This window comes from Zingiber officinale, chromosome 6B (genome assembly GCF_018446385.1).
Source record: "Zingiber officinale cultivar Zhangliang chromosome 6B, Zo_v1.1, whole genome shotgun sequence".
Taxonomy (NCBI): Eukaryota; Viridiplantae; Streptophyta; class Magnoliopsida; order Zingiberales; family Zingiberaceae; genus Zingiber; species Zingiber officinale.
The window spans coordinates 83,286,978-83,358,418 of record NC_055996.1 but is presented as its reverse complement, the minus strand read 5'-3'; the positions used below and the strand labels follow the sequence as shown (position 1 = coordinate 83,358,418).

The window sequence follows — 71,441 nt, the reverse complement described above, 5'->3', positions numbered from 1 at the left end:
GTGAAAGCACTGTAAGACATGCCGCCTCCCAGGAATCTGAGGGAAGTGCAACGCCTCACCGGCTGGATAACGACATTGTCAAGATTCATCTCTAAGACAGCCGACCGGAGCTTGCCGTTTTTCAAGATCCTGCTCCGAGCCACCAAGTTCCAGTGGGATCAGGAGTGCGATCGGGCATTCGAAGAGCTAAAAGTCTATCTCAACTCACTAACTGTACTGGCTAAACCAAACGTGGGCGAGCCGCTCCGTATATACCTGTCATCAACCGAGCATGCTGTCGGCTCGGCACTGGTAAAGGCAGGCGGAGAGGAGCAGCCAGTGTATTTCTTGAGCCACTTCTTAAAAGATGCTGAGCCCTGCTATACTGGTCTCGAGAAGCTCGCGTTCGCCCCAGTCCTGGCCGCACGGAGGCTCCTTCCTTATTTCTTGGTGCATACTATCATCGTTATGACAAACAACCCACTGAGAAGAGTACTCTTAAATCCGGAAGCGTCTGGACGGCTCATCAAGTGGACGACGGAGCTCAGTGAATTTGACATCCAGTATCAGCCCCGCTCGGCAATCAAGGCGCAGTCCTTGGCAGATTTCGTAACTGAGGTACAGAATCCCGAGCCCGAAGCTTTGTGGAAAGTATTTGTGGACGGATCGTCCACTCGACTCGGGAGCGGAATAGGTATTTTACTACTTTCTCCTCAAGAAGAGCGGATGCACCTATCCGTCCGTCTGGATTATTGGGAAACAAATAACGAGGCAGAGTATGAGGCCCTCATAGCCGGCCTACAGGCCGCTCGGCATGTGGGAGCCCACCGGGTGATACTGTACTCTGACTCCCAATTGGCCGCTCAGCAACTCTCAGGGTCCTTCGAGATAAACAACGCAAGGCTCCAGCTCTACGCGGAGGCCTTTGAAAAGCTCAAAAACAATTTCATCGAGGTCGTCATACAGAAGATCCCCCGAGCCGAGAACCAGTCAGCGGATGAATTAGCCAAGATCGCTAGCTCAATATCGCCGATCGTTATCCAACAGCCAGTTGAGCAGGTGTCCTTGGTAGCGCTCATCGACCGGATGGAAGGCCTCACATTCCCGAGCGATTGGAGAACAACTATAATAGAATTCTTACGTTCGGAGGCCACGCCGTCCGATCGGGAGGAAGCCCAGCTTCTGAGGAGGAGAGCCGACCGGTTTACGCTCATTGGGGGCCAACTTTACAAAAAGGCGTTCTCCCGCCCGCTGCTGAAGTGTGCCAGTCCGGAGGACGCAGAATATATTCTCCAGGAAGTACATCAAGGATCTTGCGGAGGCCATCCGGGCGCTCGATCGTTGGCTAGGAAAATCCTGCTGGCCGGATACTTCTGGCCAACTCTACAGGAAGATGTCGCTCGGACCGTCACTACCTGCCTTTCCTGTCAGAAGTTCCACAGCTTCTCTCATAGGCCAACGGAGAAGATGAAGGCGTCTACTGTGTCCTGCCCGTTTGACCAGTGGGGTATGGACATAGTGGGGCCTTTCCCTATGGCGACTGGGCAACGGAAGTTCTTATTAGTGGCGGTCGATTATTTCTGCAAGTGGGTCGAAGCCGAACCACTGGCCAAAATAACCGAGCAGATGGTCAAAAAGTTCATCAGACAGCATATAATTTGTCGGGTTGGCATTCCTCGTCGGCTCATTTCGGATAACGGGCTGCAATTCGTTGGTCAGGAGCTCGGAGAATGGTGCAAGGGATACGGCATCGAACAACACTTCACTTCCGTGGTGTATCCTCAGAGCAATGGTCAAGCCGAAGTAGCCAATCGGGAGATCCTGCGAATACTTCGGGTTCAGCTCGATCACATGGGAGGAAGCTGGGTGGACGAGCTGCCCGACGTGCTATGGGCCATTCGTACAACCCCAAAGGAGGGAACGGGGGTAACATCGTTCCACTTGGTATATGGGGGTGAAGCGGTCATCCCAGTCGAGATCGGAGTCGAGTCCGATCGGATCCAGAACTACGATGGGGATAACACCGAGCGAAGATAGCTGGAATTGGACCTAGTTGACGAAGCACAAGCTAAAGCAGCCGTTCCGCTGATGGCGTACCAGCAAAGAATGAAGCAGAATTACAATAGGCGTGTAATTCCCAGAGCATTCCAGGTCGGCGACCTAGTATAGAAGAAGATGAAGGTGGTCGGCGATGTGGGTAAGATGGCAGCTCCTTGGGTGGGGCCCTTCAGAGTTGTCGAGAAGCTCTGATCGGGTGCATACTATCTGGAGGATGAGGATGGACGGCGGCTAGAACGACCGTGGAGCGCAAACCATCTCCAGTCGTACCGAGCGGGGTGAAAGGTGCGCCAGTGTAATTTATCTCATGTATGCCTTGTTCGTCTATATCCTTTGGCTGCAGGAGTAAAAATTAAAAAAAAAAAACAAAGAATATGAGCATTTGTTGCCGAACGGCAAAACTCCATGAAAACCGTCGAGCGGCGATGTTAAACTTTAGAGTCAAATTGGCGACTATAAAGCCCCCGGTCGGAAGACCGTCGAGCGGCAACGTTAAACTCTAGAGTCGAACCGGCGACTATAAACCCCCCGGCTCGAAGACCATCGGGCGGCGACGTTAAACTCTAGAGTCGAACCAGCGACTATAAACCCCCCGGTCGAAAGATCGTCGAGCGGCGACGTTAAACTCTAGAGTCGAACCAGCGACTATAAACCCCCCGGTCGAAAGATCGTCGAGCGGCGACGTTAAACTCTAGAGTCAAACCGGCGACTATAAACCCGCCGGTCGGAAGACCGTCGAGCGGCGACGTTAAACTCTAGAGTCGAACCGGCGATTATAAATCCCCTGGTCGGAAGACCGTCGAGCGGCGACGTTAAACTCTAGAGTCGGACCGGCGACTATAAACCCCCCAGTCGGAAGACCGTCGAGCGGCGACGTTAAAATTTAGAGTCGAACCGGCGACTATAAACCCCTCGGCTCGAAGACCGTCAAGCGGCGACGTTAAACTCTAAAGTCGAACCGACGACTATAAACCCTCCGGTCGGAAGACTGTCGAGTGGCGACGTTAAACTCTAGAGTCGAACCGGCGACTATAAATCCCCCGGTCAGAAGATCGTCGAGTGGCGACGTTAAACTCTAGAGTCGAACAGGCGACTATAAACCCCCCGTCTCGAAGACCGTCGAGCGGCGACGTTAAACTCTATAGTCGAACTGGCGACTATAAACCCCCCGGTCGGAAGACCGTCGAGCAGCGACGTTAAACTCTAGAATCGAACTGGCGACTATAAATCCCCCGACTGGAAGACCGTCGAGCGGCGACGTTAAACTCTAGAGTTGGACCGGCGACTATAAAGCCCCCGACCTGAAGACCGTCAAGCGGTGACGTTAAACTCTAGAGTCAGACCGACGACTATAAACCCCCTGGTCTGAAAACCGTCGAGCGGCGACGTTAAACTCTAGAGTCGAACCGGCGACTATAAATCCCCCGGCCTGAAGACCGTCAAGCGGCGACATTAAAACTCTAGAGTCGGACCGGCGACTATAAACCCCCGGCCTAAAGACCGTCGAGCGGCGACGTTAAACTCTAGAGTCGAACCGGCGACTATAAACCCCCCCAGACGGGACAGCGTCGCGCAGATAGACTGAGGCCCAGCATCTAGGGCCGATGATCAGCAAGCCTTTATCCTAAGGACGGGGAGAAAACAATAGCGTGCGCTTACCAACGCCGATCAACGAAAAACTAAAGGAAGTTCCATGCGGAATGAAGGTTGTTTGACCGAGCGGCGCAGTTGAGAAAAACACTTCTAACAAAAAACTAACGGAAGTTCCATGCGGAATGAAGGTCGTTTGACCGAGCGGCGCAGTTGAGAAAAACACTTCTAACAAAAAACTAACAGAAGTTTTGTGCGGAATGAAGGTAGAGCGGTGCAGTTACAAGAAACACTTCATGGAAGGCTAATAGAGAAAAAATTGGCATTCCAAAATTATAAGTTCGCCGATCGGAAGGATTACAAAAAACACTTCATTCCAGATAATTGAAAACATGCTTCGGAATGGTGGTGAGAAGCGCCGCATGCTCCGTAGTAGGGATGACCACGGATTCGGGGAGCTAACCCTTGGACTTCAGATAGTCTGCCGTGGCGGTGATAGCCAACTCGAAGGCAATGACCATCCGGTCGCAGACCTTTTCGGTAAATTCCTCCAAGCGGATGTACTTCTGCCTCAAGGTGGCGACACGACCTGGCTCCACCTCCTGGTACTGCTTGAAGGCGGCGCGGGAAGCGTCGAGAGCTTCTTGCAGGGCCTTCAAATCGTCCCTGAGAGCCGCCGCCTCGACCGAGCGGCCCTTCTTCTCGCGGTCCAGCAAATCCGCAAGCTCTTTCACCCGCTGCTCCAGAGCCCTCGCTTTAACATTCTTTTTGTCCAGATTGGCGATCGCGGTATTTTTCCGAGTGGTGGCGAGTTCTATCTTGCGGTCATAAGTTTTGACCTGCTGTTCGAGCTGGGTCAGCATGTATGCTTGGTTAGCCGTCTTCTTCCGCTCGGCCTCCAGCAGGTCCTTGGTCTTTGCGAGCTCCTTCTGCAGCTCGGCATATGAAGGGCCCTGAGAAGAAGACGGGCCGCCCGGACTCTTTAGTCTCTTTAGCTCCTCCTCCACCATAGCCAAGCGGTTGGCAATAGCGATCTCTTCCACCCATCTCTGATGTACGCAGGAGTGTTAAAATGCCGATTGGGAAGACTACATAAAAGAGCATAAATGAAGCTTACCCCTGTGGACTGCTGCATGTGCCTGTCAGCCAGTTTGTCGAGCGGTATCATGGCAACACGGGCCCGCGCGTCCGCCCACATCTCAGCAAGGGGCCCCTTGATAGTGATCATATGTTCAGGAGCCGTCGGCTGATCTGACTTGGCCATAAACGCCTCAGTGGGGAGGTGTAGGGTGGCCTTAATAGTGCGGCGTCGGCCCGGAGTTGTGTGAGCAGACGCCGAGGGATCGGAGGCTGGGCTGGACATCGAGGACAGAATGCCTGAGCGGCGGACTCGGCGGGGTACAGGAGGAAGGGAGCTGACCGGCACCGCTTCGATGGGGGCCGCAGGCGGATCCAGTTGAGAGGGGGTCCGGTCAGAGGAGAGCGCCTCGACCGATGGAGCCTTGCCGCGAGAAGATGCGGTGCCCGTCCGCTCGGGCGCTTGCACTGCAGAGGTTTCCGAACGGAGTAGCATCTCAACACGCCATCTCTTCTGGTTGAGGGGGAGTTCGTAGTCCGACTCAGAGTCATCCTACCAAACGAAAGGGCCCTTGCTGGAAGTTGCACCACCAGTCGCTTCCGCAGGTGAAGCTCGAGCGGTTGACTCCCCTGCATTTGTCTCGCTCTCACCCTCGTGAGAGCCGACCGGAGCAATGCCCAACTGCTCCATTTCCTTGGCCGCTGCCGCCTCGAGCGCGGCCGCTTTTTTCTTCAAGATCCTGAACAGCACAGACTCCATTACGATGTTCGCTGCAAGAAAAAGAGAAGAAAATCAGTTAGAACTCAAGGCAAATGCACAAGTAAATTTCTTACCAAAGCTGCTCGGGAGGGGGGTCCGGCTCGGACTCAAACCGAATATATAAGTCACTCCTTCAGGTAGGAGCTTGTTGATGTCGAGCTTCAGATCGGCTAGCATATTCGCTGCTTGGAGGTAGTCCGGTCGGGTTTTATACTTCTTCAGCTCGGGAGAGGTGGGTGGTCCGACCTGCCATTTAGTACGGAAAGGGAGCCGCCCGAGAATACGAAGAAAGAAGAAGTTCTCTTTCCAATGTTTGTTGGAAGAGGGCAGTTTATCAAAAAAAGACTAAGCCGGGCCGAGCTTGAAACAGATAAGTGCTCGGCTCGGACTGCTTGGGATAGTAGAAATAATAGAAGGCTTCCGGGCGGAGGGGAATGTTGTGTATCTTAAATAATACCACAACTCCGTACAGAAGGCGAAAAGTGTTGGGAACCAACTGGGCGAGCGGAATGCCAAAGAAGTTGCAAATTTCAACGATGAAGGGGTGGAGAGGAAACCGCAGACCGGCTGTAAATTGTTCGCAGAAAAAACAGATAATGTCGCGAGGAGGGTTGTGTGGCCGAGCGGAAGAAGAGGGTAAAATCAGTTCGAAATTAGAGGGGATGTCAAAGGCGTTTATTAGGCTCTCGGCGTCCCGCCGATCGAACCGCGACTCCATGGTAGTATACCATGGGCCGAGAGCGAGGTCCGCGGGCTGGGAAGAGCTAGCCATCACCGGAACAGTGGAGGAGGCAGGGATCGGAAGAAAACGCAAAGGCTCAGAGAAGACGAACGGAACAGTAACCGGAAGGCAAGAACGTGGCAAGGAACGCAAAGAAAACACGAGAACCGAAGAGAAGTGGGCAAGAGGTCGCCGGAGTGCCGAGGAACGAGGTCACCGGAGCAAGGGGCGCAGGAGAGGGCTTTTGAGCACGCGACGGCGAAAATGCAGCGGAAGAAGGCGATGAGAGCTTTATAAGGATGGGCTCGAGCCGCCCGAGCCGTCGGATGTAGGTCACATAACCCGAGGCCTGCATCCAACCGTCCATTTCAAACCGGTGAACGTCGCGTCGGGTGTAAGGCGACGGCCGTGCGATGGCGTCAACAGTGCCACGTGGCACTTGGCCCGAGGAAAGCATTTAATGAGCCCCATCACGAGGCAGAACCCGCGTGCTCAACCATAATGGCGGAGATTTGTACGCATTCCGAGAAGATCCCGCGGACATCATCACAGGCCAGTTGGGCAGCCCTAGGCAATTAGCCGACCGGCGCTATTCGGCCCCATAGTGGCCGAGCGAAGATACACTTTTGGAAGTGGCAGGATGGCTGTCGCTCGGCCAAACTCATAGTCCAGTCAGTCGGACTTAGCGCCTCCTTCGACTAGACTTGAGGGAGAGGCATGTGATCCGGTGGTAAGGACGGGGGACCCTCGTTGGCGGGAGGTCAACGACACGTGGAGGTCAATGGTCAAGAGGGTCAACCCCAAGGTCGTGCCGGGCGGACAGAGGTCACACCGAGCGGACTGGCGAGCCGACCGAGCATTCGGCCGACCGAACATCCGGCCAGGAGGCTCCCAAGCCGGATGAAAGACAGCCCGACCAGGGGTCGGGTTTCTGATGCTCAAGGTAAAAGAGTCTCTGGGCCGAGCGGACAGGCCGCTCAACCGAGTCACAGGATAATAAGGCGCTATCCCATCCGAGCACATGAGCAGGGCTTCCCCCCGGTCCGAGGTATGCGCATTCTCGGAGGCCATGAGCGCCGAGTGAATGGTCCGCTCGGACCGGGAACAGGCAAGAGGCGCAAAGGGACAGCTAATAACAATCATCCTTGAGACACCTGCCGCCGACAAACAGCATGGTCGGCGGCCGGAGAGGACAAAGTATCGTACGGTGGAAGTTTCCACCGTCACATCAGGGATATGCTCGGGCGATTGCGGAATGGCGTCAGACATGCTTTTCTGACACAACCCTATTGAGGTATATTTGGGGAATCGTGCATGCATCGAGAAGCGGGCCTGCGCCTCTCCGAGGTCCTATATAAAGACCCCCAAAGTTCGACGGAGGTATGCGATTCTCATCACTGTAGCCACAGTAGCGTTACATTGCTCCTCTTCTTCTTCACTGCCTGACTTGAGCGTCGGAGGGTCGTCGCCGGGAAACCCCTCCCTGCTCGGCTTCTTTGTAGGTTCACCGGAGATCCACATCACCAGTCGAAGACAGCGGAGAGCGCCACGTCCCCAGTGTCCACCGACTCAGCGCTCGGACAGGATCACTAACCAAAGCTATCTCACTAAACCCTAGATTAGGTAGGCCAAGGTTTATCAATAGGAAAATTAAATGTTCAATTTCTTAAAAAGACTTTGTCTAGAAGTGGTGGCTGCTCTTATACCAAAGAAGGCTCCTGTGTCTTGCCACAACCTGAAAGCTGATTTTTGAAATGTGCATTTAATTAATTGACAGTTAAATCTAAATCTAACACAAAGTCAAACTATCTTTAAATAAAAATTCAACTAATAAACTTAGATGGGGTGAGATAATTAGATCAATAGAATTCAAATTTAACCCAAACCTGACTAAATTCAAATTAAATTCAGAATCAAATTAAACTTAAAATTAAAATCAAATTAAACTTAAAATTAAAATTAAAACTAAAAGTTAAAGTTAAAATTAAAACTTAAACTTAAAATCAAAATTAAAACTTAAAAATTAAAACTTAAACTTAAAATCAAAATTAGAACTTAAACTTTAATTAAAACCTTAATTTAACACTTAAGTTGAATTTTGACTCCTACTTTCTTATAGGAATCTAAATAGATTTTAGATAGTGGTTGCTCTAGACACATGACTGAGGATCATATCAAATTCACCAAACTCAAATATAAAAGCTTAAGAACGGTTGTCTTTGGAAACTGTTAGTAATTAGCCCTAAGAGACAATCATGAGATGATTAGGCCTTTTAGGTTACTAATTAAGTTAGACTCAAATGAACCCACTCATTGGATTGAGTCCAATCCGAATTAGACACATTGGATTAATGGGTTAGATTCAATGGGTTAGACTTATTGGGTTATTGGATTAATGGTTAATCCAATATGATAAATCCAACGAATAAAAAAAGACAAAAATCCTTGGTATTCTTGGATGAATATAAATAGGCTTTTTGGATTGAAATTTTCATTAGATGAAAATGAGATGAAAAAGGGTGTCTCTTGATCTTCCCCCTCTTCTTCCTCTTCCTTCCTTGGGCGAATTTGATCATGGCCGAATCATTCTTCTTGCTAGCACAAGAAAATGGTTCTTCTCTGAAGGCTTCGTTCGTGGGATGAACGAAGGATATGTTCGTGTAGATACCATAGAGGCGCGGACGCTTGAACGCGCTGAGATCTGGATCCAAAGAAAAGGTTGTTGTCAGGATTGCGAAGGACACGTAACAAAGGTATATTCCTATCATGTAATTAGCATTGATTAGTTTAATAGAAATTGTTTCTTCCCTTTCGCATGGATCCGCTGGATAAGTGGATCTAGAATTTTTCCGCCACGTTTCCGCGTCTTCTAGCGTGCTAGATCCCAACAGAAACAACGACAAATTTAAGGTAATTGACATAGATAACATTAAACTCAAGTGTAATTTCGTTATTCTTAAAGTATTGCTTGTTGAAATTTTCAAGTTCAATCTGCTGAATATTAGTCAATTGTGTGATTTGGATTATAAGGTTAAATTTTTATCATCTGAATGTTTAATTAAACATATGTAAAACCCCACTATAAAATTAAAAGGATTTAGGGATAATAATATTTACATAATTGATCTAGTCAGCTCCTCACTTAAGTGTCATTTGATAAAAAAAAAAAAAAAGATAAAATTTGGCTATGGCATAGCTAGAAGACTGTTTTATACTCACTTTAAAAATCTCACTAAATTAAATGGACTAATTAGAGGACTACCAAAATTTCCTAACTTAGAGACTAGTTAAGGATCATGTGGCTAAAGAAGATATTGAACTCAACTATATCGAGTCTAAGTCAAATCTAGCTGACATATTTATCAAACCGCTCCTTGAATCTAAATTTAGTAATTTATGTCGATAGTTAGGAATGTGTATGATAGATTAAAACTTAATCTCTTACTTTATTCTTACTTGTCAAACATCTTTCAAATTCTAGGAAAATTCATTAATTATGTTTTCTCAAAATCCTCATTGTTCTAGTGTTTCAAAACTATTATGGACTTAGCTTAGGACTTCCTCTAGAAATCATGATCCTATAGTATTAGATAACCAGCATCTCACAAGCACACTAGGATCACCTTCCTTGTGTATTCAAAAACATAGAATGGTGTGAGATGCTTAGGTTTTTACTTGAACTTCAGATGCTTATATCAATGCATCAAAATAAGTTTGGGCGTTAAATACCTAAAATACATTGATCAAGTTAAGTGGTCCATTTTAGTAAATAACTAGTTGTATTAACATACTTAACTTGACTAACCAAGTGAACGCTACTATCTTTTAGTAGCTAGTTAGTAGCTAAAGGTTAGAAATTTAAGAACCATTTTTAGATAGATATTATTTTTAAAATAATATCAGGTTAAGGGGGAGGATCTGAAATTTACCTTGAAAGATTTCTTTAAAAACAAAATTTTCTTTGATCAAATTTTTAGATAGTTTGAAAAATATTTTACAAAATTCATGCAAAGTTTTATGTTTAGAAAACAACTTACAAATTTTTGAAAATGCCCTTGCTTTAAACTTTTATTGAAACTTGCTTTAAAAAATTACTTTGAAAAACCCTTGTAAAATGCTTTTTCATAATTTTTAACTTTGTTAAACTTTGTTTTGAAAAATATTTCGAAAAAGTTTCCAAAACTAATTTGCTTAATTTATTTGAAAATATTTTTGCAAAGTTTCAAAAATTACTTTAAAAATTATATGTTTAAAAATTGTCTTGAAATTATTTTAAAAAATACTTTTTGAACTAGATTTCAAAAAGTGCTTTGAAAATACTCTTATAGTTTTCAAATATCTATTTTGAAAAATACGTGCAACATTCTTTGAAAAATATTTTAAAAAGTACAAATTACTTTACAAGTTGGTTTTAAAATCTTTTGCAAATACTTTGACATCTATTTTGAAAAATATTTTGAAAATACTATGAAAATTACTTTAAAAATTACTTTATAAAATACTTGAAATTCTTACTTGGCAAAGCCTCCCTGAAATGGACTTGTAATTTTTCTTATGAAAAAGCTTACCTTCGAAGAGTTTATTGCTTGATGTACTTACTTAATCTAGTTATCTATTTTATATTTTCTCTTGCTTAGTTGCATATATTTTGATGAATGTCAAAGGGAGAGGGTAAAAGTTTAAGTAAGAAAATCTGAAAAAACTGAAAAATTTAACCTTAAAATGATCAAGAGAATAAAATAAAAATTCAAAATCAATTAATTTCTCTTAAATCATCTTGTATTGTCACTTCTTTTTGCATATTTTTGTAACTTTAACCTGGATTGTCATTACATCAAAAAGGGAGAGATTATTGGTACAATTAGCATCAATAATCAAACCTAAGTTTTGATGAATGACAGATGGATTAAAGTTAGATGTGGTGTGATCTAACTATTCTACCAAGTGTATAAACTTGATTGGTTTGACACCAGGCTGAAATCAAGCTAGGTCTAGAGGACCTAATAGCTGGTGTAGAAGTCCAGATAGGTCAAGGAATTACCCGATATCTGGTGGGAAGTCTAGCCGGGTCCGCGGGACCTAACAGCTGGCCGAACTCCAGTTGGGTCTGCGAACCTAACAATTGGTGGGAATACTTGATAGACCAAAGTAAGTCAAACAATTTTGCATGGTAAATAAGGTAAGTCACTGGAGGGGAGTGTTCCAGTAAGGATGAGTCCCAATTAGGGATTTTAGGTGTATGTCTAGTTTAGGTATATTTTGGAAACCTAGATTGAGACTGTGACAAGATTTTGGTCATGGAAAGACAGGATCTAATTAATATTGTTGCTTTATAATTTTGCTAACTTTGTTTTGCAAGTTAGATATTTTCTCATTGAACTAACATGTTTTGCAGGAACAAAAATAAATAAGCAAATTAGGATAAATAATACTCAAGGCACCTCCTATGCTACTGAAGGCGCCTTAGAGGCTTTGGTCGAAGTCCCCACTCAAAAGGGCACGGAGGCACCTCCCATGAGAATAGAGACGCCATGAAGCTTGGCGCTAGAGGTGCCTCAGAGAGCTTTGAAGGCGCTTTCTCTCGGATAAGGTAGAGGGCTTCGTCGACAATAAGAGTCGATTCTTCAGGGATGATTTTGGGGTTAAAGGTGCTTCCGGTGGCATTGGAGACGACTCCAATCCTCTTTAAAAGGGTTGTTCGACCAGCTCTTCAAGCACACCTCTTCTACAAGCTTCTACGTAATTGTTCGATGTTCCGACTGCTCCGACTTCGCGCTGCTATTCTACTACGACACTGCTACACCTGACTACTACAGACAAACTATCACAACACATGAGTGCTCTCACTTTGACATCTTCGTGTTGGGAACTAGTTTTAAATTTATGCTTACTCTACATATTTACAAAAGGAAACTGTAGGATTGTTATACTTTCCTATTCGTTTCTTTGTATTCGATCACTCTTCTGGCGGTTCCGAAAGAAAATTTAGTGGATTATCCATCGATAAGTTTGAGGTGTTGGGACCTTTTACACTACCTAGAGAGGGGTGAATAGACAGTCACCCTCTACGTTCGTTTCCTATACTTGTTAGCGCAGCGAAAATACAAAATAACAAGTATAAAATGAAAGCTAACCTTAGAAGACAATAAACAAGAAGAACAAAATCTAACGACGTGTTTCATTTAACATGGTTCAGAGATGATGCTCCTACTCCATGACTGTCCATAAGATGAACGATCTCTATCCGGCTAGCACAATCCTCCTTGTAGGTGAAGAAACCTCGCTATAAACTCAATCACACTTGGATTGCACTTAAAGGCTTGGGAGACTCTAATTAGGGGTTAGTCATCTCTAATTTCATCACCAAGGCTAGTCACACCAAGTTTCATTATATAGAGCTTGGGAAATAGTTAACATTCAACTGGTCGTTGCACCAGTCGACTGGTGCTGGCCAACAACACTCCACAGAATCTATGATTTTACCAACAGCTCTTTACCAATCGACTGCTATATTGTACTAGTCGACTACCATAATACCAGTCGACTAACTATAGTACCAGTCGACTGACTATAGTACCAGTCAACTGGCTACAGTACTAGTAGATTGGTTCTCACAGTCATCGAGCATAAAATATTCTGTGCCCTACCTTAGTTGACTGATCCAGATGCTAGTCTACTGGTAAAACCCTAAACCTAGGGTTTTATCCCCCGAGTGCAATCTCTCATACACTCGTTTTCGCCCACACAACCTCAACCTTGCCTTCTAGCCATCTTCCATCAGCCTTGCATCCCTCGGATGTTTCCCCATCCTTCACGTCTTACCTTCAAGATGCTTCCTTTGGCCTTGTCCTTGTTGTTGGATCTTCTCATGACCTTACCTTCTAGTCTCCTTTATCAGCCTTGCGTCTTTAGGATGCTTTCCTATCCTTCATGACTTGCCTTCAAGAGCTTCTTTCGACCTCGATCTTCATCCTTGCTAAGCTACACTTGGATTGACTTTGTCAAGACTAGACACTTGGACTTACACCGCCAAGACTCACCCTTAGACTTTGCCTTTGCCAACATTCCATTTTGGACTTTCCTTGTTGTACCTGCATCCTACATATTCACAAGCGCATATCAAATACAATAATAAACCTAACTTAAATCTTTGTCCAAATATCAAAACCTAGAGTCACACTGATTGCTCCAACAATCTCCCCTTTTTTTATGTTTGGCAACTCATTTAAGTTAGAAAACATATAATGCAATAAACATGCAAACAAATTATGCAATCACTGATGTATAAGCAATGGAACCCAAACCTAGACTCCCCCTTCGCCTAAGCTCCCCCTTATGCTAGGATTTCCCGCAAAGGTATTTATGTTTCCTACTTAAATCTAAACTTCTCTTCCATTGCCACACATTAAAAAGAGCTTTAATAATATCCTAATTATTAGACTCTTGCACCTCTAATGACCATAATTATCATATATTAATCCCTCTATAAGATTACATACATGTATATCCCTTATTTAGTCATTTTCTATAGTTGAAAACCAATATCAGACTATATTAGTCAACTAATCTCATCGAAATAACCTCACAGAATCAGTATGTGCTTGACAAACACTGTTACCAGTCCACTGGTATTTAAGCCAGTCGATTGACACCCTATTTTAGCCCTAAACAATATTTTGAACCCAATTTCTGAAATACACAAAAATTGTTACAAACCTTCAAAATTTTCTAAATTTTATGGAGATATTTGTTTTACCAATGTCTACTTGGAATATATATATATATATATATATATATATATATATATATATATATATATATATATATATATATATATATATATATATATATATATATATATTTATTTATTTATTTATTTATTTATTATGGATCTCAAGATTAACATAAAATTCAAAGCTATCTAAATGGTTCAATTGAATCTTGACATAAAGTCCTAGTTTTGACTTTCTCTCGATGTATCTGCGCATACTAAACCATAATACTTCCCTAGCATTAGTTTATATGACATCTATACATCTAAAACTAATTTTCATGCAATATGAATCTCATTTCATATTTCTTGCATAACAACTCATTCCAAATGTGCCAACCAACTAGATTAGAAACTCAAGTCTATCTCTAACCCCTTTGGCACATTCCATGACTTATCTAGAATCCCAAGGGGTCCACTTAAGATCCATTTATCATGGATCCCAACTTGACTCTTTGAGCTCCCCCTAGAGCTCTTAACCCTGGCCACCTCCTTAAGTGACTCATCTAAAAATACGAGGCCACAACAATACACCTCGGGGTGATGATTGGTCAACCCACTTGACTTTCTTCTTCTTCTCAACCTTAGACTTTCTCTTGTCTTTGGCTAGTCTCTCCTTATCCTTAAATAGCTTTTCCTTGTTATTTCTTGATCTCTCCTTGCTATAGTCATATGCCACCCTATCATATAATTCTTTTCTAACCTTAGAGGATTCTCCCTTGCCATTTGTACTTGCAATCATTACATGTGACCTTCTTTTGGCATTAGGAAACTCTACTGTGACATATCCAGCAAAGTGCTCTATGGGTAACTTTCCCTTACCCTTGTTTGATGAAGATCAATATTTCAAATCGAATCTATCAGCATGGAGTCTTTGACTACCCAATATCTTATCAAGTCCTCTAGATCTAACAATGAATCTATCTAGGACTTTTTCTATCCTATCAAATTTTTTCCTTAAAACTTGATTTTCCAATTCTAGGTTTTTAACTCTAGAATCAACTTGTTCATCATGAACACTTCTAGACCTACCCACCTTTCTAGGCATGTGTCTCCCCTTCTTGAGATTAATATCTAAATCCTCCACTACCTTCCTCTCCTTAGGCATGATATTTTGCTTATTTTGTTAGGTTTAACCTTTACATATGATTTCCTAGGATTATTAACCATATTAACCCTATTCCTATCATTATACCTAAATTCATAATTATGCATGGGTAAATAATCTATATTATTTCTAGCATGCATAAGCCTAGCGCTTGAATTAATGTACGAATTAAACTTCAAGTTAGGGTCTACCTTCCTACTTACCATTGGAGCTCCCCCTAGACACGAGCATCCACATGACTTTCTCCACTTCCTCATTTGCTTCTGTTTGATTTTCCCCTTCCTTGGGCACTCATGTGGTAGTGACCCCCCGCTCACTACACATGAAGCAAATAATGTGTTATTTCTTCTTAGCACTCTCCTTCCTACAATTCACATTAGATTCTACAAGAATTTTAGTGGATTTAGGAATTAACTCCTTTACCTTTTGAAGCGAATGACATCTACTCTTGTAGTGTCCCATTTTTCCACACTCAAAGCACTTGATATGATTCTTCCCGCTTTTCTCATTAGATGAGGTTGAGGGTTACACTTCCAAGACTTCTACCTCACTTATCTTGAATTCTTCTTATTCACTTGAGGATGTGGACGGTTCCACTTCTTCCTCACTTATCTTGAATTCTTCTTACTCACTTGAGGATGTGGACGGTTCCACTTCTTCCTCCTCTTTAGATGTTGAGTTCATCTCCATATCCGATTTATCCTTCTCCTCCTCTTAGACCAATGAGCCCTTCTCCTTGGGCTCCTCCACTTCTTGTGCTTGTGTAGGATCTTCATGAAAAGCAATCACTTTGCTCCACAGCTCATGAACATACTTGTACTCACCTATATGTGACACAATATTAGAATGTAATAAATGCAATACAATTCTAGTTACTTCCTTATCCGTCTCCGATTGTTGTCTTTGCTCTTTGGTCCAATATTGAGGTCGAAGACGCTTTCCTTTCTTGTCTGTTGGAGCTTCGAAAGGAACTTCTAACACGGTTCAATGATCCTAGTCCATTTAGAACCAAATCTCCAAATGCTTCCTCCAATACTCGAAGCCTTCTTGATCGTATGGAGGCAGGATCCGGATATCCCATCCTAATGGCCCTTTCAATTCCATCTTCTTCCTCTAGCACTTGCTCCTTTCGATGATTAGTCCAATGAAAAACAACCCTTCTCTGATACCAATTATTGGGACCTTTGACACCGGCTAGAGGGGTGAATAGACAGTTACCCTCTACGTTCGCTTCCTACACTTGTTAAAGTAGCGACAATACAAAATAACAAGTATAAAATGAAAGCTATCCCTAAAAGACAATAAACAAGAAGAACAAAACCTAATGACACATTTCATTTAATGTGGTTTGGAGATGATGGTCTCATTCCATAGCTATCTGTAAGGTGGATAATCTCTATCCGTCGATGGATGATTCTCCGATAAACTCCGACTAGCACAATCCTTCTTCTGGGTGGAGAAACCTCGCCAAAAACTCGATCACACTTGGATTGTATTTAAGAGCTTGGGAGACTCTAATTATGGGCTAACCACCTTTAATTTCGTCACCAAGGCCAACCTTACTGTTACTAGTCGACTAGTCCTTAAACTAGTCGACTAGTGCTAACCAACGACACTCCATAGAATCTGTGATTCTACTAACGACTCTTTACTAGTCGACTGTGTTGGTGCAACCTTAGGTCAAGGTTGACCTGGTTGACCCGACTCGAGTTGACTTGACTCGAGTTGTATTTTGATGTTTGACTTGGGAAGATTGTCGGTGCAACCTTAGGTCAAGGTTGACCTAGTTGTGTTGCATGTTGATGTTTGACACTCGTGAGAGAGTTCTATTCTTGATATGGGACAAGAATAGATGTTTGGGAGATTATTGGTGCAACCGTAGGTCAAGGTTGACCTGGTTGACCTGATTCGGGAAAAAGTCCAAGTATGGAGACTTGGCAACGGAAAAGTCCAAGCATGGCACTGGAAAAGTCAAGTATGGAGACTTGGCATTGGAAAAGTCAGCAGGGAGCTTGGCACGCGAAAAGTCAAGTATGGAGACTTGCTGGAAAGTCCAAGCCGGGAGCTTGGCACGGGAAAAGTCAAGTATGGAGACTTGGCTGGAAAAGTCCAGCAGGGAGCTTGGCACGGGAAAAGTCAAGTATGGAGACTTGGCGGGAAAAGTCCAAGTATGAAGACTTGGCACGGAGAAGTCCCAGTGAGTGAAGCCGAGCGGTGGAAAGTCCTAACTGGGATGTTAGGCGGTTGGAAAGTCCTGGTGAGTGAAGCGAGGCGGTGGAAAGTCCTAACTGGGATGTTAGGCGGTTGGGAAGTCTGGTGAGTGAAGCCAGGCAGAGGAAAGTCTGGTGAGTGAAGCCAGACGGCGGAAAAGTCACAGTAAGTGAAGCCAGGCGATTGGAAATCTGGTGAGTGAAGCGGTGAAAATCTAGTGAGTGAAGCTAGGTGAATGAGAAAGTCCTAAGCGGGATGTTAGGCGGTGTGAAATCCTGTGAGTAAGCGGTGGAAAGTCACAGTGAGTGAAGCCGGGCAAGAAAATCCGGATGGATCAAGGGTGATCGGACATCGGTGTTGAGAAGTCCAAGTGAGTGAAGCTTGGCATATGGAGTCGGAGAGGGCTCGGTGGCTCGTTCTCCGAACTAGGTTAGAGGGCACTCTAAACAGGAGTTGGATCGATGCGTGGCCGATCCGGTGATCTGCGTTTGCCACTGATCGGTGCGGTGACCGATCGAATCAGATCGATGGCTCGCGGTTGCAATCGATCGGTGCAGGACCGATCGGGAACCTCGAGGAGAAAACCGTGGATCGTCTGCGGCCGATCCACCCATCTTTGATCGGTGCGGACCGATCGAGGAATAGATCGATGGCGTGAGGCGAAGCGATCGGTCTATGGACCGTCGGAGGTTCTGATCGGTCCGGACCGTCGGGGCTTCGATCGCGACACGATCGGATCGAGGACCGATCGGTGACAAGCGAAGCCTCGTGCGCCTGGGGCTGATCGGTGCGTAGGCCGATCGGGGTTCTGCCGTTGCGACACAGCGGTTAGTTTCTTATTGTTTCTTCTTGGCGGTATAAAGGATCGAGGCATCTTCCGTGCGAATAGATCTCCTTCTTCCTTCTTGCTGTTCTAAGTGCTGCTGTGCTTGAGCTTTGTTGAGCTCCTCCAAAGCTTCGCGTGAGCTTCCGGCTGGGTTCCTGCTGTTGTAGGCGTCGCGTGAAGTTGCTGCTTCACCTCCAGTCGACAAGAAAGCAAGCAATTGGTAGAGTGCGATTGTATTCATATTGTATTGCTTTTCTTACTGCTCTTGTACTCTTTGTTTGTTGTTGCAGACGTGTGGCGAGGTTTCTCCACCCACAAGGAGTATATTGTATTAGCCGGTTCTCAGGGACTCATCCACCGACGGATTGACCGGACTCGTCCACCTTACGGACACGCCGAGGAGTAGGAGCCCTAATCTCCGAACCTCGTTACATCCTCGTGTTAAGGTTTGGTTTTCTTCTCTTTCGTTTCTTTGTATTTTCCGCTGCGACTAACCTAATTGTAGGAAGAAACGAGAGCGATTTGGGGCGGCTATTCACACCCCCCTCTCTAGCCGTACGAAAGATCCTAACAAGTGGTATCAGAGCGAGGACGCTCTTCGTCGGATCAACACCCGTGGGAGCAAAGCTAGAGATGGATCAATTCGGAGAAGACATCACGATTCCACCCTTCTACAACGACAACTTCACATATTGGAAGGTAAGGATGATGTATTTTCTTAGGACTAATATGTTGAACTGGTTTTGTGTACAAGAAGGGTTTTCTCCTCCAATGGATAAAGAAGGAGAGCCTCTAGAGAAGAACAAGTGGACGAAGGAACAAGTCCACCAATCCACGATCAACAATGAGGTAACTAAAACAATTGAATTTTCATTACCTACTAATATTTTGTGTAAGATAGGTAAATACAACAATGCCAAGGAATTGTGGGATAACTTGGCCAAGTACCATGAGGAGAGCTCCACTTCAAGCCATGAAGAGGAGCCTAGTGAGCCAAGTAGCTCACATCATGGAGGGAGCAAATTGGGAGTTGAGGGCTACTCAACATCCAAGGAAGAAGAGGAGGAGAGTTCCTCTTGCTCAAGTTCGGAGCACGAAGAAGAAGCTTCTACCTCCGGGAGGGATGAAGAAGAGAACATCCATTCATCCTCAATCCTAGGTAACTCAAACACTTTAAGTTCAAGTAAATTGCATATAATGTGTTTTGAGTGTAGGAATTGGGCACTACAAGAGTAAGTGTCCAAAGAGGGTGAAAGACTCCACCGGCGTCAAAGGCCGAGTCCGAAAGGGCAAGGAGCACATCGTGTGCTTCAATGCAAGCAAAGGGGACACTATAGGAGCCATTGTCAAGGGGAGGCAACCTCACAAGGGCAAGAGACCGAGCACTTCTATAGGGGAGCTAAGGCAAACCCTAAGGTATCATTTAAGTCTCATTCGTGCAATACTAGTAAGATGCATGCTAGAAATTTTATTGCACTAGTCAATAATGATAAGCATGATAACATTAGAAATCGATACACATGCTTGGGTGCAAACATGTTAGCCTAGATAAGAACAATTCTAGAAATGCTAACCTAGAATTAACTCATCTAAGGCTAAGGAGAACCTAGGTAGAAACCCCAAAACAACTAGACACATGCCTAGGAATACCTCAAAGAAAAATGACAAATCAAAAATTGAGGTATTAGAGAAGGAGAATCAAGTCTTGAGGTCAAGACTTGATACTTTGGAAAAGGCTCTTAAGAACTTGGAGAAGTCATCTCTAGGGTTTAAGGGTCAAAAACCAAAGCCAAGGACAAGAAAGGTTTGGGTCACAAACCTAAGTCCCAAGTGGTCAAGCCCACTTACCACAATGTTCCATTCGATTATGGAATAAAACCTAGGGCTAGGAAGATCACCACCAAGGTCACAAGGGGAGTCACCCCTAGAGTTGATCTTGATGAGACCCAAATGACCAAGGCTTTAAAGCCTAAGAGGGTCATTAGGAGGGTTGCTAGGGAAGTCATCCCTAGTGAATTTTTAGTGAACCCAATGAGCTCAAGTAGGTATTGGGTTCCTAGGAGCATTTTCTCTACCCCATAGATGGGTTAGAGAGTGTCAACTCCAATAAGAAGGTAGTTAACCCAACTTTGAGGAAATTGACACTCAAGGAGCATTTTCAAGGTTTTTGGGAACCTTTGAAAATGAAAGGGGATAATCTTTATCATTCACTCCTTGGAAGAGTAAAGTGTGCCAAAGTGAGAATATTTTAATCTTATTTGGCACAATTTAAGGAAACCTAGAGAAAAACCATAATTGGGATTTTGGTTTTCTCTTAGGGATATATGGGCAATCTAGGATTAGAATTTAAGTTAACTAAGAGATTAAGGATACTTAGATAGGTAATCTAGGTATTTTATTTGTGTTAACTTACCATGGTTGTTTGCCATATGACATGTCATGACATCATGTTTAGTTTTATCATCATTTGAAATGTCATGATAGTGCTAGGCTAGTTTATATGTCATGCTTTATTTAAGTTTTCAAACTTTATGCCATGACATCATGACATTGGCACATGTTTTTACTTATGATATCATTATATGCCATGTCATCATCTCTTGCATTAATAATCAATTGAATTGATTTAAGGATGAAAAACACATTTTGATATTGAGATCAAATTTGTGTTTAGAAAATGCATGAGACCTTAGCCTAAGATACCTAAACCCATATCTCACATCAAAATTGACATGGATGTGCTTGATACACTCTAGATGTGTGTGAGATATTAGGATCATGAATTAGGATCAAGGTGCATAGCTCTTGTACCTAGATGAGCCTAATTCAAGATATGGGGATCATAGGGAAAGCTTGTGTACAAGTCATGTACATATAGCCCTAAGATTGTGGTCCCAAATTAAAGGGTTTGAAATCATTTCAAAATTGTTTTGAAAAACCTTGATGAAGCTTTCCTAGTGATAGCATTCATCATTGAACATTGTGATACAAAGTTGACTTAACTTTGAACTATTTCAAAGTTTTTGAATTTTGTATCAAGATTTGAAAATGGAAGTTATTCTCATAGAAAACTATTTTTCCATGATAGTATATGTTATGAGAATGTATCCTCAAAATTTCACAATTTTGAATTTTCGGAATTTATTAGGGGTTTCGAATTTGGGAGAGGAAAAATCAAATCACGATCGATGTCTGGATCGGTCGTTGGACCGATCCGAGGGCTGGATCGGTCCTGGACCGATCCAGTCTTATGGATCGATGCGGTGACCGATCCGGTGAGCTCTGATAAGCGTGCCAATGTCTTTGAAATTCATTGCATATGAAATTTGGTGAAAGTTGGTTTTAGATTTCTAAAGGTTTGAAACTCTCAAGACATTGTTGGTGCAATGGTCAAGGGAGTTGGCCTTTAGGGGAGTTTAACTATTAGTCGAGGGAGTTGACTTTTAGGGGAGTTTTACTCCTTGAGGATTAGTGATATGGGATTATCACTAAGTGGATTGTTGAGCTTAGTATCAAGGGAAAATAAGAGTTTCAATGAAAGGTATGGGACTTTCGTTAGGAAGAAACTCTTGATCTTGATACCCTCCTTATTCTTTTGATGTGTGTCAAAAGGGAGAGTGTTCATTGGAGAATTATTGGAGAACCCAAGTTGGGTTATCGGTTTAACCTAAGCTAGGGGAAGATTGTCAAGGAATGTTGAGGAAGAACATTGGAATACTTTTGATGTGTGTCGAAAAGGGGAGAATTATTAGAGAACCCAAGTTAGGTTATCGGGTTAACCTAAGGGAGAATGTCCAGAGAATGTTCAAGGAAAGAACATTGGACATTGGAAGATGGTTGGAAAACCTAAGTTAGGTTATCGGGTTAACCTAACTTGATTATGGTTTTGTCAAACATCAGGGAGATTGTTGGTGCAACCTTAGGTCGAGGTTGACTGGTTGACCCGACTCGAGTTGACTTGACTCGAGTTGTATTTTGATGTTTGACTTGGGAAGATTGTCGGTGCAACCTTAGGTCGAGGTTGACCTAGTTGTGTTGCATGTTGATGTTTGACACTCGTGAGAGAGTTCTATTCTTGATATGGGACAAGAATAGATGTTTGGGAGATTATTGGTGCAGCCGTAGGTCAAGGTTGACTGGTTGACTGATTCGGAAAAAGTCCAAGTATGGAGACTTGGCGCGGAAAAGTCCAAGGGAGCTTGGCTTTGGAAAAGTCCAAGTATGGAGACTTGGCCTGGAAAAGTCCAAGCAGGAGCTTGGCACGCGAAAAGTCAAGTATGGAGACTTGGCTGGAAAAGTCCAAGCAGGGCTTGGCACGGGAAAAGTCAAGTATGGAGACTTGGCACTGGAAAGTCCAAGCGAGGAGCTTGGCGCGGGAAAAGTCCAAGTATGGAGACTTGGCACGGGAAAAGTCAAGTATGAAGACTTGGCACGGAGAAGTCCAGTGAGTGAAGCCGGGCGGTGGAAAGTCCTAACTGGGATGTTAGGCGGTTGGAAAGTCCGGTGAGTGAAGCCGAGCGGTGGAAAGTCCTAACTGGGATGTTAGGCGGTTGGGAAGTCTGGTGAGTGAAGCGGGCAAGGGAAAGTCCAGTGAGTGAAGCCGGGAGAAAAGTCCCAGTAAGTGAAGCCGGGCAGATTGGAAATCTGGTGAGTGAAGCCGGTGAAAATCCTAGTGAGTGAAGCTAGGTGAATGAGAAAGTCCTAGCGGGATGTTAGGCGGTGTGAAATCTGGTGAGTGAAGCCGGTGGAAAGTCTGGTGAGTGAAGCCGGGCAGGGAAAATCCAGATGGATCGAGGGTGATCGGACATCGGTGTTGAGAAGTCCAAGTGAGTGAAGCTTGGCATATGGAGTCGGAGAGGGCTCGGTGGCTCGTTCTCGAACTAGGTTAGAGGGCACTCTAAGCAGGAGTTGGATCGTGCGGTGGCCGTCCGGTGATCTGCGTTTGCCACGATCGGTGCGGTGACCGATCGAATCGAGATCGATGGCTCGCGATTGCAATCTGATCGATGCGGAGGCCGTCGGGGAACCTCGCGAGGAGAAACCGTGGATCGGTCTGGCGGCCGATCCACCCGTCTTTGATCGGTGCGGACCGATCGGGAATGGATCGATGGCGTGAGGGCGGCGATCGGTCTATGGACCGTCGGGAGGTTCCTGATCGGTCCCGACCGTCGGGGCTTCGATCGCGACACTGATCGATGCGGGACCGATCGGTGACAAAAAGCCTCGTGCGCTGGGTGATCGGTGCGTAGACCGATCAGGGTTCTAGCCGTTGCGACACAACGGTTAGTTTCTTCGCTGTTTCTTCTTCGCAGGTATAAAGGATCGAGGCATCTTCTGTGCGAATAGATCTCTTTCTTCCTTCTTGCTGTTCTAAGTGCTGCTGTGCTTGAGCTTTGTTGAGCTCCTCCAAAGCTTAGCGTGAGCTTCCGGCTGGGTTCCTGCTGTTGTAGGCGTCGCGTGAAGTTGCTGCTTCACCTCCAGTCGACAAGAAAGCAAGCAATTGGTAGAGTGCGATTGTATTCATATTGTATTGCTTTTCTTACTGCTCTTGTACTCTTTGTTTGCTGTTGCAAACGTTTGTGGCGAGGTTTCTCCACCCACAAGGAGTATATTGTATTAGCCGGTTCTCCGGGGACTCATCCACCGACGGATTGACCGGACTCGTCCACCTTACGGACACGCCGAGGAGTAGGAGCCCTAATCTCCGAACCTCGTTACATCCTCGTGTTAAGGTTTGGTTTTCTTCTCTTTCGTTTCTTTGTATTTTCCGCTGCGACTAACCTAATTGTAGGAAGAAACGAGAGCGATTTGGGGCGGCTATTCACACCCCCCTCTCTAGCCGTACGAAAGATCCTAACAGACTGGTGTTGGCCAACAACACTCCACATAATCCATGATTCTATAAATGACTCTTTGCTAGTCGACTGCTACAGTACCAATCAACTGCCTATAGTATCAGTAGACTGGTTTTTACAACCGTCGATATAAAAATATTCTGTGTCCTGCCTCAATCGATTGGTTCAGATGTAAGTTGACTGGTAAAACCTTAAACCTATGGTTTTACCCCGAGTATAATGTCTCATGAACTTGTCCTCGTCCACACAACCTCGACTTTGCCTTCTAGCCATTTTCCATTAGGTTGTACCCCTCAGATGCTTCCTTATCCATCACGTCTTGCCTTCAAGATCTTCCTTCGGCCTTGTCCTTATTGTCGGGTCTTTTCATGACCTTGCCTTCTAGCCTCCTCCATCAGCCTTGTGTTCCTCGGATGCTTCCCCATCCTTCACGACTTGCCTTCAAGAGCTTCATTCGGCCTCGGTTTTCATCCTTGCCAATTCACACTTGGATTTACATTATCAAGACTACACACTTAGACTTACACCGCCAAAACTCACCCTTGGACTTTGCCTTTGCCAACATTCCACTTGGACTTTCTTTATTGTACTTACATTCTATATACTCACAAGCGCATATCAAATACAACAATAAACCTAACTTACACCTTTGCCCAAATATCAAAACCTACGGTCACACCGATTGCTCCAACACGAGAGACCTGGGTCATGGAGTAGGAGTTCCCAAAGGTTCCGAACCAAGTAAAATCGCTTGTGTTTATGTTTTCTTCTTTCTCTTATCTCATCTTTTCCGGTGCGTACTTATAAAACCAAAAGGAACAAGTTTTTTTAAAACACGTGATTCATCCCTCCCTCTCACGTGCATTTGATCCTACAATACACATTAAATATTGAACCATTAATTGTATAAACATGACAAGTTTGCATTGTAATAACTATGAAATCATAGCTGCTTCAATGCTATAATAGATATAAAACCATAACGGTTTGATAGCTGTGATAACATTAATTTATTTTATTTAATATCATTCACATTATAGTAATTACGAAATTATTGCCGCTATAACTATAATAGTAACTACAAAACATAGCTATTATAATGTGAACTTATCAAGGTGACAAAAGGTGAATACACTGGCCCCCAGCGCCCCCGTCAACTCGTCTCAGGGCCAACACGGAGGAAGTAAATTACGGGCGGCTACTAGCCTATGGAATCGTGACTAACACATAAGGAAAGTATTTATCTCGGCTTTGTCAAGATTCGAACCCTAAATTTCATGGTGATAATACCTCATGTGCTAGTCATTAGACCGTCCCGAGAAAATATAATGTGGACTTATCAAGTTCATACAACTAGTTGACCAATTTAAGATTTAATATATGTAACAAGAGTTAATAATATAGAATAATATATTTTATTTTGAGAACAACTAGTGTATCATTTTAAAGCTGATGGATAGAATGCTCTTTTGATAAAAAAAAAAAAAAAAAAAAAAAAAAAAAAAAAAAGGGGCGCTACTTCGATGATTGAATTTTACCCTTGAAACAAGACATGCACATCAACAACACACAATACAAAGTCAATGCAACAATTATTTTTGTGGTGCACATGGCTTTGTTGAAACCATTGCTAGCTAGCTTTTCATTATTCAGTTTGTCTTCTTAGGCCACAACTAAAATCCTTTATGCCACCTAATTTTCTCCACCTTAATCATATCATTCATATCATCACAATCAGAAATGGCACTTCATTTTAACTTCTTAGCTAGCCCCTCACTGTTCTCCCTATCAAATTGGTATCCTACTTATCATAAACAGCAAGGGCTTTATTATGATCACAATCACACATGAATGCCATAGTTGACCATTGTTGTTGTTGTCGTTGCCACTTGTCGATCTAAGAATAGAGACTAATATAATTTAATTATAAAATTTTTATTCGAGAATAATTCACAATATTTGTTCAGCAACATAAATAAGTTATCAATAAGTTAAGCGCTAAGTTTGCTCTCAAAGATTTGATTCATTTATAACAATGAAAACATGTTTAATGGTGACGGATACGCGTGGATGATAAATATTTGTAGGGTGACTGATAGGTGGTGCAACTACAACCCTCCTTAAAGATATATAGTTATGTTATAATTGAAAATATTTTTCCAATAATCATGGAAGATAATTCTATTTAAAATTAGGGATGAACAGAAGGATAATTCTCAATGGAATCATGCCATTTTGTTCATGTTTTGTCCTACCAAACCATAGACTATAATGATTAGTCTCTAATAAATTAAAAACCACACGTATTCCTATATGTCCACAATATTACACGAATAATAAATTCGAATATTATATATGATTAACAGAGTCAGAACATAAATTGCATCATAACTAATTAGTGATAATAATTAAGTAATTAAGATGAGTATAATTACTAACCTCTAAATTAATTCAGTTAAATTTTGAATTGGCCCTATGGAAATAACAATGAAATATGAGTAGAATCTTAAAGATTGTCCAAGTAGAGAAGATATATACAGCTGTGTGCTTGAAGACAAGGACCATTTTTAATTAATTGAAAATCAATCATTGTGACAAAAGTTAAACTTGAGTTGTTGGTGGTTCTTAATTATATTTCATTGTCTCCAATGGTAGGTACCTCCATCCTAGATTTAGACAATTAGGCAATTTAGGTCTTTATAATAATTTTTACTCAATTGAACATAAAAAGGGATTATATACAAGAACGGATCTTTTAAGGGCTGTCCTATAAAAAAGTTTTCACTATTAGATTATTATATATTGGTTCTTTATATATATATATATATATATATATATATATATATACACACCCCAAGCTCAATATATCCACCTTTTTTCCTAGATTAGTCCCTCACTATATTTGAGATTTTGTGTGATAGTTTTGACCAAACCTAACATCTATGTATGAATCATCTTCCAAGTCTTTAACAATGGAATAATTGCATAAATTTAGAATGATATAAATTTTACAAAATATGTGATAAACATAAATCCTAAAACTTCTCGTAACAATGTAAAAAATTTAGATCATAAAATGCATCAAACTTGTCATTAACCTTGCAACTTAAATAGTACTACAAATAGTAAGCATTAGTGTGGCAAAAAAATATGGTAAAAAGTTGATGTGCTCACTTAGGCGGTTCAGTATCGTCGGCCCACAAGAAGATAAGACAAGTAATAAGCATTGGTGCAAGACAATGAGCAATTAATTTGCCCATTTAAAAATTTAAACATTCAATTTGTTTCTTAAATGGGCCGAACTAGTGCTTATCTCAAAAATAAATGGGCTGGGCTTAAATGGGCCAAGCCTTGCCCACGAGATCCACAGTTTACTAGAAGTTGAGATATGAGAACTAAAAATTTCCAAAATTAAGAAATTCAAAAAAAAAAAAAAAACTTGGTACGTATCACACGTATTAACAACTTGTAATAATAATAATAAAATGAAAAAGAATGGTATGGAACTAGCACCACATTTTGGGGCTAGTAATTCTCCCCAAAATAAGCACAAACCACATCTATAATTTCCTTCTTAATCAATATCTAGGGACGACAAGAATACTGCAAAGAAGAAGTTTGAACAGCCTTTGCTCAACCTTTTTTTCATTCTTGTGTGTTATTGAAATCAGTTGCTATTCAGGTAATTCTCAATCATTTTCTTCTTTCTGTTCTTTTCTTTTCTTTTATTTTCTTGGATTTTGTTTTGTCGCTTTCTTATTTATTAGTTTGTTTTGGAGATGAACGCTTGATTTGATTTGTTTGTTAGAAGTTGTTTTGCATGAAATCTACAGACGTAATATTGTAGCTAAAAGATCAATGGCGAGAGACATCGTTGGATCTCCCAAGATCCACCAGATAATGGACCCCACCAACCGGCGGCTCACTTACGCCTTCGTCGTCGCCGCCCTCTGCGCGCTCTTCTACGCCCTCGGCGCGTGGCAGAACTCCTCCCCTCCCTCCTCCCTCAATCCCACCTCCAACCTCGGCACCACCGCCGCCGCCGGCTGCGACTGCTCCTCTTCCTCCACCTCCTCCTCCCTGCCCGCCCTCGATTTCGAAGCTCACCACCAGATGAACGCCAGGGACGCGGCGGGCTCCGCCGCCGCGGCCGTCGACAAGTTCCCGGCCTGCCCCTTCAATTTCAGCGAGTACACGCCGTGCCAGGACAGGACGCGCGGGCGGCGGTTCGACCGGACGATGCTGGTGTACCGGGAGCGGCACTGCCCCGGGAAAGACGAGGCCATCCGGTGCCTCGTGCCGGCGCCGCCCAACTACAAGACGCCCTTCCGGTGGCCCAAGAGCAGGGACTACGCCTGGTACGACAACATCCCTCACAAGGAGCTCAGCATCGAGAAGGCGGTCCAGAACTGGATTCAGGTGGAGGGCGACCAGTTCAGATTCCCCGGCGGCGGCACCATGTTCCCGCGCGGCGCCGACGCCTACATAGACGACATTAACGCACTCATCTCCTTGACGGACGGCAGCATCAGAACTGCCATCGACACCGGCTGTGGAGTAAGCAAACCTTTCCTTTCATCTAAATTCTATCGATCAAAATGGATTTCCTTTCACTTTGCCAAGATCTTTGTCTCTGTTCGATTGAAGGTTGCTAGTTGGGGAGCTTACCTTTTGAAGAGGGACATTGTAACAATGTCATTCGCACCAAGAGATACTCATGAAGCACAGGTGCAGTTTGCTCTGGAGCGAGGAGTTCCGGCGATGATCGGAGTGATGGCCACCCAGAGACTGCCGTATCCGGCGAGAGCTTTCGATATGGCTCACTGCTCCAGATGTCTGATTCCTTGGTATGCTTATGGTAAGTTTTGACATCAAATGGACACTCTGAATGCTTCAGTTAGTTTCACTTAAGGAAACATCATCAACCATTGTTGTCTTGGATTCTCAGATGGTTTGTACCTAATCGAAGTCGATCGAGTTCTAAGACCAGGAGGTTACTGGATTCTATCTGGTCCCCCAATTCACTGGAAGAAGTACTACCGAGGCTGGGAGAGGACTCAAGAAGATTTGAAGCAAGAACAAGACTCGATTGAGGAAGTCACGAAGCGACTATGCTGGAGGAAGGTGATCGAGAAGGAAGACCTCTCTATTTGGCAAAAGCCCATCAACCATGTAGAGTGTAGCCGAGTTCAAAGGAGCTATCAAACTCCTCAAATCTGCGAAAACGATAACTTCGACTTTGCTTGGTAAGGATACATAACTTCTCGATGAACATGCTCAAGATTTGTCCATATGATTGATGGCCTTTTTGGGTTTGTGATGATTGTAGGTATAGGAAAATGAGTGCTTGCATAACTCCGTTGCCAGAGGTAAGCAAGCAAGATGAAGTTGCTGGAGGTGAGCTGAAGAAATGGCCTGAAAGGGCATTCGCAATGCCACCAAGAATTAGTAGTGGTTTAGTCCCTAGCTTGAGTCCTACGCATTTTGAGGAAGACAATGCAACATGGAAAGAGAGAATCGAATACTACAAGAGGGCTATCCCGCCTTTGAGTCGAGGACGATATCGAAACATTATGGACATGAATGCTTACTTGGGCGGATTTGCAGCATCTATGATTGATTATCCTGTTTGGGTTATGAATGTTGTCCCTGCAAGCTCAAACCCTGACACCCTCGGTGTGATCTACGAGAGAGGATTCATCGGCACGTACCAGGACTGGTGTGAAGCCTTCTCGACGTATCCTAGGACTTATGATCTCATCCATGCTAATGGTATCTTCAGCACATATCAGGACAGGTAAATACTCCTTCAAGATTATTCACAAAGCATAGCAAATAGGCTCTAGAATACACGATTTTCAGGTATGAACATTTGAATTGAGTAAAGAACTGCTAATGGGGAAGCTTTTGCAGGTGTGACATAACATACATACTCTTGGAGATGGATAGGATACTGAGGCCAGAGGGAACGATAATAATTCGTGACACGGTTGAGGTGCTTACGAAGGTTCAGGCGATCACAGACGGTATGAGGTGGGAAAACCAGATACTGGATCATGAATCTGGACCTTACAACCCTGAGAAGATCCTTTTGGCTATCAAAACTTACTGGACAGCCGAGCCATCAACCGAGTAATAGATGCTTGATCTACATGTTCTTCCAAATCATGTATGCCTTAAATTTTGTAGAATAGGTGTGCATTTTCTCTTCAATATACCAATGTGATTTCTTTTACTTTCCTTTTTTTTCCTTGATAATTCAATCATCTTATTGATCCACGAATACCATTTAGTAAGTCAGTGCCCTAAGATGGTTGCCTATCACTAGCAAGAAAAGTGTCTAAATGCTGTATTGTAGATCATGTTCATGTAAGTTGTATTTCGCCAACGAACCAAGAGTTATGCATTGTGCCATCTATAAGCGAGAATGTGGACTCGAAACTCACTACTCTGAATCAAGAAAACTCTTGACTGATATTTGATCTTCAGTTGATTCAACCTGAAGCCATACCAATCCATCTAGTGTCCTACTGCTCAACTTGCCCTAATGTCCATGGGGGTGGGTGGCCATGAATCAAATAAAGTTTTAAGGGAGATCCAACTTGAATTGATTTGAGGTACCCTAAAACTCAATATAAACCTGAATTTATAGAAAGACAATAGAAGCTATCGGGTTTGTCCTATGACGAAGGATTTGATGCGCCTAAAAGGTTGATTGAAATCCAAATCTGGGACTGATATAACAATATTCGTTTTGTACACCGATGCTCTACAAAAAGGGGAAGAAAAAGAAAGGTAAATGTGAGAGTTTCTATAGGGAATGCCAATGATGAAAACAAATTAGAACAATCTAATGATGGTATCTTGTTCTAGAGTTACGTATCGTCACACCATGCAAAAATTTGGTGAACCCAAGGAAGCTGAGTTTACCATCAGCAGGTCGGATCCAGTCACACATCATAGAATAAGCTGCAGGGGCGAGGTTCATCTCCTGCAAGGTTGGATGTCAAGTTAATGATAGCCAAAAACACAGCTTATATGTCATCAGCTTATTAATATACCTGTGCTAGTTCTTCGATAGAGATGACTCGATTGCCTTCTTCCTCGAAATATTGGAATGCCCTAGTGGCGATTTGTTCCCATTCTTTCAAAGCCTCAAGCTGATAAGGGTTGATTGTTGCAACACAAAACTCTTCAAAGTTCATCCTTCTGTATGATAGCTGCTCCAACTGAGACATCCATGATATTAATTCTTGAATAAGAATTATAGATTGAAGTTTGACAAACATCAATTTAGCTCCCAAGTAAAGTTTATTAATCAAACGGTCTAAACTGGAACAAAAGAATTGAACATTAGGATAAGATTCATGGGTCTTATCCCAGCCAGTTGCAGTTCATTACTTCTTCATTTTTGAACTGAAACTTTTTTTTTCTTAAAAATGTGAAACATTTTCAAGGAGAAATATAAATTTACGGCTGTTTCCCTATTAAAAATAGAGTCAAAATCATATGACAATATTTGAAATTTTGTGATATGGCAGTAGGGAATCTATAATTTATTCAAAAAAAAAGGGAGATTACAAAAGTTTAGAGGAATCTTAATAGGAAATGTCACATGCTTTACTTTCACTGAACAAAACCTGTATCTTAAGCAAGTTATCATACCAATTTAAGTCTGGATTTGACGGTGATATAAGTCTACTAGTCTAGCTACTTCATAAGGTCGCAGGCATAATAATATTTTGTAGAAAATGATTTAGCTCACTGTCTTAACCAAGAAGCAGCGACAGGATTACTAGGACTCTGATTTCAATAGAGTCAATACTCGATGAGCTTTATACTTTGCAGCCATAGGTTATTTCATCATTTCCTACTATCAAGGGATTCGATGATTGCAACTATTGCTTGTCATATGTGTAAGAAAACAATATAAAGAATGAGCACATTTTCTGAACACAACATAATCAAATGGAGTGGTGAATGCCTTGAGTGTTCTTATTTCCTAAACCTTAGTATCCATTTCCATTTTCTCCAACTACTCAATAGAGCAAATAATAATACTTAGTATCCATATTTCAACCTCAGTTGATATAAGTGTTCGTCTTTGCATATATGACATACAAGTATGTTAACTGATGCAGTAGATGCTTTATAATTTAAAACAAAAAAAAAAGGTAAAAAAAAAGAACTAATCTTTGCAACTGTAAATACCCATTTGACACAATAGATTCAAGACATGTTAAGTGAATAAAGCACTTTAAACAGAAACATATTCACATAGCAAGAACATCTCTAAAGCAATGGCTTACTGCATTTAATATATCAGGAACCCTGGATGCCTTCATAGCATCAGTAGCATTCTGCCAGAGAGCCTGCATGAATTAATGAAAAAGTTGGAAAAAAGAAAATCAATATGCATGATCTCAATAAAACCGGATGCAAACACAGACATCAGTAGGGAGTTCATATCATGTTGGGAACAAGTGCTATTATGTGAACATAATGCATTATTGCTAGACTCATTTAGATTACATTAAAGAGAGTAATTACATTGAATTCTTTTGGATGACCTTAAGCCTGTTGAAGTGTTGATCTAACCAAATTCTTGCAAATTTAAATTTACGGTGTTGTAAGAAATGGAGATGCATTCAGAATTAACAATAGGATTTATGGACTAGACACTTTTAAGATCTCTTAAGTATAGAAATTTCCATTAATTTGATACAGCACAGTTCTCGAAATTCTATCAGTAGGATACAGTGCCTATCTATAAAATTGCCTAAGTCTGCACTAACCGACAACACTCTAAAAACTCTCAGAACTAGAAACTTAGTGGAAAAAAAAAAGGAAAATAATAATTGTATTGATTTTTATACATTTGGGTTGTGGATCTCAGTCTTTGTATAGACTGCAAGAAGCAGAAACGTATGGTTTCTGATATCACTTGGTTGTGGGTCTCATAGTTGTTTTATAGACCGTGCAACATTGACTTTGAAATATTGTGTATGTGCAAGAGCACCCCATCCAAAGGGTTTTAACAATTTGCAGGCATCCCTTGGATTAAGCGATCCAATTGAAATTCACAAAAAGGAAGAGATGAATTTGATTTATATGATTGGGTCTGGTCAGCCAATTTGTCAGTAAATCAACATCTTGAATCAGTGGGCCATTGGTGCGGTGACATGGATTGTGCCCCTTTAAGTCCTCAACATACCCATTCATGTTTTGGATAGTAGACATACCCTTTCTGCTAAAATTGTTACACACTTAATATCGTCGATCATCAAATCACCTCTACAAATATTGATACACTCTTTTGAATTGGCTTATTCATTTGAATAAGAGGTTTTAAGGTCAAGACAAGGGTGAACTCTTTCTCTTTTCCCAAGTGCTTATGATTTATCAACAACATTTTACCATAGTATAACAATCTTTGACTTGAAATAGAAACATTCTAAATTTTAAGTTATGGCAAACTTTTAAAGCCTTGGAACTCCTTAAAAAGGAGAGGGAGAAAAAGAACACAAGAAGAGAAATGACAGCTTAAAATTTTTATTTAAGCTAAAGATGGAGCTCTTGTTAAAGGGATGAAAGGTTTCCTTTTAAGGGGTGAAAAAACATTTTTTCAGTTAGATGTCTCCTTTCCTCACATTTGCATAAATTCAATTAATTAAATTAATTAAAATATGCAATATTCTGTCGACTTGCTTAAAAAAATGAACAATCCCCATTTACTTTTTCTAATTTGAGTGTCGCGTCTTTGTTATTTTTCAAAATGGTAGTCCTTATCATAGAATCTCATGTGTGAATGTCAAGACATGTCGATTGCATATCGCAGTTCCAAGACATGTGCGAACTTTGAGAAACAACATTCATGAGGTTTCATGTCGCAACTTGCATGCTTTGTCATTGAAGACAATGCAAGCAATGCAACTCCGTTGTGAGTGATCAAAATCTACATGAACATGAGTGTCGAATAATGCACATGATTTGAGAGTTGTATGTGGACTAGGGAAGCAATGCAATGTTGCTTTGACATGTAATTCGAGGCACACATTTTCTATGTTGCCTTGGAGGGCATATGGAAGCCAATTTCAAGAAAACATAATTAATTAATTCTTGGTGATTTCGAAATAATTAATTCTCATCCTTCCACAGCCCAATCACAAGAATTTATCATTTCACACCCCCTAATGGTCTCATGAGAGTCAACACTCACGTGTTTGTGCATTCACATTCATAGACCTCACTCGTGTCCAAGCCAAATGCCTCTGCCAGATAAATTCTAATTTATCCAAGAAATTAATTTACGATGATCTACTTACAAAATAGTTGTTCATGTCCCAATTCAATCAATTGGTCGCATAAACTAATTTCCAACAAAAAGTACAATCGGCTTTAAAATGTGGGATTGAAAGACAAAGAAAGAGAATTCAGGTAGACTACATTCCTAGTCAACCCAAAAGAATACTTGGTTTAATGGGATCTCACAAAATGGCAGGATTTTAAACAATGTGAATAGAAGAACTCACCATTCTAAAATTCTCAACAGAAATGCAGCCATCATTATTTGGTTCCAATAAATTAAATTGGGATCTTGTATATAAGAGTTCATCCTCTGTTAGAGCACTTGACAGAGCCTGTAAGAGAAGAAATCAGTGAGGCACTTGAGTGAGATGTTACTACTGAACTGAATATAATTTTATCCCAATATAACCCTTCAATTTGCCAATCCTTGATCTACTCAAAATAAACAAAGAATAACAATAAAACAATCGATCACAAATATACTATTAGTATGTGATATGAAGAATGTTATATCACTGCTGACAAAGCAAAACATTAGTAAATTCAGCATAAAATCTGGTGACACTTATGCAATGCCAGATAATTTCTCAAAAACTATGATTTGAAACTCAGTATATAACTGATGTAGATAGCTATCAAGCACAAGTCCAAATAATGAATCTAGACCTAAAAGCAATCCAAACCTTCATGGCAGCACATCTGAAAGGTGTGGTGCGGATATAGAACTTGACTGACTTGTAGATTTGTATGTCCAAAGGGATCTGATGATGCTCATCTCGCAACCAAGGGTGAGCTGCTATCCAATAAAGGATTATTAATTCTATATTAAACAGGGTTTGAGGATGTTATAGAATATATTTCAACTCAAAAAATTCTCTCATATTGTAGTTTATATAACTTCTTATAACTCCTGATAGGTAGCCAGACGTAAAATTCTCTTTTTTTTTTAAATTTTAAATATTTTGTCCCCTCGGGACGGTTTAGTGCCTAGCGCATGAGGTGCTGCCACCATGAGGTATGGGGTTCGAATCTCGGCATAGCCAAGATAAATGCCTCCCTCATGCGTCAGTCACTATTTCAAAGGCTAGTAGCCACCCGTGATTTACTTCAGATGGATTGGCGGGAGTGCTGGGGCGAGCGTAGTGGCCTTTTGCCACCATGATAGGTAGCCAAACGTAATTGATAAAACCAAACAAATCAGATAGCAATTACTAAGTGAGATAAAGTAACCAACAGAAAATGGAACACGTACATAGAGCTTTTGCAGCAGACATTCTTTTCCTATAATCCTTATTTAGCAACCTTCTAACAAAGTCTTTGGCTTCCAGAGATATTGTAGGCCACGGTGATTCATCAAAATTAGGATCGGCTCTCAGTACAGCCCGGAAAATTCCTGATTCAGTCCGAGCCCAGAAGGGTCTGCTACCACACAGTAATATATATGCTATGACACCAATGCTCCACATGTCTGCTTCTGTGCTGTATGATCTATGTAGGACTTCAGGTGCAACATAATATGCACTACCAACAATGTCATTTAGTCTTTCATCTGAAAAAACACCAATAACACCTCTATCAGGGAAGACCAACAGTGGCAAGCAAAAAACAAAAAATCAGTGGAGCACAAGTAATATATGGTCCAAAAGATTGAGAATAATAGTGAACGTAGTAGATGCATGCTAAAAGTATTATGTAATGCTATGCTATTTCCACGTATCTCTCAAAAGAGTTGACAGACACAAATTCAGCAAATTATAACTGAAAGAAACAGAAAAAATTGAATCACCTATTTACCATCACTAGGACATTGGTTTAGTAAGAGTTGCTGTGCAACAATACAAAAAGGAAACAAAGTTCTGGAAAACTTAAACATGCCTACAAAGGAGAAGTATAGGTGATAGTACTGAATTGCAACCAATAATTCACCTGGTCTGATAAAATCGGAAAGTCCAAAATCAATAATCTTCATCGGTGCATTTTCATCCTTTGTAGTAAATAGAAAATTCTGCAAAATAAAATCATGCGAGCAATCTACTAACATTTAAAAATTTAGAACCATACTAAACACGCTACTTCATTAGACAGCAGCATCTACAGGATCCAAAATAGGCCATGAAGCAATACCTCTGGCTTCAGATCACGGTGAACGACTCCTTGAAGATGACAAAAGGCAATTACACTTAAAATTTGTATTACAATTACTTTTGCATCTTTCTCCGTGTACTTTCCACCTCTATAACAAAAGACAACATTTGAGCAAAAATTTCATATTTCATAAAAGGATATCTAATGTCAAAAACTCACCTGGACAGGATTCTCTCCAACAATTCTCCTCCTCCACAGAATCTGGCAGGATGCAGTAACAACAATGTGATTAGATTTTCATGTTGAAACAAAAATTTATTGGTTACCCTACCAAATCTTTAACTAAATAGACATCTAAATATGTACACAGTCAAATAGTTCTTGGATAGTTACAACCTTTATGTAATGTCAGAAGTTTAGCATTTTCTACAAAGTCTATTCTATTTAAACTGGAAGGGTAAGTGCATACTCCATGATTATGTAGACATTAATTTCATCCTCATATGCTTCATAAAATTTCACCAAATTGGCATGCCCAGCTAGAGATTTCAAGATTTTCACTTCCCTACGAACATCTTCAATTGCAATTGCTGTTGTCATCTGCCAAAGATAACTGATTAGGATACTTTTCTTCTGTCTTCAATATATGCTAAAAGAGTAGAAACTATAGACAAGATAAAGTGGTAAAGAAGCATTAACCAATTAAAACACAATGGCAAGGATTAGCTATTTTACATTGACACACAGGCCAAGCTGACATGTAAATGATATGATGCAGAACAAGATATCATATTAACATTCAGATAATTTTCTTGATAATTCTAGAACACATAAAGGGCATAAAAGCCATAACTAACAAACTTTTGGAGGAAGGATAGAGATTATAGGAATATATAGGACATGACAAGAGAAAAAGGTCAAATAAATACAAACCACAAGAAGACTCTAACCTCACAACGAGAAACAAAAACATCAAACCTATAAAAGCAGAGGAGTGAGTGAGGGTGATGGAGTTATTCTACATTGCAGATAGTAATGACTGTAAGATTTACAGTGTCTAAAGCTGCAATAGCAAGGATTTTGGAGTTGACAATAAACAGGATTTCAAAGCTAGAAAAAAAATTGTCACTACTAGATTTTGCTCCTCTAACTAAATGACATCCAGCTCATTAATCACTTGCTCCTAATATCTCATCTTGAAATCATACAGAGATTCCAATAGAAACCAAACTATCAACTATTTGATGGTATTGATTAGGCAATTCAATTTTATTCGTTGATTAAGTTTCAATATTGTTAGTAAATAACCATGTTAGGTCAATGATACGATCAATGCTATAAAATGGATTTTGGTGGGTTCTGAAACGGAAAATCTCGTACAAATCTAAATTGCATGACTTATTAGAAAATTGCAAGTTAGTTTGTGGTGTATACTTCTAATAAGCCAATACTTGGCATAAGTGCCAAATTTATCACATGCACTAAAGAGAAGAAAAGTAACCGTGTAATGTAGCATAAAAACATACTTGATATACCTACAATGTGGAGTTAAATATTAGATCTGTGTAGATTGGGTGTTTATTGTGATATCCAAAGATTTGCCCAGTTGTATACTGTCTACTACTACAAGGCAGACGGATCTAAAATCGACTAGACTGCACCTAGACAATTTTATAGACAAGACAATATGGAGTGCAATAGTAAAGAAGACATTGTATCATTCCAGACTAGTCTTGAGACAACTATACGCAGTTAAGGCTTGCCACTAGTGAGGCCGGACATGGATACCCACACGACTCTAGTACTCTACACAGAGAAAGATACAATCCTGATACAGAATTAAGTTCTTTAAAACACGATCGACGCTCGAATACTCTACAAAAGCTAATTCATGTAGTCAGATTAGAAGGCGTTTGATTGAATCGCACGGCGGATTGGATATGAACTCTTAGTGCAGTATTGGGAAATGAAACGACTAAACAGAAAGTTATGGAGCTAAAAATCCCTTGTTTGACATACAACCGCACCTTAGCTTTAGAGATGATCTTGATAGCGACTAGCTGACCCTTGAGCTCTCCCTTCTTTGCCCTCGCCAAGCATGTATTCCCAAAATGCCCCTTTCCCACCTCCTTTCCGATCTCATACTTCGACTCTATGTTTTTCTCGTACCCGAAGCTCTTGTCCAGATGCCGCTCCGCTTCCTCTTCTCTTCCTCCGGCTCCATCCCCGGCTCCGTCCTCAGGGATAGAAGCGTCGATGGGCTTCTTCCGTCCGAAGCGCTTAGCCAGCGACGCCTTGATGTGCTTCGCGGGCGACGGCGGGCGGCGGAAGAACCTCCGCGGCGTGGACCGCGCAGGGGACGGCGCGATCCCGGAAGCCAGAGGGCTACCGGCCGCGCTCCGGGGGTAAGGACTCGGCCAGGGGCTGGCCGACGAAGATCTAGCGGGGGTCCCCGCGCTGTTGACTGGGGGCGGGGATGACGCGGCGAGGCCGCCCGTCGCAGGCACAGGCGACGATGAGCGACGGACGTCGCATCCGCCGTCGCCATCGCCATCACCGTCCACAGCGACGGCGATGTTCTTCGCAGAACACTGGCCCATGTCGTCGGTGCACTGCCAAGCACGCTACGATTCCTCTTCTTTCCTTCCTCTTCCTCTCCTCTCCTCTCCTCTGGTCACCACTCTGAGTTTTAAATAGAGTTGAAATCAAACCGTGAGGAAAATTAATACATAAAAAAAACAAACTAAAATCAATTAAAAAAACAAAGGCAGTGAATGATCGAAGGAAGAAAAAGGGCGAGATTTTGTTCGCGATTTGACGCAAAATCCCTTTCATATTAATTCAAATTCAATACACGCTGTAAAATTTGAGAGAAATTGGAAAGGAATTAATGCTTAATAATTACAGCGAAGAGAGAACATGTGCATCTATTTTTGTTTTCGAATTAATTCCACATTCCGAAAGTGGATTATTTATTATTCATTGCCCGAACTAATAAATCAGGAATGCCTTTTTCCGCCCATCTCTCCGCCAGAAACGACACTCAGCCATTTACAAGTTTCTGCCTTGTAGCGTAGCGCTTAAACAAATTCCCGCAATAAAACACGACTGACTCTCTTTTTCCTTGGACCACTGTCGCCCACTTCAGGCACACACACCTTGCCCGAGTCGATCGAGCCATCGACGCGCGGTCGGTCTCCCCCGACCGCAACGGCTTCGATCGCGAGGGCGTCGACGTATGATCAACTCCTAGCGAGTCTTGAATTTTCGATCGACAGGTGGTTCGAGCATTTGTTCCGCGATTTAAAACGAATCAGAGAGGAAGGAGAGGCCAAACGAACAAAACAATTAATTGTGGGACTGATCAACAGTGGGAGCACATGATCGAATTTATTCATTTTTTATTTGCATTTCAATCTATATGACTTGAATGTTTGATCGTTTTGAATTTTTTTGGGGAAAAAAGGTAAATAAAAAAATTAGTTAGCAATTGAGCTTTCCCAGTTCAAATAAGCACCGCAAATTTATAATATTTTGACTAGGTAGTTGAAGTAGATAAACTAATAAATTATTTTGCCGATTACTAACCAAATTCAACTCTTCTTTCTTTTAGTTAAGCGACTTAAGTAGGGCGTTGACTTTTGGATTTAATTTGTGTATATATAAATCTTCTCTTCCTCCTCTTTGTAGATAAAACATTAAGTAATTCATAACTTAATGTATATTTGCTGCCTACGTGTTTCTCGTTGCAAATAAAACAAATATATTTTGATGGTAGAATAAAAATATGATTTGGGAATTAGTATGTATCTTCATTTATATATAGTTGCTATGGAAAATAATAGAGCGACTCGGTGAATTTAGATTTCTTAATTTTGACATAATCTCTTTTTTTTTTTGAAAAAATAAAAAGTCTTTTTTTATTGAATTGTCAAAAAGATTTCTTTTTTATTTATTATCAAAGACCTCCACTTCCACATTAATATATTTTTTATTTTTTAAAACTATTATTTTGAGTGTTATGGTAAAAGTTACAAGTGCATAGCTACTATAATATGGATATTGTAATTCTGAATTCTGATCGGCATTAATAAATTTTAATTAATTAAAAGAGTGTCTTTTTATCAGGATAGTTAAAAGGGTCCTTTTTCGTATATTATCACATCGACGCTCCATCTCACTCAACCCATTTTATAATTTTCAAAAATATTATTATTGTTAAACGTTATTGTAATACTAAGAATCATAACTGCTATCGTTCCTGAATCAGTGTTGAGGAAATCGGATCGGACTGGCCGATCGGTCCGACCAATCAAACCATGAACCGGTCCTTGATCTGGTCTGGTCAATCATTAAAGTCGGAAAAAATTAAAAATAGGTCAGAAACATTTAAAATCAGTCAAAACCGTATAAAACTGATCAAGACCGGTCAAAACCGCTCAAAATCAATCAAAATCGTAGGTTGAATCAGGATTAAAGCATGATTTTTAATTATTGAAGCATGATTTATATATCTTACTATTTTATTAAAAATCTCCCCCCTTTACTAACTAATTTTGGTAAAGCCTAAAATGCATTTACGTTAATGTCCTTTTTTCTATTTACACTAAAAATAATTTTAAGGTTTATTAGTAATTCCACAAACGAAACAATCAGTAATCTAGAGTTTGAAACTCAACTACAACGTATTATTATGAATTTTTCTCATCATTAATTTTCTTTTGTTGTTTTATATAAAAAAAATATAGTTCTATTTAGTCTCATATCTTAGAATTGACAACACTATGATCAAAGAAGCTTCTATAAATATTTTAGACCAACGATGTTAAAAAATATATTTTTCTTAGTTCTTTTTACTAAGACAAGTATAATATTAAATTAAAATAATTTTTTTGCATAGGGAAGTCCGTTACAGTACTTTGTTGCTGAATTCCCTAGCGTCACTATTGCATGGGTCTAACTTACCCAAATAATTAATTCTTGGTTTAAAAGGGTGACAGAAAATCCAAACAATTCGGATTTTCAAAGACCCAAATAATTTATATATTATTATAGTACACATGCAACGCGTGTGCACGATCACACTAGTATATATATAATGGTTGAACCACTAGTTCAACCGGTCAAACCTAAAAAACCTCAACCCGATCACCTCACCGGTTCAATAACCAGCCCTGTTTTCAAAACATTGTTCCTGATACATGTGGAGTTTTCATATGGGTCAAAGTCAAGGATCGGCTGACATAATGGTTAAAGTTTGACATAAAGTTAAAAAGGATCAACATTTCAAATTGGTGCACTTGATCACCATGCCCGAGGGGTTAATCGATCGAATTACTGGGCTAATCAGACACCGAGTCTATCAGGTTATCTTACCGGACCATTGGATCGGTCGGATGATGAATCACTAAATATAAATGAATAATCCAAGACGAGTCAGCACTCTCCGAAGTCAAGACTTATTTGACAGGTCGAGTAGTCCAGCCGATCGAAACCATAGTTCGATCAGCTAGAATGGATGCATAGTTCGATTGAAACCTTTGGCTAAATAAATGGGTCGAGTGAAATATGAGTTCCTAACAACACTCTATAAGTCTGATCGGATGGTTCTTATTGTTGGTACCCCAAGGTTGTTTTGATGTGATCAAACAAGTTAGGTTAGGTCATGTTGTGTTTAACCTTGTATCTAAGTGTGAAGGAGCTTAGGATTACAGGAAGTCGAGCAAAAGATGCAGCTAGCGAGAAGGACGACACGAGAGGGAGCCGACGGGCTCAGTGCGTCTGAGGGACGAAGTGCTACGGAAGAGTACGCGGGCGGACAAGAAAGAGGCGCGCAACATTTCCGAGGGACGAGAAGCCGGAGCGGAAGGTTGCTCGAAAAGACCGGAAGTTGGGTTCGGGTGAGCCCTATTCCGGATGGCCGAAATCACCCAAGCGAGTGGAGCCAGAACGCAAGACCCAGACTGAGGCGAGCAACACCGAAACAAAGGGCTCGGACCCATTCCGGGCGCCCGGAACGGGTTCGGGCACCCAAAACCCCATTTTTATCCACTTCGACGTGGATGTTGACCGTTGCATCAAGGATAGAATTCTATCCCACTCTAGGCACCTAAAACAGTTCCAGACGCCCCCGACCAAGGCTATAAATACAGTTTTGGTCCAGAAGATAGACAACAACTAGAATTACTGAGCAATACTTGTACACGCTTTCCTCTTTGTTTAGCTTCTTCATTTTTGTGTGTTAATTACTGTAAAGAGACTTCTCCACCTGAAGGAGTAAGTAGTGTGATTCATTTTCTTGGATTAACAACCTTTTCGGTTGTAACCAAGTAAAAACTCTGAGCCTCTGTTTTTTCAGTTCATTTAATTATTTTATGCAAGTGTTCTTTTAAGTCAGAGAAGGGTTCGTTTGCTTTTATTTGTACAGAGTTATTCAACCCCCCTTCTAACCAGCCAACGGTCCTAACACTTATGAGCGATTGTCGATTAGGTCACAAGAGGGACTCGATCAACTGACCATATAAGCATATAGTGGGCCCCTCAATCGAACTATTTCCTTTTTGATGTTTTGTACTACGGAGGATAGAGAATATTCTACATGCAAACAATATATTAGAAGCTTCTTTTCTACCAAAGTAGAGATTGCGAGTTCATTTTGGGAAATATGTCAAAGCATCTTTATGGGTTGTCATTTTTTGGATGCGCTTTGAGATTCATGTAAAGGTAAACAGTAACACTATAAAAAGGAGTCTCCATCTATAGGTGGAGGTGCGTGATGCTACACATTTTTAAACACTCTTAGCTACTATTCTTCTCACAGTTCCTCTACTCAACTCGATTACTGACTTGAGTGTTAAAGAGTCTATGCCGGGAATCTCCTCCTTGGTCTGATCATTAACGTTCCTTGTGACATACATGACCACTTGTAGCCACTTTTGTTGAATCATAGTCTACAAATAGTCAAAATCAGAGTTACATTCCCAATTAATCATCTTCTCCACTCTCGAACAGAATTAGTACCCTTATTAATCCTTAATAATAATTTGAAATTTTCTTTTCCTTAATCAAAATTATTTTACCATTGCCCATAAAAAAAATTATAAATCATAATTATTATAATATGAATTCCATCTTTAATATTAATATTATATTATAATAATATTTTGACCTAAATGAGATACACAACTAAATGATATTAAAATTTTGAACCATCTATAATAAACACTTTTTGATTTATTCTAACATCAAAAACTTACAGCATCTATCATTCTAAGTTTAATATTATCTCACATGATTAATATTTTTCTCATGCTTATATAATTATGATAGTTATGAAATTATAGTACCGCTATAACGGTACAGTTGTAATTACGATATTATTAGTTGTTATAATAATGTCAATTGAATGCTTTTCACTTTTGCCTTTTTTTCATTTAAAATTAGATGGGATTAACTTTCTACCTTCTGAAAAAAAATAAAATCTTTGATCTCGATCTTTACAATCCTTACAGCATCGTTGCCCAACCAGGTCACGGTGGCCTCATGGTAGCGTCTGACCGAGAACACACATCATATCCAAACTTATTTATTTATTTATTTATTTCCCATTTGTTTTCTCCCTTTCAATGCTCCTAATTTATTTTCTTTCCTTTTTCCATCCGTCCATAAATAAATCTTAATGAAATAAGTCATGGATCATAAATTTGCTCCAGAGATTTTATAACTTCACATAATTATTCTATTTTAATATTTTTTACAGATTAAAATGTGAATGTAAAATTATTGATATATTCTTTAAACTCGTTTATATCTTCCGATTTACATTTAAAGCAATAAAAATTTGTTAAATTAAAATAATCATTTTATTTAAATTAAATAAAATTAATATTTTTATATAGGATTTTGTTACCCTATAGGTAGGATTGAAAGAGAAGCGAGAGAGGTGAATTTCACCGATAATTTTTTTTTTTTACTTTTTCATAAATAGAATCAAAGTTACAATGGAATAAAGAAAAAACAAACATAAAAAAACACGGTTCAATTTTTTATTGGTTCACAGTCCAGTAATTACTACTTCAAGGCTTGAAATCTTTGATTGCTTTCGAATAAATAATCAACTAAAGTTCTTTCTTAAAACTTTCGGAGAAGAAGTGGATAGTAATAAGCTACGATCACCTTAAATAAATGCAAGTAATAAAAAGTATACTGATAATCGAAGAAGTAGAAGATTAAGCGTAGATTATTGGAGTGCCTCTCAGAATCGTTGTAGCAACACTTACACGATCTAAGCAGTATTAGAGTATGAGACACGAAGAGAATTAATTGCACAACCTTGGACCTCAAGGCACCTTTTATAAGTTTTCATCCGGTTGATTGAATCTTCTTTGATCAACCGAACTCCAGAATATGTCCAACTTCGCTTGCAAGTTCACTATCTTCCTAGATCGAACCTTATGCTAAATCAACCTCTATCAGTTTCAATTCCCTTTTGTTGCTCAATCTAAACTTATATAATCTTCGCTTACCATATGTGTTCGGTCGACTAACTCCCTATTCGATCGACTGAACCCTATTATTTCCTTTGTTGCTTGATTGAAATTATCTGATCTTCGGTTACCAAATAGGATCGATCAACTGATCATGCTATTAGTCAACTGAATAAATATTTCCTTCTTGGACTTTATTCGAATCTGATTTGATCTCATCGCATGAGATCGGTTAGCTGAACCTTTCAATCACCTTGAACATTATTTTTCTATAAAACTAAGTTAGCACAACAAGAGTAATAATAAAAGGTCTTACAAAATAGAGTTTAAAATAATATGATTATGTATAAATGAGTCTTATAGTTAAGACTGAAGGATCGAAAAGAACGACGATGAGGGGGTGAATCTCATTTTTTTTAATTTTTTTTTATTTTAAAACTTTTTAGAAAACACAAGTATGCAGCATAAAATAATGAAAAACAATTACAAGAAAACAACAAGAGTATGCAAGCTAATTTTACTTGGTTCGAACCTTTCAATAACACCTACTCTAAGGCTCATGATCCTTTGAACCATATCGATTGAGCAATCTACTAAAAGTCCCTCGAAAATTTTTTGAATAGTGAAATCAAATACACAAATGACGAAAGTGTAACACCCTACATTTTCATATGCAAGTATAACAATAAACAATTTAAATTGTTACCAACACTTGTAGTAGTTTGACGATTGTAGCTCGAGGTCGGTGTTGCTCTAATTGCAGCAATTGGGCATAGGCGCATAACAGTGTTGTAGCAAAGCAATAGTAGGACTATGACACAATAGAAGGAGCTTGACAGCTTGTGAAGAAGCGATGATGAATGCACTGGTAGAACCCCTCTTTTAAATTACATTGGAGGTGTCTCGGTTCCTCTGGGCCGCCATCCTGATCTTTGATCTAATCTTCAGAGTTTGGCGTTTATCCTCTTGGAGGAGTCTCCAATCGTCTGAGGGTGCCTCCAACACTTCAACTCGAGGTGCCTCTAGCATTGAACTTTTATCCTCGTAGCTTGTCCGCTCTGGGGCTCCTCTAACCATCCGAGGTGCCTCTAGTCCCTTACTCAGGGCGCCTCCAATTAGTTGAGATGCTCGAGCATTTTTCATCCAAACTTCAATTTTGCTCTAAGCTCTTGCAAAACATGTTAGTGTAAAATACTTGCAAAACAGAGTTAGCACATATAATAATAAAATTATGAATCAAATCCGATCTTACCAAGACCAAGATTTAATCTTGATCTCAACTTAAATTTCTAAAATAGATTTAAGTTAAACCAGCGTCTACAGTCTCACTGGGACTCGCCCCCACTAGATCTCTTCTCTATTTGCTTACCTCCACTTACTATTTATAGACTTTCTCGACTCTATGATCTCTTAACTAACCAAGTCTTCCTATAAGATGCCCTATTTTAACTTTTGTCAGATCTTGCTGATTCAATTGGACTTCCTATCAAATATCATGTCCTCTCTAACCTATCTAGACTTCTTTCCAATTATCTAGTCTCCCTCACTTAACTGAACTTAAACTTGGTGTCTAGTCCTCTAAACTCATCAAGTCTTTTAGGTTGCACATTTGGTAAACATATTAGAATACATAAAATCTAATTTTAATCTTTTATCATGCATCAAAATCTGAATTTGATTATAATGTTGATTACATCAACAAGGATTGTCTGATCTCGACTTAAAAATCTCTGTTGGTTTCTTTAGTCGGATCAACATTTAAGGTTGTCCCAATTGGGATGCATCCTCATTATCTCCCGAAAGGAAAAATCTCTCTAGGATTTACCTTACTTAGCTGTCAAATATTTGACCTGACTGACCTATTTGGACTTCTACTTTTACTCAATGTTTAATCAATCAATCAGGACTTTCCTTGCTTGATGTCTTATATAACCCTATCAGGTGCTCTCCTAAATCAACTCATCCGATCTTCTACTTAGTTACTTAGTGTTGGATCCTTTTGATCCACTAAAACTCTTTATCTAATTTGTGGTCCTACTAATCTACTAGATATTTTCGATGCCTAATGTTTAGTCTACACCCATTAAGATATTTTATATTTAATGATTTACATATTTAACTCACATATTAAATACATAATAATTTTTTTATCATACATCAAAACACAAGCTGGTGCACCAATATTATTTACTTATTACTTCTTATACTCTGCACCAGGTATGTTTTTTTTAATTTTTTTTTAAAATTTACGGTTTAACATTTAGGATTTAGATTATAATATTTAAATTTTAAAAAATAAAAAAAAATTGCGTGCAGTACTTCGCTTCGTGACCGTTTGCAGATAAGATTGACACGCGTAGCTCGATCTGGTTATTATTTATTGTTATCTTTTTCGATCAATTCGTTCGATAACCTTTTATTTTTCTACTGCGCAAATTGTACGAACACAGCCAAACCCGTCCGCCGGAGAAACCACCGTTGCGCCTCCTCCGCCATGTACCGATCTTTGATCTCCGCTTTCTCCTCCAAATCCCGCTCAATCTCATCCTGCTGCGTTAAACCTTCCTCCATTTCTCGCCTCACTACCTCTCCTCTTCAAGCACCGATCGTCTCCTCAGCACTCCCAACCGCCCGCAGCCTTCTATCTGATGCCCTAGATCCCCCGACACCCGCTGGTTTGACGAGATCGATCATCCGCCATCGAGGATTTCTCGGGGACTGTCGCGTCATCGGAAGAAGTAGAGGCTACGCCAGCGGGTCTGGCGACCGGGAGATGATGGAGTACGATGTGGTCATTGTGGGGGCGGGGCCAGCTGGACTGTCTGCTGCCATACGGTTGAAGCAGATGTGCCTTGAGAGGAATGTTGATCTTTCCGTTTGCGTCTTGGAGAAGGGTCCTGAAGTCGGTGAGGTCCTAATCTGGTATTGTTTTTTCTTCTGTATTAGCAATCATCGGGACTTTCTTTTTTCATCTTTAGTTATTCACCTTTTTTTCGAGAATGCCTGAAAACTTACGTCTTGCTGTGCCATTTATTTTTCGTTTTTTGGTAAAATGTGACTTTGCTTATGGTAAGTGTTTCTCGTGACCTATAGATTTTTCTTGCAGGTGCTCATATTATATCAGGGAATGTGTTTGAGCCTCGTGCATTAGATGAACTAATCCCACAATGGAGGCATGAGGGTGTATGTTTACTCTCTATTCGTTCAGATTCCCATTTTAATTTTTTGAAATCATTCACATAGATAATTTTGTTTTCATTTTTTCTAATCATTGTGAGCTGAGGAGGAATACTATCAAAGGGGATCTTAACTTGTTGAACACCTAACGGGTTATGCTTTATTAGTTTCATTCTCCCAATGATGAACAAGGTCGATGAGAAATGCAATAATTAACAGTAAAAGGAATTTGACACATCTCCTAATATTGTGTTAACTTGTAAGGTCTTTGGCTAATTGCGTATTCTTAACAAATGTGAGGTAAGAATCTCTCTTTTAGGCTGTTGGTATTATAGGTTGTTGCATATAAGGATTCTTAAAGTTGATTCTGTCCATCCCAAAAGTCTAACACTTAGAAAAGTAACCGATATATATATGTACTCCCTACCTATATGTGGGTGGGTATATTTGACTAGCCCAAATTCATCACATAAATACATATGATAACATGGTTCTCGTACTGTGCCAAGCAGTACAGTTGAAACATATTGTTCCCACACCGAAACTCGATATTACTCTACAGATAATCTATCATATGTTGTTATGCTAATCATGTTAATGAGTATCATGACATATTGAAATTCGACTCCCCTTGGCATGCTATAAGATGTGTCAAGATGCATTTAAATAATGTTTGTTACTTTTTTGTAGCTTTGTTCATTTAATACATTGTAATTATACCCAAAATCTTGTTATGTATGGATGAGAGATTGTCGGTATCAACATCCATGATGGGTGCAGCTGGTTTGGGATGATCACCCATACCTTTTGTTATTCTTCTCAAGTATCATTTGGAAACTTCCCTTTCTAGGAATGACATGTTTTAAGGCTTTGGGTTCTTAAAAATTTAATCACTTTCAATGAGACTAACTTTATGTTCCTGTCATCTAGTGTACATTGGTTGTGAAAATCAAATTAATATCTATCCACATGAAAATTGTGTTACTGAACAGTCAACAAATCTTGATTACATATCTGTTGTTTTTCTTGCTGCTTAAATATGATATAACTTGATGTTTACATCTAGATTTTGTGTATGCCCTAGATACTCTCCAATTATTACCTATAGTAATGACGCATGGATTCTTCGTTTACATTGTTTTGCAGGTGGGGATATTTAGTATACTGTATAATTGCTTGATACATATTGCACAATATTAATCCTTGATAAAATAAGCAAGATCTAACTATGGTAACAGTTCCTGAATTAGAGATACAACACCAGTTTTCTAGCTGAGGTCGCTTCTAAGATCTGATCATCTATAATGGAATTGTCGAAAGACCTACTAGAGTGGTGCTTGATTTAAGCACTACATGGAATTTCAGGGCTTTAGGTCATTTTGAGTGAGATGAGGAACAACAAGGACCTACCTAAAAATTAAAGTTGCTGCTATTTTCACTGAGAACTACAAATACAATGCCAACTTGTATTTTTTTTTCTTTTACAGTATCTTTGTTGTTTTTGTGTAAATGTTCAACAGGCCCCGGTTGAGGTTCCTGTCTCCTCTGATAAGTTTTGGTTGCTTACGGAAAGTCACTCATTGGCACTTCCTTCTCCTTTTGATAACAAAGGAAATTATGTGATTAGGTGTGTAGCTTTTCATTTCTTACATCACCATAAAGAAGTTTTATGATTTGCTTGTATAATTTTTTAGATTTGAAGCTTCTCCATATTGCTATTATCTGCTGCATTTTGCTTTCTCTTCACCATATGAATTTGGCATATGTGCATCAACACCTTTCAGCAACATGTGAGAAAAAGCTATATTAAAGGCAGTGGCGGATCCGGACAAAATTTAAAGGGGTGCTCAAAGAAGGGACTAAAAAAATATTTCTTGCTATCAAATAAATATATCAAAAGATAAAAGTACTGAACTGAGAACGATAATCATACAGATATAAAAATATGTGCATACCAATAAAGTAGTTATTTCTTGACACTTGAACTACCGGTACCAAGTCTGGATGTACAAAGAAGAAGAGGCAACGGTGTCTTACGAGTGTTCATATGTTGAAAGTGTTGTAAAATTTGTTCATTTTCAATTGTGGCAAAAATATTCTTCTTCATTTATACTACCAAACTGTCATTCATCCACTCATCCCCCATCCTATTATGCAAATCAGTCTTGATAATTTTCATCGTAGAAAAAGTCCTTTCAACAGAAACGGTTGCAATTGGTAAAACCAGTGCTAACTCGTCCAAACGATATACCAATGAAAAAACCGTATTCTTGCAGTTCCAACCATATTTTTAGCCATACTTCCCAAATCTTCAATCATAGAAAATTCACCTCGTACATTTTGAATGTAAGTCTCAAGTTGGTCCTAAGTATTACATGATCAGTCAATGAAAAGTCCTCCGGATAAAGTTCAGCAAGGTGGAGTAGCTTACCAATGTCAAATTGAGAAAACGAGTCCTTTGGATCTAAGCAAGCAATGTAAGTAAGTACCTCCGTACTTGATTCTGAAAAATGATTATTCATCTCTTGAACCATCATATCAAGAACCTAATATTGCAACAATAAAAAAGTGAATAAAAAACACTATTAGAAAATTAAAATTCAATAAAATATTTAGAAATAATATTTCACAAAAAATTTCAACATGATAGTGATGAAAATTAGTAATCATTTGCCCATTATGTTTGCTACGACCACGAGTTCTCATATTTTCTTCCATATTTAGTACTAAGATCATATGGTTACGATAAAATTTGTTGACGACATCAAAAAAATTCTCCCATCCTTCCTCTCTCAATTTTTGTAATATAACTTTCATTGTCTTGATCAAACTGACAGCTAGTACAATGTTTTGATCCGTTTGTTGCAAGGCAAGCGACAATTCATTTGTGATTCCCAATAATGATTTCATCAAATACATCACAAACACAAATTCATAACTTTCCATCTTATCAATCAAACTAGTGGTGATATCACTATTATCATCATTAGTACCATCATCATACACATTTTCAAGCACTTGTAAAACAGAAGTCCACGTTGACATCAAACGGACAATAGTCATGTAATGTGAACCCCAACGAGTATCCCCTAGTCGTTTTAAATTGATTTCCTGATTTTTTTCCTTTACCACTAGCAATGCCTCCTTTCTCCAAACATTCTACAAGTTTGTTATGTTCAAGTTGTCTAAACTTGTCTTTTCTTTTATATGAAGCACCAGTAATATTCACAATCATAGTAACATATCGGAAGAAATCACTCACAATTCGATTGCTTTTAGCAATTGCAACAACAACTAGTTGAAGTTGGTGAGCAAAACAATAGACATACCTTGCAGATGAATTTTCCTTCAATATGAGAGCCTTCAGCCCATTATACTTACCTCGCATATTTGAAGCCCCGTTGTATCTTTGACCTCTCAATCTTGATAATGACAACTTTTATTTTGTAAACAATTCATCAATAGCCTTCAAAGAAATAGTAGAAGTGTGAGACACACGCACAATAGCAAGAAATCTTTCAATAACACATCCATGTTTGTTCACATATCTTAAAACAACTCCCATTTGCTCTTTGACTGAAATGTCTCGACACGACATTCATCAACCATAAGAGAATATATTGTCTTTTATATTATTAAGAATGACATTTGTGACTTCAGCAGCACAAGCCCATGTTAAATCCTTTTTAACTGTTGGAGATTTCATTTAATTGTTTCCAAGGGCATGCTCATTCATTGTCTTGGCAACCTCGTCATTTCTTTGGGTATACCACTCAATCAATTCAAGAAAGTAGGAACTCGATGATTCATCATGTCCACGGAAAGACAAACCTTGATTCAAAAGAAAGCGTGTAACATCCAAAGTTGCCATTAATCGAGTGCAATATGCAATCTCCATTCCACGCCCCTGTGCTTTTAGCAAATTGGACACACTTTGTCGTTGATTTTGAAAAGCCTCAAGTTGTGTTCTTGCATCGTGAGCACTAGCTAACACCACCAACATGCGTGTTAAATACTTCCATTGCTTTTCTCCAATTATTCATCTCTGAATTAGTAAATGCCTCATCTCCGACTCGACATCCTTTATGAGAATTTTTAAAGAGATAGCACCTAAAACAAAAAGCTGCATCTTTTGATATGCTGTACGCTAACCATGAAATTTTTTTAAACCAAGCAACTTGGAAACTTCTATGCTCTTTACCAAATTGTTTTTGGGGATAACTATGGCCAAATGGTTGCCAAGGTCCTCTAATCAAATATTCTCTTCGAATCTGATTTCTAATAGAAATATCAAATTCATTAATTGGTTTGTGTAGCCCTGGTCCCTAACAACATCATTTGGGTTGAATTCAACGTGAGAATGTTTTTTCTTACTATTTTCTTCCTTAGAACTCTTAGAAGACTTAACACTTCGTTTTAAAATGTTCTCCATTAGCACAGTAGCTTGGGGGCGGGCGACGGGGCAAGGTTGGGGGCTTCACCGCTTCTGTGTGGGCGGGCGGGCAGGCAAGCCATGCAGAGCAGATGAGGTGTGAATTATTAGGTTATTAATTTTGGAAATTGGGAGTACAACTTGAGAATTCGTTCACAAATCAACACCATCAGATGTGTTTTTATTTTTATTGTTTGGTTTCCTTCTTAAGTACAACGACACCAACGGTGCCTTATTTAAGACCAAAAAAAAAACAAAAAAATAGAAGAATTGTCTTCTTCTGCGACTCTAGAGTCTGCTTTGCTCGAGTTCGTCTTCCTCCTCGCCTCTTGGACTGCAGCATGTAGGCGGAGCGCTGGAAGCCTGGAACTAAGGCAGGGGGTGCGAACAGAGAGCAAGTGAGTCTTTCCGCACACCCCCGTGCCCCCTTGCCTCCGCCACTGATTAAAGGTGAGGAATATATTGAGATGGATGGGCAGATTTGTTAGCAGAGCTAAGGTAATAAAATGTTACTATCCTTTCTGGATATCTGGTTTCTCACCATCAAAAACTTTGATGACTGAAGCAAATCTAGCCTTATTTTAAGGGGCATTATTTGAACATATTCATCAATTAAGATGAATCTCCAATTTCTTTTATTTATCTTTTGTTCTTTAACAATGTTTTCTTTTTCTCACATTATTGTTGAGTTGTCAGAAACCAATAAACACTCATGTTTCTTCCTCATTATTATATATTGATGCACCTAACTCTCCTATAAGTTACATCTAGGATATAGATGCATCTTCATATGTGCTCTACACACTAATTATTGAGTAGCTTAATGGCTAGTATTTTGCTAGTGTGGCTTTAATAACTGAGTCTCATGCTATGTCTGGGTATACAGACAAAATCTTTGCATGATCCTTGGCGAATGAGTGGTGGTCATGAACCTCCGCAAATTCTGGATAGAGGATGGGCACATAGAATACAAATTCTTTACAGAACTAAAACACTTCATATTCATAAATTTGATTTTTTTAGTCTAGTTACTCATAGTAGTTAGGGACATGTGCTTGGGAGTTTTGGTCTTATCTCTAGTTATTTTCTCAAATGATTTAGTTTATTTTGTATTCTGAAGAGAACTCCTCCTTCACACTGTAGCTTGAGCCAGCTAGTCCGTTGGATGGCTTCAAAAGCTGAAGAGATCGGAGTTGAAATATATCCAGGTTTTGCTGCTAGTGAGGTAACATAACTGGTATCTCGAGTGTACAATATATTTAAAAGTATCTTTTTTCTGAGCTTTATAATTGGACAGATTTTATATGATGCAAATGACAGAGTGGTTGGGGTTGCGACTAATGATATGGGAGTTGCTAAAGATGGTTCAAAGAGGGAAACATTTCAACGTGGTGTTGAGCTGAAAGGCATGCATCTTTAACATCTGAAACATACCACATTACTCTATTCTTTATGTATCTAGCATGATCCTGGACACGATATCCAAATACTAAGCTTGTATTTATTTCATCTAGTCAGATTAAAATTATAGGATCACGATTGCGAGTAAAGGTGATGCACAACAAACTAATGAAAATAAGAGGAGAGAGGAGGAAGGTTTAGAAAACCAAGAGACTTTTATCGAATTAGCAAATTTTCAGACATATATTAAGCCACTTATATAAACTTTACAACAAAAACATAGTAGACTAATGACTGAGTCTAAAATTTTTGAATCAACTTTATTTCGCATCATTCTTCCGATTGGGAAAAACTCTATCCATTTAATAGGGTTCTCAATGGAGCAGAGCAGCTTGTGTGATGAATTCTTCGTCTCAATCATCACCTTGCCATACATATTTTGCAAGCGGATTTAGGGTGGGGTAATAAGATTTAAATAAAATATATGATAACATAAACAAAATATGTATTGTTCTTTAAATTTCAATGCAAGGTGGGCCAGGATACAGCATAAATATTAGCTCCCCCTCCTCCTCCACCAGCATGCACATTATAATATTTGTATCTTATTCCTGCCTCATTTGCATCTTGAGTTCTCCACCCCATTTATATTATGGGTGGGATGGTGGCTCCAATTAGGTTAGTTGATGAAAGTCATTCATGAAGATACCTATAGATTCTTATGTCTTACCCTTGCTAAGTTTCAAAGAATATATTAGGTATAAATTCTGTAGCTTGTCGTCAGTCCTAAGCAATAGCTATATGTTCTATCCCCTTCATTTGTAAACCAATCTAATATTGACCGGCAGATTGTATGTCAGTATGAGGGGTATTAGTCAACATCAGTAAAGAGGAACCATGGAGGGAAAGATGGAAATAAGAACAAGAAAAATAGTAGTAGTAGGAAAAATAAGAGGAAGGAAGAGTAGTTGATCCATTGTCATTTCCACATATTGAAGAGGAAGATTCTCTTTAAATCAAGGGTAAGGGAAGGTATGCTTGTGTCAAAATTGTTGTAGTGCAATTGTGTCAAAATTGTTGTAGTGCAATTGTGTCAATCTTTTACCCGTTATAGTTGGCCGTTGGAAAAAGAAGTTTTGACCATGTTGACCAAAGTGACATGACATTAAAACCCCCTAATTTACATGGTGCAATTTTTTCCATATTAAAATAGATATCTCATTTGAACAAGTCATAACAGTTGGTATCTAACCATTCTGATCCTAAACATGGAGAGTGATTTGGAGAGGGTCTATGTTGTTATGGTGGTGCTATTATTGAGCCTTGTATGCTCTAGGCTATGGGTAGGACTTCCATTCTTGACGAGGATATCTATCCTTGTGTGAGGAATTTTAGGTACCCTAGTTTAGCCCCTCATGATGACTTATGGATTAACAAAAAGGCTCATAAATTTAGAGGAACTATAATTTACTTGGGCTTGAGCAATGGTCTAATGATTGTGCTAAACCATTGAAAGATTAGTCCTCTATTTGGGTTGCCTTAATAATTACTGTTGGAGTGAACATAATACTAGACATGGTGAGCTATTAAAAAATGGCAGCATGTGTGATGGGGAGCTACACCTGGACCTCACATGTTGGCAATTATGATTCTTTTGGGCTATAAGTTGGAATTTTGGTTTTGATGAGAACAGCAAGGCTTAATTGGACAGAGGTTTAAACTTTATCTCACAACCAGAATCTAGGGCAAATATAGAGGTTGCCTTTAATCAATGAGCATCTATTAACTTGGGTTTGAGTATTTTTGGTGAGTTGTTTGGCATAAAAATTAATAAAATAGTTCCCTCATTTTAACAAGGGTGGCATGACAGAAGGTGTCAAACTGAATATGTGCATTTCAGAAGCTTTAACCATGTCAACCCTGGGCTTGGAATCAAGGTAGGCAAGCAATGGAAATAGTGAAACATGGTGGATGGAATATGTATGCATCTTCTTATATCAACCCCTTCTTATTTCTCCTTATCTACTATTTGTATGAAATATACACAAATTACCTTTGCCAACTAGCTCGGCTTTGAGGACAATCTGGCATCTTGCTACCATTTCCATTCAGAAAAATGAAACTGCTTCAAAATCCGGTTTTTTAAAACCTTGTTAGGAAAATCACTAACAGTCCTATTTTTCTTTATGCTAGTTTATATGTAGCTTGTCTTTCAGTAATGTTTTTTTACATATTATCTTTTATGAAAAAATGTGGTCCAAATTCCGTGCTTATACAAATTTGTATTATCTTTTGGGCTCTAACTTGCATTCATGAAAAATAGAAGGTCATGATTTGAGGAATTCTTTTTCAACGTATGAATCTTTTTTTCCTTTTATGACATAGCAAGTTTTGATTTTGAAAATTACAAAATGTTTGAAATATGTTGCAGGACGTGTTACACTTCTTGCAGAAGGATGTCGAGGATCACTATCAGAGGTTTGCAGAACTTGTATTCTTTGCCACTATCGCTATTGTGCCATCCCTTTTGTTAGTTTTTAAGATTGTAATTCTCATCTTTACATGTCAAAATTTTCTTGTTAGAAAATTATAAAGGGTCACCATCTGCGGGAAAAAGGACAAGGACAACATCAAACATATGCCTTAGGAATTAAGGAGGTAATTGATATTCTCTACTTGCTTTCTTTAATAATAATTTAGATATATTAATGCCATAGTCTAGTCTTGTATTTTTTTTCCTTGTCACGAGCAGGGATGTTGTTTGCATATGTAGGTCTTTTGGCACTTCACTAGTACTATTTTTGAGATACAAATATCTGGCAAGCATTGCTGCAGATTTTCAATTCGGCTAAATGCACAAACATGAACTGATTTGCTTTTTCCAAATCAATTGCAGCTTCTGATTTCAATTACCTTATGGCAATATCCCTAGCATATTCCTTGTGTTACTCCTAATAGGAAATACCCCTAGCATAATAGAATCTGTATTTCCTTGTTGCTTTTGAGTGATTTGGAAATCCATCTTCTCTTCAATTTTGTATTCCCAGTTCCAAATTATGAAGCCAACTCAATCTGGCTCTCAAAGTTTTTGATAATTCAACAGCAACGCCAAACATCTCTTAGCACAACCATATAAAAATCTACGTGACATTTAAACTCCAAATGATAAAAAGCTTCCTTTTGGCCTTTCCATTTTGAATGTGAAATGCTGTTTTATTATTCATATTAGTTGGAGAATACTTTACTAATATTTTTCAGAAAAGAGAACTATTACAGAATTAGAATCTTGATATAATAACTTATAACTACTTAATATGGGACCTCTCCATTTCCATTGCTCACTTCTTATCCAATTGTGCTATCTTCTTTAATATGATGAATAATAGATTCAAGTCATCTCAAAAACTCACCTATAAGGAATTTCATTTGTTTCCTTGATTATTTTCTTATTGTTGAGCCTACACGTCATATGATAATTTAGTTATATTTTGAACCTATAGTTCTAAAAAATTTCTGCATGGTCAGAGTATCTTTTTCTGCACGATCAAAGTCTCGAGTTTAATCCATTTATATTATCAACATTGGCAAAATAAAATTTGTAAATAATTTACTTTGAGGTTTAGTTTGGATATGTTTGTTGAATTCATGTGGTATTAACATAAAAAAGATGGATTTTAGAGTTGAAATTGGTTGTTATTAGTAACTGTCCTTATAATTTGAAACTTGAATCTTCTTCCAGTAATCCCTATATGATTGTTTTGTGAGTAATTGGTTTGTCATTTTGTTGGAGAACGAGATAATTATTATCAAAATGTTAAAGGAATCTAAATCTTGTTTTTACAAGTGCACATAAGAGTTGCTTTCAGATGTTTTGAACAAAGATTTCTGACCGCATCCTTATTCAAGGTCTTTCTGTTCAATGTTTCATGTGTCAAATATTTAAGTTCTTGACGAGAAGGCATGCATATTCAGGTATGGGAAGTTGAAGAAGAGAAACATAACCCAGGAGCTGTGCTTCACACTATTGGATGGCCACTGGATATGAAGACATATGGAGGTTCTTTTCTGTACCATATGAGCAATAGGCAGGTGAATTAGTATTTCTTTTTCTTTCCATTAAATGACATGATGAGCAGAATAGAGGGTGATATTCTATAGGTTAAAGCAAGTTTAAAATATCGTTTTATGGTATATCACAAACTAATAATGTGGTGTTAGGAGAATGATATTTGTGCATATTAGAATGCCAACAAATGCACCTAGTTTTATTTTGTTATTTTTTTAATCTCCAACTAAAAAATTCTCAAGTCACTGTGATTGCCTGGCCATCTTGTGTGCTGAGATGTACAACTTTCCCAAGATTTAAGAGCCTTGGTGTGTCAGTTTCAGGTTTCTATGTATTAGTAGTTAACCTAGAGAAACCTAACTTTTCAAAAAAAAAAAAAAACAAAAAAAAAGAGGGAATCATACACCAATGGACTAATTTTGCGGTTAGTGTAACTATACACAATTTTCACTCCGTTATTTTCCTTCTCAAGTTGCATCTGCTTCTTTAAGCTAACTGCTACTACTGTTTAATATTTGAAAACAATCCTTGTCACTGGGATATTTATTTGCAGTTAGCATAGCAATGCATTTAATTCTTTCTGTTAAGATTTCATTTTGTTGCTTATTACTTTTAATGTGTATTGTGATTTTTAGGATACTGAGTCCATTGTTTACATGTTTATATGCAGATTGCAATTGGACTAGTTATTGCCTTGAACTATCAGAATCCATATTTGAGTCCGTATGATGAATTCCAGGTAATTTTACCTGGGATACATGGTCTCTATGATATCCCTCAAAATATGGTGTTTGTAATCTTGTAGTTGGAGCATTAATCGGAGACTGTGTGCTTATTGATTGTTTGCATTTTAAAATCAGTTTTAGCTCTTACATAGTCAAAGTCAAAAGAAGACAACCTAATCAGTATGTTTAATTTTCTAATCCTAATAAATTGTTGCAGCGCTAACCCTATCAATGCTACCCTATCGTATCTTGGCACCTGTTATATGGTGTGAACTTCAGTTCATTAGTCTTCTTTATCTCTTTACAGTGTTGGCACATAATCCATATTAGTTTGATACTATCTGGATTTTGATGGTATGTGCTTAAATCTAAAGTGTTATCCGTGTATTGATTCTAAAATCTGTCTTCCTCTTATAGAGTGCCACATCTATGAACATAAACACACATCTAAAATTGTTTGTTCAGGTTGGGAGATTTAAAATTTGATGCTGAATTGCTAGAAAGATTGCTAATATCAATCAACAATTTTCATCTAAGAAATACTTTTCATTTAATTATCTTCAAAAGTAGTTGGAAACAATAACTGATTCCTTCTAAACAAATTTTGTTCTGTATTATTCTTTGGCTAATTTGGTAGTCTTTCTACTCAGTTTATTTCTTCCATGCATTTTGATCGACCAAATTAAGCATTTGATTGACTATTCTGTTTCCTGTGTCTCATGCTAAATTTTAGAGATTCAAGCATCATCCTGCAATAAAACCTCTCCTGTCAGGTGGAACAGTTCTTGAATATGGTGCTCGCACACTAAATGAAGGTGGTTTTCAGGTAGGCATGGGGACTTGAGTATTTCATAAAAGCTGATATGGTCCAGACTTTAGGACTCAAAATAGTACTGGAAACAGTTTGAGCTTGGTGCTATGGACTGGAATTGTTCTGTTGTCCATATGCATGCTGATCAGCAAGAGTTGATATCAAGAAAAAATTATAAATGATTAGGAACAGACAAAAATAAGTTATATCTATCAAGACATTAGTTCTTTTCTGGCTTGTATGTACAAGCCATATGATTGTGATCTAGGACCATGATATATAACACCTTATGTACTCATCTATACATAAGTATTCCATTTTTAATGTAGAGATACTGACATGGCTATCTTACATCTATTTTCAGTCTATACCGTATCCAGTTTTTCCTGGAGGAGCAATTATTGGATGTTCTGCAGGCTTTTTAGATGTGCCGAAGATAAAGGGCACACATACTGCCATGAAATCAGGTCTTGGATATTTTACTCCATTCTTTCTGAAAGCCTGAGTTGATTCATCACTCCTTTCTATGGCATGCATTATATTTATCTGTTTCGAGTTCTTTACTAGCATAATTGAACAGACCACCTATTTACCTCTTCTCTATTCAAAGTAGAATTTTGCTTATTACACATTATAAATATGCATGAGAATTTTACAACCATTGTCATCCACATGCGGACATCAAGAGCATAAAATGGATAAAGTCTTTATTTTAAGTGAATCATTTAGAAAGGCTTACCAAGTGCAAAAATAAGTCATCAGGACATTATTGCAGAAGATAAACTAAAAAAACATACCAGAGGCCTCTCAGACAAACTTGCTCTTCTTTGCAGTGAGCTCACTAAGTCATCAGGACATTGTCATCCACTCACTAGGATCTGGGGGAAAAAATTATTTATGCAACTAGGGTCGAGTTCGTTTCTTTGAGTCAAGGTCAAAGCAATTATATATCAAATGCTAGAGATCAAGTAAAATTATAAGCAAATAAGAGTAAATTTGATGGAATATAATAATGCATTATACAAAACATTACAAGGAAGCGTGAGAGCATAATTCACATAGAAACTTCTGTACTCCCTTGGAAAAGTGGACATACATGTCAAAGTGTGTCATGAGTTCACACAGTGAACTCTATTTTTGTCAATAAATAACCACCATAAAACACAATCTACTAGTATTGATTCCCTATATCAGGGGGCAAAAATTGAGCGTTTGGGTATGTCGTAATAAGAAAGCAATAACAAGTGTCATAAATAAGATGATATACAAATGAGGAACAAATTACTAAACGTGATGCATTGTTGGTTCTTTAGAAAATCATATTCATAGGATATAAAATCATATATCCATCTAGCACAATCTAAACTAATTATTAATAATTAGATCTATAACGTGTCAGAAAATCATAGAACATTTATAAATTAAGTAGTGAATGGAAGAATTGTATTACACTTGAGGTCTTCAAGAATGAAAAAAGAACACTAAATGAAATTTTGGTAGGTTGTGATTGGATATAATAACTTCATAATGATCATTTTCCTTACACTACATATATTGATTGATTATTCATTTTCAATTAGAGTAACTTCTAAGTTTAGAGGACAACTTAACTTGCAACTCACTACATATATTAATTAATTATCTAATTGTGCTTAGACTAACTGCAATGTTTAGAAAACAACTTAACTTGCAATTCTATGACATTTTATATAATAGATGAGACCGTTATTGGATTAATCAATCCATTTGCAAAATTATTAATACCACAAATTCATTGAACCTTTTGATAAATTATGCAGTACAATGAGTCGTATGTAATAAAAACTAGTTAAATAAAAAATTATCCAATAATGGGCTTGAAATTAGTAAGATTATAATAGGGATTTTACATAAATAATCCATTACTATTTATATTCTGGAAAATTGATTTAGTAGCGCTTTTGGTTTCCCACATTGACATTTTGCAATGCATCATACATTTCATTAATATTCATAATAGTAATGCAACATTGTCATGATCAATTATAAGCAAAGATTTCACAAAATTAATGCCAACGATATGTAAAAGCTGATAGAAGAATAAAGGAGATTAAATAACGCACCACCAAAAAGAAGGGTGAAGAACCTGCTTGAAATTTGAAATTTGAACTCAACTATTTGCGCAATATATTTAAGCTCCAAAATTTTAATTTTAAATTCGAAATTTATAGAAATATTAGTAAACATAAAACTCCAGCATTTGAATTTTAGATATAAAATTCGGAACTAAATAAAAAGGAAAATATTTCGTGCATTGGATTTCAAAATTTGAAATAGAGATCCTTGGATGCCCGAGCATCAAATTGTTTTTTTTCAAAATAGTTTAACTTGATGAACTTTGTTCTTTCTAGGTATGCTGGCAGGAGAGGCAGCTTTTAAGGTGCTTATTGAAGGAGCAAAAATGGAAATGTACTGGGACAATCTGAAAAAATCTTGGGTGTGGGATGATCTAAAAAGGGCCAGAAATTATAGACCAGTTAGTCATGAATCCATTATCTTGTCATAGCATATTGCCAGACAAAGTCCACAGGATCAACACCATAAGCACATTAGTGAATCTTTTTTCATTTTGGCATATATGTTTTCCTATTTCATTCTTATGAAGAACATTTTCATTCTCTTGCAGGCATTTAATTATGGCCTTATTTCTGGCTTGGCCTTCTCAGCATTAGAGCGGTAGATTGACTTACATGTCAATGTTATGATTTCTGCATTTTCAACATCAATTTGCCAAGTTATCAGGGTCTTATTTCATTGCAGTTATATATTTAGGGGAAGATTGCCTTTGACACTGAAGCATGGAAAACCAGATCATAAAGCTACGCATGTGAGGACCAGTTGCTTCTGATTGTTAGAATATAAAATTCTATTACATATTGATGATGGGAAATTTGAAAATGAATTATTAATTTCACCTGGAGATTTGGAATTTTCCACAGATCTCCAGTATGCACACTCCAATCCAGTATCCCAAACCTGATGGACAAATTTCTTTTGATGTGCCAACTTCCCTGTACAGGTATGTTGAATGTCAAACTATATATCTGCAATGCTTCCTTTCAATGTTAAAATATTTTTATTAGTAGGCCATGCACTGCAGAACTGTAAGATCAATGAATTCTTCTATTTTTATGGTGCCCTTCAAGCTACGGAGAATTGCTTTCTGTGGCTCTCATCGCATGATATCTCCATCCATAGAAAGTCTTGAGTTCCTTATAGGAGATTAATAAGAATAGATTTAGCAACTTGCAAGGAAAACCAGAAAGAACAATTTAAATGTAAATTCCTTCATCAAGGACAGAATTTGATTATGGGTTTAGTTTTGTTTAATATGAATTTGAATTAAGCATTTCCACACTTTGCAAGCTCGCTGACTGTTTGCTTATGCCTTTATTTGGATGACACTTGCCTGTCATATAACCTTTAATTGCCATTCTATTAATGGTTATTGCACTGATTGTCTTTATCTTCACATTTGTCAAAGTTCAGTCCACTAGTACATAATTTAGATCAATTATGAGTGTTTTAGTTTTACGTAATTATAACTACACTGATTGGAGAATAAGAACTCCCCCTTTTGTTTTAAGTAGTTAATCTTAGTTTTTAATCATAGAGAACTGGTGCTTACTTTGACAACCAGATCCTTTGATAGAATTTTACTAGAACAGTAGCATCTGTTATCTTTTTCTCCTACACTATTGCTCTATACTTGAATAATTTGATTTGATCTATGCTACTGCAGAAGTAGCACAAATCATGAACATAACCAGCCTGCTCATCTACATTTGAAGGATCCAACATTACCTGAATCAGTAAATCTTCCACTATATGGTGGACCGGAATCAAGATATTGCCCAGCCCGTGTATATGAGTAAGTCAATTCTATGGTCATATTGTGGCAGAAAAGACTCAAACACATTTGTGATTAATCTTGTTTATTGTTGTGTTTGTGAAGGTATGCTCCAGATGAGAATCAAGTCATGAAGCTTCAAATCAATGCACAAAATTGCCTTCATTGTAAGGTACTAAATTCTCGCTCAGATCTCCCTTCTTTGTTACTCTAGTAAAAGGGTAAGGTACCTACATAACTGATTTTAATAATGAAGTTGTTCTATTGTCATGGATTGTCTTGGCCATACAGAGTAAGTGATGATACATTTATACAAGGTCCTTGATACCACAAATAAACTTTTTTTTTTATCGTAATTATTGTGGCTAGCAGGCTAGGTGACAAGGCTTTCCTGGTTAAATGCACCTCCTAATCATACTACAGGAACATTACTAATCTAATGAACAGGTTTTATCTTTCTTAGCTTGATGGTTGAATGATTTCATGCTATTAGATGTTTAGCATTAGCCTTGGAATTTCAACATTTTAAGGATGTCTTTGGAACCAAATTATCGCATTTCTTTATAGAAATGTTTACTAGTTCCTCGACAGTTGCCATTGAGTGGGTGTTTTAGGTGAAAAATTAACTGCAGTATTACTTGTTTTAGAAATCCTTGGTTACTATGGTGCTTTTAATGAAATATCTGAATTGCTCTCACGGTAATGTTGTTTTTGTTAATCATGTCGTAGGCCTGTGACATTAAAGATCCGAGGCAAAACATTGAGTGGACGGTACCTGAAGGTGGCGGTGGACCTGGATACACAGTTATGTGATATCATCCCACACAAAAGAGGCCACAACTCGCAGTCGAATGCAACGATCAGCAATATGATTGATGGGTTGCCTCTTCCTGGACACATTCTGTCATACTAGTTTTCTCTCTCAAATGGGAAGTACTTGCTCGTGGTCTGTAGATTCTTGTCATCTAGGAATACAGGAAAACGATAAATTATTGCAATAGGAATAAAGGAGGTGAAGTTTCTGCTGTTCATAAGAGGACAAAGTTGGTTCAGTGGGGAAATGTGATCATCCTCTGTTTCCCTATTACCCTCTTTTTCTATTTCTGGAACTCATTATTGTTCCGGTAAGCAACCTTATTCCAAACAATCAATTCTAAGCAAATCTGTAGGCCTATTTTACAACACAGTGATTGATTAGCAAGATTGTTTAATTAGTGTGAACTTGAATGTTAACCTTGCTACCATCCTTTAGAACCATCCGTGTTGGTGTTGGTGGGCGCATGACATCTTTAGTATAATGGTCGATTTTTAGCAATTGACGATATGGTATTTACTCGCATAATGGTCGAGTTTTAGCAATTGATGATCTGAGATTTATTTTATCATGTGTTTAATGTTTGTGTACCTGTATATATATCTCTCTATATCCGTGGGTTGATAGGGGATATAGCGGATTTATTTTTATTCTTTTATTGTTTATTTTAAAACCATCAGTGCTAAGAGGCATATAAGGAATCATAGTCAAGAGCTAATGGTGTGAATATATTTTTAAAGCACTATGAATATAATAGTGCTCTCATTGTTATTATTATTATTTTTATCAGAAGTGTATGTGTTGATGGTCAATTATTTATAGAACTTTTAAATTCCTGTTTATGATCAAATTCGAAGATTTTTTTTAAAAGAAGAAATAAATGGGAATTAATTCCTTACCATCAAAGATTGTGACAAATCTGAAGATTCCTGTATACGCAAATGGCAGTGCATTAACTGCATCCGTTTCTAGGGTTCCCCTCTCCATCCCTCCCCTCCATCCTCGATCCACCGTCCAGTAATATCCCAACGGCGGATCTAAAGCTATTAGTTCCACTAATATAACAACACCTCACTCACGCCCAAAATTGCACCAGTCTTCTATTTTCTTCTTCTCCACATCGCTCCGTTCTATCTCATCCAAGTGCAAAACGATCATATTTCATGGACGACGCAATACGAGGAGAAGAAGAAGAAAGCAAAGTGGGAGCTTTTTCTTTAATTTGAGGCGAATGTTGTCTGGCTCGAGGTTTCACCAATTCTCCACGATAAGTCTCATCACTTTGATATTTATATCTGCAAACGAAGAATTGAAGAGACCTCGGACCAGGCTTCATTCCCCCCAATCACAGCTTCCATCACCACCATTTCTCTTCCTTCAATACATAAATTATATCTATATGATATATATGTGTGTGTTTTCCTTCTTACGATTTCTCTCTTTTTGGATTAAAGTGTTGAGAGAAATTGATTTCTCCCGGTATTCTGCAATATTAATTCCTCGATCTAGAAATGTTCTTTGCCATCTTTAATTGTCTCTGAAATCTAACTGCATTAATATTACCGCATGATACTTTACTGATACAGGATTGATTAGCTACTGTATGTATTGTATTGTTTCATTGACAGCTACGTACAACTACATTGGCAATCTTTTATTTTGCTCTTCAACTATTTGTTTCTCAGAATTTAGATGATCTTAATTATGTCTGCAACTTGTCTGGGACGCATGTAGTTACTTGGAGTTATAGCAGCTTGTACGTAACTCAGTAAGGGCAAGCATGCATGACGTCGTCGATGAGACCGAGCCGGTTGCCGACACGGCGGCCGTCATGGACGCAGGAGTTGAGAATAATCCGTACGGGAGCTGGAGGTCCTGGCCATGATGAACGTCATCTCCGGCGATAATTCGTGGAACTGCTCCAGCCGTCTCTAAACGATAGGGTTTCATTGAATAGAAGCGGAAGTGAAGGAATTCTCCCCCCTGCACTGTTTACTTGGGAGGATGGATTTAAAAATTAAGAAAAGTTGTTCGGAAAGAAAATTTTCTACTGTTTATTTCGTTAGAAGGACGAATTAAATATTCTTTTTGTTGTTTACTTCTAATCATTATATGGATAGATTCTTGAATCCATCAGCAGATTACTTTGTTTTTTTTTTCAGCATTTTTTATCCATCTAAAATTGGACGGAAACCACGTCTCTCCTTATCAGTGTGCACCTCTAACAATCCGAACGCTTCTTCTAGCTCAAGCAGAAGAGGTACGGGTCCATGCGGATAGTAGTGTTCCTCTCGATCTTTCCTGTGTTACTGGTATCATTTGTTTTTCTCGCATTTAACTTTTGTTATTTTCTTTTTCTTTTTTAGTTGGCGCCATCTATCTAACTTATGTTAACTAATCTTAAGGATGATCGATCTTTATACGATGATAAAAGTGGACTCCTAAGAACAAGTCAAAATGGAGAAAATCGATCAAAGTCAAGAAGTCAAAGATATTAGCAATATTAATGATGCATCTAAGTTGGCCGGCGTGAGTGCTAGCCCGGGCATCCCACTCGAACAGACCTCCTATTTTGACTCAGTTGATCAGTCATCCTTCCCAACGAGCAGACAAGGTTTCGCTCGGCCTACCGCCCATGCGATCGGATCTAGGGGCCGATCGACATATGACTTCATGATAAAACGATGGGCCGAGTGAAGAACGATCATCTGACCGCATCCCGTAAGGCCGAGTTGGCGATCCACCGACTGAGTGGCTACCGATCAGCTCATGGGCCCACGTTGCCATATTCTTTTGGAAGTTTATGCCACCGACAACAGAGAATGTCTTGCAGGCAAATCTACTTTAAAAGCTTTTAGCTTGTCACATTACAAAGGTTTACGTGATCGCTTAAGGAAAGGTGTGAGAGACACTTTTCAACTTGTCTTTTCTTAGACAAGCTTTGGAAAAAGTGCAAATACTTTGGCATGCATGCATAGATGCTACAGTGACACTATAAAAGGGGGTCTCCATCTACAGGCGTAAGTATGCAATGCTCCATTATTCTACACGCTCTTTGCTACTATTTGCTCCCACTATTCTTCTCTTGAGTACTGACTTGAGCGTTGGAGGGTCAACACTGAGGATCCCTTCCCTGACCTGGCACTAATGCTCCTTGTGTTGCAGGACAGTTTGGAGTCTTCATCTCGTCAATAGCAGAATTACGTTCCCAGCCAACCGTCTTCTCAGCTTTCGGATAGAATTATATTTGGTGACGTTTGTGGGAATCTCACCTGCATCCGAGACGTGAAGATGGAGGAAGTTGAACGACTTGTAGGATCGAAAGCACTAGAGGGGGGGGGGGGGGGGGAATAGCGCTTGTATCTAATTCGTTCGTTAGAGTAAAACACGCAGCGGAAAAATAAAACAACACACGAACACCAATGATTTACTTGGTTTGGAGCCTGTGGCAACTCCTACTCCAAGGCCCACACTCGTTGAGTGTTTACTTTGAGCAATCACTATCAATTCGGAAATATTACAAAATAATACAAATTAAAGCACTATCAAATGTTATACCGACAACAAGGAAATCTGAAATTGCAAGCTTCTAATCATCGGAGTAGAGTTAGAACTTCGTCGGATCGTCTTGTTAGCAGCACATGGAAGAAGGATTGCTAGATTCTTGTTCCTTATGTTGCAGGACAATTCAGAGTCTTCATCTCGTTAATAGCAGAATCACGTTCCCAGCCAACCGTCTTCTCAGCTTTTGGATTGAATTATATTTGGTGACGTTTGTGGGAATCTCACCTGCATCCGAGACGTGAAGATGGAGGAAGCTGGACGACTTGTAGGATCGAAAACACTAGAGGGGGGGGGGTGAATAACGCTTGTGTCTAATTCTTTCGTTAGAGTAAAACACGCAGCGAAAAAATAAAACAACACACGAACACCAAGGATTTACTTGGTTCGGAGCCTGTGGCAACTCCTATCCAAGGCCCACACTCGTTGAGTGTTTACTTTGGGCAATCACTATCAATTCGGAAATATTACAAAATAATACAAATTAAAGCACTATCAAATGTAATACCGACAACAAGGAAATATGAAATTGCAAGCTTCTAATCATCGGAGTAGAGTTCGAACTTCGTCAGATCATCTTGTTAGTAGCACACGGAAGAAGGATTGCCAGATTCTTGCTCCTTGTGTTGTAGGACAGTTCGGAGTCTTCATCTCGTCAATAGCAGAATCACGTTCCCAGCCAACCGTTTTCTCAACTTTTGGATTGAATTGTATTTGGTGACGTTTGTGGGAATCTCACCTACATCCGAGACGTGAAGATGGAGGAAGCTGGACGACTTGTAGGATCGAAAGCACTAGAGGGGGGGGGGGGGGGGGGGGGGGGGGAATAGCGCTTGTGTCTAATTCGTTCGTTAGAGTAAAACACGCAGCGGAAAAATTAAACAACACATGAACACCAAGGATTTACTTGGTTCGGAGCCTGTGACAACTCCTACTCCAAGGCCCACACTCGTTGAGTATTTACTTTGGTCAATCACTATCAATTCAGAAATATTACAAAATAATACAAATTAAAGCACTATCAAATGTTATACCGACAACAAGGAAATCTGAAATTGCAAGCTTCTAGTCATCGGAGTAGAGTTAGAACTTCGTCGGATCGTCTTGTTAGCAGCACACGGAAGAAGGATTGCCAGATTCTTGATATCCTCAGCTGCTGCTCGAACCAGCCGTAAGTAGCCCATTGAGGGCGCCTCCAACCTCCATGGAGGGGCCCTCATCCCGCCGAGTCAGCCGTGTTGATAAGCTCCGCAACGTCGCTGTTTATTTGCCTGAGGGCGTCTCCACGCTCCATGGAGGGCGCCCTCCATCCAACGTCCAAGGCACCCTCAAGTTCCATGGAAGGTTCCCTCGCGCCACTACAAGAAAATTGGGATTCTACAACACTTAAACGACAACGCTTTTTATAAAAAGCGTTGTCTATTTTTTTTTAACAACGCTTTTAGTGAAAAGCGTTGTCTATTTCATTATTTTCTTATTAATAGACATCGTTTTTCTAAAAACCGTTGTCTATTAGTGATTTTTACCGGTCAAAGACAACGCTTCGTAAAAAGCGTTATCTATTAGACTGATTTTTAATGTCTACGACAACGTTTTATAAAAAGCGTTTGTCTATGTTTAAAATCTCATCTAAATCTTGATTAATACAAACCGTTGGATCTAGGTAAGGAGTAGAAAACCCGAACCCTTCTCCCAACTCCTATCTTCCTATCATTTTTGATCCCGAACCCTTCTCCCAACGCGGCCTTCTCCATCCAACTCCTCGGCAAACCCCTCATCTCACGCGGCCTTCTTAAGATCAAGGACAGGGGATGGTGGTGAAGGATTGGGTAGAGCAGGCGGAGATCCTGCAGCACCGGGCGGTGGGAGGCTTCGTGAGCCACTGCGGCTGGAACTCAGTGACGGAGGCGGCACTGTACGAATACCGAGTCGTCGCCACTCCGCCCCCAAATCTTGGTGAGTCTTCCCTAATCCAAGCTCGCTTTCATGTTATGCGATCGCGTTTTCTTCTTCGCCGTGGAAATCTGTCTTCGATTCACATTTTGATCTTGACACAATACGCGCAGATCGTTCGTTTTCTTCTTCGCCGAAACATGCTGCTCTATCTGCAGCGGCGGCGGCGGAAAACAAGAAAGAAGAAGAGGAACTCAGTGCTGAAGAGAATGATGTCGAACTTCACTTGCGGTTCTTGGTGAGGTTTACGTGCACGCCGGGGCTGCCCTGCACAAGCCGAGTGCCGAAGACCAACGAGTTGTTCACGCTCTGCACGTTGTTGTTCACCATCGACGCCCATGGCTTCTTCATCTTGCCCTCTGTTTTCGTCGCGTCTTCTGCGTCAGAATATTCATCTACTGGTCCGATTAGGAACGCGCAAGTTAGTTCGTGTTAATCGATGGAGGGATGTAAAAGTGGCAATTGGTTTGATCTATCAAAACTTACTTTTCATGGATCGGACCTGCTGCCTCCTTATCTGATGGCTGAAGGACGAAGAAGACGTGCCGAGATCCATGAAAGCGCCGACGTTGTACCCGGCGATGGTGATGCCCCCCATCCCTCTCGCTCCTTGTTTGTTTGCTGCCGTCGCTGCGGCGCTCGTCGGCATTGCCCAGCCTTTTCCGGATGCCGGGGAGTACTTTTTCTCCTCCTTCTGATCTACTGCCGCGGAATTAATAGAGGGCGGCGGCGGCGGCGGGATCAAGTTGCCATTGCCACCGTTCTTAATTCCCTCTACCGCAGTTCCATTTTTCTTCGGTTGCTGCTCTTCGACGGTACGCTTCACTTGGATTTCAGGAACCGTCTTGTGAGAATTTCGCTTTATCTTTCCCTTTCTTTTTTACCGTCACTGCCTGCTGCAAATTTCAGGCATTCCTGGCCATGTTTGTGGCTCAAAGATCCCAAAAGCCAGCTTGGACTCGTCAATGGCCACCTCCACATCTCAGATGCCCTCCACGCCCCCTCTCTCTTTTCCTGAGAGCAAACGTTGATCTTGAGCTCGGCACAATCCCCTCCTCCTCGATCCTTTCGTTGCCTTGTTCCTAGGTATGCTTTCCTTTAGAAAAGCAACAAACAAAGATGCTCTCATTCCCTTGCTGAACTCCTGGAATCAATGGGAACAACTTTGCCTGCACACTATATAACCAACACTAATCTCATAATTGTTTTACTGGTTCCCTTTGTTTTCATGTGATTATTCGCTTCTCGCACACACAGAATCATCCTCTGCTTATTGCAACCTAGGAGTTTGTATGGAGGTAATTAATACTAGTGTGTAAGATATGATTTCCTAAAGTTTTCAGGACTTTGAGGATATAGAATCATATTCTTATTCATAGAACTCATGCTAATGTATGTTTCAATGGCACAGACTATAGAGCTAAAGGTGGACATGGTTGCATTACATGAGAAGAGATTGAGGAAATGTTTGTCCAAAGTGAAAGGTAAATAGTTACTTATAACATATATTTTAATGTGTATGTTTATCATTAATAATTTGTCTCTAATTTTTATAGGCTCCTTGACAACAAGATGCCAAATAATGTGGTTACTATGTGATGCGATTTATGAGACAAATTGTTGAAGAAGTTGAAATTATCGAAAGAGATTCACTACGATCTATAGTAATGTTTACTTACTTATGTCTCAAATTATTTGAAATAAACTATTTAAAATATGCAAAGTCAATGTTGATTTTTTTTTCTCATTAATGTTCACAGTTCACACAAGCAGAGTA

General features: G+C 39.6%; 5 protein-coding genes across 10 annotated transcripts in view; 3 read left to right on the top strand and 2 right to left on the bottom strand.

Annotated features, from left to right (window-relative positions):
- Positions 1-27,545: 27,545 nt before the first annotated feature.
- LOC121992889 (probable methyltransferase PMT18) lies at positions 27,546-30,308 on the top strand. Its single transcript, XM_042547510.1, has 5 exons — positions 27,546-28,513; positions 28,604-28,814; positions 28,905-29,202; positions 29,286-29,753; positions 29,870-30,308. The coding sequence occupies exons 1-5, from the start codon at positions 27,815-27,817 to the stop codon at positions 30,090-30,092; spliced, it is 1,899 nt and encodes a 632-aa protein (XP_042403444.1). The 5' UTR covers positions 27,546-27,814; the 3' UTR covers positions 30,093-30,308.
- A 359-nt stretch (positions 30,309-30,667) lies between these two features.
- LOC121992890 (CDPK-related kinase 3-like) lies at positions 30,668-39,511 on the bottom strand. Of its 2 annotated transcripts, XM_042547512.1 has the most exons (12): positions 39,255-39,511; positions 38,377-39,031; positions 36,819-36,949; positions 36,569-36,610; positions 36,389-36,497; positions 36,191-36,269; positions 35,517-35,813; positions 34,948-35,057; positions 34,489-34,596; positions 32,266-32,328; positions 31,018-31,185; positions 30,668-30,947 (listed from the first exon to the last, which is right to left on the bottom strand). In XM_042547512.1, the coding sequence occupies exons 2-12, from the start codon at positions 38,947-38,949 to the stop codon at positions 30,807-30,809; spliced, it is 1,821 nt and encodes a 606-aa protein (XP_042403446.1). In that variant the 5' UTR covers positions 38,950-39,031; positions 39,255-39,511; the 3' UTR covers positions 30,668-30,806. The 2 variants fall into 2 exon arrangements, with proteins under 2 accessions (XP_042403446.1, XP_042403445.1); XM_042547511.1 differs by lacking the exon at positions 39,255-39,511 and having other exon boundaries at positions 38,377-39,243.
- Positions 39,512-47,234: 7,723 nt separating this feature from the next.
- Positions 47,235-64,695, top strand: LOC121992888 (electron transfer flavoprotein-ubiquinone oxidoreductase, mitochondrial-like). Of its 4 annotated transcripts, none has more exons than XR_006115016.1 (18): positions 47,235-47,741; positions 47,942-48,018; positions 49,533-49,639; positions 53,588-53,669; positions 53,742-53,850; positions 56,277-56,323; positions 56,429-56,503; positions 57,818-57,934; positions 58,582-58,650; positions 59,370-59,462; positions 59,812-59,914; positions 61,838-61,962; positions 62,113-62,162; positions 62,247-62,313; positions 62,426-62,505; positions 63,278-63,357; positions 63,442-63,508; positions 64,066-64,152. XR_006115016.1 is itself a non-coding variant. In XM_042547507.1 (18 exons), the coding sequence occupies exons 1-18, from the start codon at positions 47,330-47,332 to the stop codon at positions 64,147-64,149; spliced, it is 1,893 nt and encodes a 630-aa protein (XP_042403441.1). In that variant the 5' UTR covers positions 47,236-47,329; the 3' UTR covers positions 64,150-64,695. The 4 variants fall into 4 exon arrangements, 3 of the variants coding, with proteins under 3 accessions (XP_042403441.1, XP_042403442.1, XP_042403443.1); XM_042547507.1 differs by having other exon boundaries at positions 47,236-47,741; positions 63,229-63,357; positions 64,066-64,695; XM_042547508.1 differs by having other exon boundaries at positions 47,617-47,757; positions 63,229-63,357; positions 64,066-64,695.
- Positions 64,696-69,414: 4,719 nt separating this feature from the next.
- LOC121992887 (thioredoxin domain-containing protein PLP3B-like) overlaps positions 69,415-71,441 on the top strand; it is a 5,057-nt gene continuing 3,030 nt past the window's right edge. The window contains exons 1-5 of one of the 2 annotated variants that reach the window (XM_042547506.1): positions 70,338-70,479; positions 70,574-70,962; positions 71,076-71,148; positions 71,221-71,328; positions 71,425-71,441. The exon at positions 71,425-71,441 is cut by the window's right edge and continues 86 nt beyond it. The gene's annotated coding sequence lies outside the window, so the exon portion shown is untranslated. Of the gene's footprint in view, positions 69,668-70,337; positions 70,480-70,573; positions 70,963-71,075; positions 71,149-71,220; positions 71,329-71,424 lie in introns of those variants that run through there. The other variant, XR_006115015.1, reaches the window with a different exon arrangement.
- Positions 69,887-70,645, bottom strand: LOC121991172. The gene is made up of 3 exons (XM_042545191.1): positions 70,638-70,645; positions 70,151-70,539; positions 69,887-70,059 (listed from the first exon to the last, which is right to left on the bottom strand). Exons 1-3 carry the CDS (start codon positions 70,643-70,645, stop codon positions 69,887-69,889), a joined length of 570 nt encoding a protein of 189 aa, XP_042401125.1.

Excerpts from the sequence above, each read along its gene's own strand:
- LOC121992889 (XM_042547510.1), top strand. The coding sequence starts at position 27,815 with ATGGCGAGAGACATCGTTGGATCTCCCAAGATCCACCAGATAATGGAC. Across the intron at positions 28,815-28,904 it reads GATTCCTTGGTATGCTTATG|ATGGTTTGTACCTAATCGAA; the intron begins GTAAGTTTTGAC and ends TTGGATTCTCAG. Across the intron at positions 29,754-29,869 it reads TTCAGCACATATCAGGACAG|GTGTGACATAACATACATAC; the intron begins GTAAATACTCCT and ends AAGCTTTTGCAG.
- LOC121992890 (XM_042547512.1), bottom strand. The coding sequence starts at position 38,949 with ATGGGCCAGTGTTCTGCGAAGAACATCGCCGTCGCTGTGGACGGTGAT. Across the intron at positions 36,950-38,376 it reads AGATCATCTCTAAAGCTAAG|ATGACAACAGCAATTGCAAT; the intron begins GTGCGGTTGTAT and ends TATCTTTGGCAG. Across the intron at positions 30,948-31,017 it reads CTATCGAAGAACTAGCACAG|GAGATGAACCTCGCCCCTGC; the intron begins GTATATTAATAA and ends CCAACCTTGCAG.
- LOC121992888 (XM_042547507.1), top strand. The coding sequence starts at position 47,330 with ATGTACCGATCTTTGATCTCCGCTTTCTCCTCCAAATCCCGCTCAATC. Across the intron at positions 47,742-47,941 it reads GGAGAAGGGTCCTGAAGTCG|GTGCTCATATTATATCAGGG; the intron begins GTGAGGTCCTAA and ends TTTTTCTTGCAG. Across the intron at positions 49,640-53,587 it reads AAAGGAAATTATGTGATTAG|CTTGAGCCAGCTAGTCCGTT; the intron begins GTGTGTAGCTTT and ends TTCACACTGTAG.
- LOC121991172 (XM_042545191.1), bottom strand. Across the intron at positions 70,060-70,150 it reads GCAGGTCCGATCCATGAAAA|ATGAATATTCTGACGCAGAA; the intron begins GTAAGTTTTGAT and ends TCGGACCAGTAG.